The following is a 72,089-nucleotide window of genomic DNA, read 5'->3' on the forward strand; positions in this document are numbered from 1 at the left end:
TGGGGTCATTATGCAAGCAACTGAGCATGCATTGTCCCATTTGTGCAAGTGACTCAGAGGGACTCCCTGCCTCCATCTCCACTTCTTGCTACCAGTGTGGTAACTCAGGGATCTGTACTGGGACCAATTTGTTTAATATCTTCATTAGTGATATCGCAAAAGGTTTCGATGGTAAGGTATGTCTTTTTGCTGATGACACAAAGATATGTAACAGGGTTGATGTTCCTGGAGGGATACGCCAAATGGAAAAGGATTTAGGAAAACTAGAAGAATGGTCAGAACTCTGGCAACTTAAATTTTATCTGGATTAGTGCAAGATAATGCACCTGGGACATAAAACCCTCGGACAGAATATAGAATATTTGACACAGCCAGGTAGGAAAACAATGTAATAGAGCAGCAGGAAATGCTAGAAGAATGCTTGGATGTATAGGGAGGGGTATAAGCAATAGAAAGAGAGAAGTGCTCATGCCACTGTACAGAACACTGGTGAGGCCTCACTTGGAGTATTGTGCGCAGTACTGGAGGCCGTATCTCCAAAAGGATATAGATACTCAAGAGAGAGTTCAGAGAAGAGTTACTAAACTAGTACATGGATTGCAGGATAAAACTTACCAGGAAAGGTTAAATGACCATAACATGTATAGCTTGGAAGAAAGAAGAGACAGAGGGGATATCATAGAGACTTTTAAATACATAAAGGGAATCAACACGGTAAAGGAGGAGAGAATATTTAAAAGAAAAAAAAAACTACTAAAAGAGGACATAGTTTTGAATTAGAGGGGCAAAGGTTTAAAAATAATATCAGGAAGTATTACTTTTCTGAGAGAGTAGTGGATGCATGGAATAGCCTTCCTGCAGAAGTGGTCACTGCAAATACAGTGAATGAGTTTAAAGATGGATGGGATAAGCATAAGGCTATTCTTCATATATGATAGGGCCAAGGACTATTGATAGGATTCAGATTATTGGGCAGACTAGATGGGCCAAATGGTTCTTATCTGCCGACCCATTCTATTTTTCTATACTGCCACAGTGTGTCTGGGTCCCCTGTCTCACCTTCCTCATAACCCTCTAGCTCCTCTAGCTGCTCCTGCTCCTCCTCTCCTGTCAGATGACTAGAAAAATAGCCCATTTCGCAAAACCTAAACTGTGCTCCACTGTGCCCCTCCCCCTCCTCCTCCTGTTCAGCCCCCACAGGACCCATGTGGCCGTGAAATGTAGGCGCCATGTCTCCAGTGCGCTGAGCAGCCATTGTTTCCAACACTTGCTGTAGTAGATGAAGCAGTGGAATGGCATTGTTCATCCCGTAATCCTGGCGACTAACTAATAATGTGGCTTCCTCAAAGGACCTTAGGCAACGACAGGTGTCACGTACGAGATGCCACTGGTTGACATTGAAGTTACACAGGGTAGTCCCCCTATCCGCTTGGATCATCAAGAAATTGGTGATGGCTTTTCTCTGTTCTAATAGTCGGTCCAACATATGGAGGGTGGAATTCCAATGTGTGGAAACGTCACAAATCAGACTATGTTGGGGGATGCCGTTCTGAGGCCGCAGCCCAAGGAGGGTGTGCTTTGCGGTGTACAAGTGCATTCAAAGTTTCCCTCCCATTGTTGTCTTGCAGAGGGGGGGAACACTTCAGGAACCACTTGACAACCAGATTGAACACATGTGCCATGCAGGGCGCATGTCACAGGCTTCCTTGTTGCAGCGCAGAAAAGATGTTCTTCCCGTTTTTGGCCACCATGGTTCCCATTTCCAGTTTCTGTGGAGTAAGCCATGATTTGATTTCTTGATAAATTACTTTTATCAGTTCCTCCCCTCTGTTACTCCGTTTGCCAAGGCAAACCTTGTGAAGAACAGCGTGACACCGCCGTGCCCTGCACACATGGTATGCTGGAGGGGCATTGAGACTTGTCTGTACAGTGGAGGCTGAGGACACGTTGGAGGATGAGGAGGCGGAGTAGCACACTGTCCCAGGACCAACGGCCTGAGAGCGTGAAGGCGGAAGCGGTGTTACCTGTCCAAGTTGCTGTTGTGGCAACCACATTCACCCAGTGGACTATAAAGGACAGATGAAGGAAGCAGCAGAGTTTTCCAAACACATTGTATCTTTTTGTCCCTCTTGGTTTCCAGTAGTGACGTCACTAACTTTTTTTCAAACCACATCCGTACACTTCAGGCAGGATAGTGAGGTAGAGATGCCACCGGCCAAGGCCGTCTCCCTCCCAACCCAAGAAAAGTATCATATAAATAGGATCCAGACTACGAACAGACTCTATTACCAGTACATCGCGGGGAGCTCTCGCTTTTATCCATAGGATACACCTCAAGAGGTACTACAGGTTTTATATACATGTAAGCATAGAGTTTTCACTGTGGTTCTAGTATATCCATTTCAGACTCTCATTTCTCATTCTCTCAGCAGCATACCGGTTTATCGGAAGCATGAACCATAAGATACACTGTACTGGATATATAGACATAACGGTGACTTAATTTAAAATTTGGAATAAAGATATCTGTTGTCACAATGTGAGTGCACTGCGCCCATACAATACAGGTATGTGGTATGCATTTATGAGGGGAGGACAATGCGCTCCAGTACGCTTAAAACAGTATTTGTCTACAACACCAGCAGGTGTGTACTTTTGCCTTGCCTTTCACAGTATCTAGGCCCTTAAGACTTTAACAGGAACAAAATGGTACACCACTTAGATAGATTTATGTATGCACAGGTTACAATTAATATAGGACGACATGCTTTTAATGCTCTGCTCCCCCTAACTGACTGGCTACTATTCGCTTTTCAGTTGTTGTACACATCTGTGCTGCAGCACACAGTTGCTGTGTACTACACCCAAAATTGCACTTTCTCTCTCAATCTCACTCCCTTGCCTATCAGTACTTCTAGGCTGGATTTGGGCTTTGGGTGAATCGCTGATGGCAAAATGGCTGTCGATTATCTAGGGCTGTGACATCACAGGGGTGGCTGGCTGCTCCTAAGCTGCATGTGATTAAGGGTCATCTCACCTTCCCAGGATTCCATGCCCCATGTCCTCACATGTGGATCCGCCATTTAAGATGCCTGGACTGTACTAAATGGAGTTTAATTAAGCAAAACGCGGCGATATTACCATTTGTTGCAAATCTAATTTTTCCTGAAATTCATAATGAATTTGGATTTGGCAGATTCGATTCACTCTTCCCTAATCATGATACAGTACTAGCCATCACTGTCTCAGAGGCGGATGTGGAGTGCTGGGGAAATACAGAGCAGGAAACCTGACACAATGAGTCAATAGGGAAATATAAAAAGGCTGGACCCACATGGCATCCCCCCCCCCCACCACCATCCTTTCGAGGCATTTTTAGGCAGATGTGACATTTTTTCTCCTATTGAAGTGTACTCATGTATCTACAGCTCTCCTATAGAGATGAATAGAGGGCAAGTTCCAACCCCTCCTCCATGGGCAAGGAAAGCCTGAGTGTGGTACAGAAGGTGGCAGGGAGGTCCCATCAGTTGGACCCCCTCCACAATTAGACACTTATAACCTATGCTTTGGATAGGGAATAAATTTTCCTACATGGGATAACTCCTTTAACCTTGCACAACTTACCTATAGGGATATGTTCACCCTTGAATATATTCTATTCTTAGATTGTCAAATCCATTTTCTCTGGATAATTCTTTAAAGGGATATTCAGACTAGTGAGCTAAATTAAAAGTGTAGTAAAAAATAAATAAAGGTGCTAGACACATAAAAATTACATAAAGATGTACATGGTCAGGATTAGGTTCTGAGTGATATATATAAAAAAAAAATTGTTGGATCTGAAAGGTACGCTTTAACAGCGCTCAAAATTCTTCATATTAAATCCTAAGCATCAAATCTGCCCAAGCTACTGTAGGTGTGAATAGACCCTTAGGCAATAAAATAAATAAATAAAAAATCTGTAAAAAGCATCAGTTTTTCAATCTAATAATAGGTTATATTAACCCCTTAAGGACCCATGACGTATGCATACGTCATCACACCCTGGGTCTTAAGGACCCATGACGTATGCATACGTCATGGTCTTTTCCTGGTCTCCGCCGCTCACCCGGCGGAGATCGGAAGCGGATCCCTGCTGAAGTCCTTCAGCAGGGATCCAGGGCAAACGCCGAGGGGGGCCATGTAGGCCCCCCATGACGGCGATCGTCGCAAATCACGAGGGAAATCGCCCCTGTGATCTGCGGAGATACCAGGCTGATCGGGTCTCTGGGACTCAACCGCCCGGTAATTTTGCATGATCCCGGTTGTCACAGACAGCCAGGACCATGCAGGAGGCTAGGAGCGAGGTGGCAAGCCTGCCACCTCCTCCTATCCCCTGCGATCCGTTGGTTAGCTAACCGACCAATCGTAGCGGGGGGGGGGGGGGGGTTACCAATCGTAGCGGGGGATGGGGGAGTGCTGGGGCCCGGCCCCGGTACTTACCTCGTCCCTGAAGACCCAGATCCCGGCGACGAAGACGGCGGCGGCGACAGGTGAGTGGATCTTCAGCCCCGGTCGGGCCCTTTACAGCAATGCACGTCACAGTAAAGCGACATGCATTGCTGTATTGGGACCCTGTATACTACAACTCCCAGCATGCCCAGACAGCCCTTGGCGTCTGGACATGCTGGGAGTTGCAGTTTTGCAAAATCTGGAGGTCCACAGTTTGGAGACCACTGTGCCCTTCCAGATGTTGCAAAACTACACATCCTCAGCATGCCCTTACTGTCCAGGCATGCTGAGAGTTGTAGTTCTGTAACATCTGGCCCTTCAGATGTTGCAGAACTACAACTCCCAGCATGCCTGGACAGTTTTGGCATACTGGGAGTTGTAGTTTTGCAACATCTGGAAGGACACAGATTGGGAAACACCGTATCAGTGGTCTGCAAACTGTAGTCCTCCAGATGTTGCAAAACTACAACTCCAAGCATGCTGGGAGTTGTAGTTTTGCAACATCTGGCTCTAAAGATGTTGCCGAACTACTACTTCCAGCATGCCTGAGAATGTTTGGGAGTTGTGGTTTTGCAACAACTGGAGGCAAACTGGTTGGGAATCATTGTCTGTTTCCTAGCTCAGCGTTTCCCAATCCGTGTGCCTCCAGCTGTTGCAAAACTATAACTACCAGCATGCACTGATAGACTGTGCATGCTGGGAGTTGTAGTTTTGCAACAGCTGGAGGTCCCCCCCCCTTGTGAATGTACAGGGTACATTCACATGGGCATTGGACTTACAGTGAGTATCAGGCTGCAAGTTTGCGATGCAGCAAATTTTGCGCGGCAGCTCAAACTTGCAGCGGGAAACTCGCTGTAATACCCCGCCCTAGTGACTGTACCCTAAAAACACTACACTACACTAACACAAAATAAAATAAAAAGTAAAAAACACTACATATACACATACCCCTACACAGCCCCCCTCCCCAATAAAAATGAAAAACGTCTGGTACGCCACTGTTTTCAAAATGGAGCCTCCAGCTGTTGCAAAACAACAACTCCCAGTATTGCCGGACAGCCGTTGACTGTCCAAGCATGCTGGGAGTTTTGCAACAGCTGGAGGCACCCTGCTTGGGAATCACTGGCGTAGAATACCCCTATGTCCACCCCTATGCAAATCCCTAATTCAGGCCTCAAATGCGCATGGCGCTCTCACTTTGGAGCCCTGTCGTATTTCAAGGCAACAGTTTAGGGCCACATATGGGGTATCACTGTACTCGGGAGAAATTTCCTAACAAATTTTGGGGGGCTTTTTCTCCTTTCATCCCTTATGAAAAGGTGAAGTTGGGGTCTACACCAGCATGTTGGTGTAAAAAAAATTATGTTTTTAGACTAACATGCTGGTGTTGCCATATACTTTTCATTTTGACAAGAGGTAAAAGGGAAAAAAGCCCCCCAAAATTTGTAATGCAATTTCTCCCGAATATGGAGATACCCCATATGTGGGCGCAAAGTGCTCTTGGGGCGCACAACAAGGCCCAGAAGGGAGAGCAGGGGCGGACATATCGCCTGTGCAGCAGGTTCAGCTGCACAGGGGCCCAGCATGGGAGGGGGCCCGCCCTCACACGCTGGACCGGTCCTACCATCGGACCCAGTGCACAGGGCCACTATCAGGGGGTAAACCCATACACTTGTATGGGGCCCGGAGCTTCAGCGAGGCCCGGACGTCCCTGTACTTTTTTTTTCCCGGCTAGTCAGTGAGTGACTGCGACTGTCACTCACTGACTCCTGGCTGGGTACCTGTCAGAACTATGACCGGGCCTCATAGTCTGGGGGGCCCGCAGGACTATGAGGCCCGCTCTTTCTAGGGCGCAGGCCCCTTAAGAAGTACGGCAGGGCCGGACAGGCCAGGGGCTGATGGGAGTCGACGTGCCCCGCGCAGGCACGCACGTGTACTCCAGTCACCTGACCTGTCCCGGCGCGATCTCCAGTCCAGCAGCCTCCCGACGGATCCTCCCCGTGCAGTGGAACACTGTGACAGGAGCAGCAGCTGCACCGAACCCCGGCAGGGTAAGTGAACGGGGGGGGGGGGGGGCTATGTTGTTTGCAGACTAAAATGGTGATGAGAGGTGCAGGGGAACAGGTGCTTGGGGTGTTATAGGGGTGATGAGAGGGGGATTATGGGGGGTAATGAGAGGTGCAGGGGGGTGTTATAGGGGTGATGAGGGGGGGGGGGGGGGTTATGGGGGTGATGAGAGGTGCAGGGGGGTGTTATAGGGGTGATGAGAGGGGGGTTATGGGGGTGATGAGAGATGCAGGGGGGTTATGGGGGTGATGAGAGATGCAGGGGGGTTATGGGGGTGATGAGAGATGCAGGGGGGTTATGGGGGTGATGAGAGATGCAGGGGGGGTTATGGGGGTGATGAGAGATGCAGGGGGGGTTATGGGGGTGATGAGAGATGCAGGGGGGTTATGGGGGTGATGAGAGATGCAGGGGGGTTATGGGGGTGATGAGAGGGGGGTTATGGGGGTGATGAGAGATGCAGGGGGGGTTATGGGGGTGATGAGAGATGCAGGGGGGTGATGAGAGATGCAGGGGGGTTATGGAGGTGATGAGAGGGGGGTTATGGGGGTGATGAGAGATGCAGGGGGGGTTATGGGAGTGATGAGAGATGCAGGGGGGTTATGGGGGTGATGAGAGATGCAGGGGGGTTATGGAGGTGATGAGAGGGGGGTTATGGGGGTGATGAGAGATGCAGGGGGGGTTATGGGGGTGATGAGAGATGCAGGGGGGTTATGGAGGTGATGAGAGGGGGGTTATGGGGGTGATGAGAGATGCAGGGGGGGTTATGGGAGTGATGAGAGATGCAGGGGGGTTATGGAGGTGATGAGAGGGGGGTTATGGGGGTGATGAGAGATGCAGGGGGGTTATGGGGGTGATGAGAGATGCAGGGGGGTTATGGAGGTGATGAGAGGGGGGTTATGGGGGTAATGAGAGATGCAGGGGGGGTTATGGGAGTGATGAGAGATGCAGGGGGGGGTTATGGGAGTGATGAGAGATGCAGGGGGGTTATGGGGGTGATGAGAGATGCAGGGGGGTTATGGGAGTGATGAGAGATGCAGGGGGGTTATGGAGGTGATGAGAGGGGGGTTATGGGGGTGATGAGAGATGCAGGGGGGGTTATGGGGGTGATGAGAGATGCAGGGGGGGTGATGAGAGATGCAGGGGGATTATGGAGGTCATGAGAGGGGGGTTATGGGGGTGATGAGAGATGCAGGGGGGGTTATGGGAGTGATGACAGATGCAGGGGGGTTATGGGGGTGATGAGAGATGCAGGGGGGTTATGGGAGTGATGAGAGGTGCAGGGGGTGTTATGGGGGTGATGAGAGGTGCAGGGGGTGTTATGGGGGTGATGAGAGGGGGGGTGTTATGGGGGTGATAAGAGGTGCAGGAGGGTGTTATGGGGGTGAAGAGAGGTGCAGGGGGGTGTTATGGGGGTGGTGAGAGATGCAGGGGGGGTTATAGTAGTGATGAGGAGAGGTGCAGGGGGATTATAGTAGTGATGAGGAGAGGTGTGGGGGGGTTATAGTAGTGATGAGGAGAGGTGTGGGGGGTTATAGTAGTGATGAGGAGAGGTGCGGGGGGTTATAGTAGTGATGAGCAGAGGTGCGGGGGTTATAGTAGTGATAAGGAGAGGTGCGGGGGGTTATAATAGTGATGAGGAGATGTGCGGGGGGGTTATAGTAGTGATGAGGAGAGGTGTGGGGGGGTTATAGTAGTGATGAGAGGTGCCTGGGGGGGTTAAAGTAGTGATGAGGAGAGGTGCGGGGGGGTTATAGTAGTGATGAGGAGAGGTGTGGGGGGTTATAGTAGTGATGAGGAGAGGTGCAGGGGGTTATAGTAGCGATGAGGAGAGATGCAGGGGGGGTTATGGGAGTGATGAGAGATGCAGGGGGGTTATGGGGGTGATGAGAGATGCAGGGGGGTTATGGAGGTGATGAGAGGGGGGTTATGGGGGTGATGAGAGATGCAGGGGGGGTTATGGGGGTGATGAGAGATGCAGGGGGGTTATGGAGGTGATGAGAGGGGGGTTATGGGGGTGATGAGAGATGCAGGGGGGGTTATGGGAGTGATGAGAGATGCAGGGGGGTTATGGAGGTGATGAGAGGGGGGTTATGGGGGTGATGAGAGATGCAGGGGGGGTTATGGGGGTGATGAGAGATGCAGGGGGGTTATGGAGGTGATGAGAGGGGGGTTATGGGGGTAATGAGAGATGCAGGGGGGGTTATGGGAGTGATGAGAGATGCAGGGGGGGGGTTATGGGAGTGATGAGAGATGCAGGGGGGTTATGGGGGTGATGAGAGATGCAGGGGGGTTATGGGAGTGATGAGAGATGCAGGGGGGTTATGGAGGTGATGAGAGGGGGGTTATGGGGGTGATGAGAGATGCAGGGGGGGTTATGGGGGTGATGAGAGATGCAGGGGGGGTGATGAGAGATGCAGGGGGATTATGGAGGTCATGAGAGGGGGGTTATGGGGGTGATGAGAGATGCAGGGGGGGTTATGGGAGTGATGAGAGATGCAGGGGGGTTATGGGGGTGATGAGAGATGCAGGGGGGTTATGGGAGTGATGAGAGGTGCAGGGGGTGTTATGGGGGTGATGAGAGGTGCAGGGGGTGTTATGGGGGTGATGAGAGGGGGGGTGTTATGGGGGTGATAAGAGGTGCAGGAGGGTGTTATGGGGGTGAAGAGAGGTGCAGGGGGGTGTTATGGGGGTGGTGAGAGATGCAGGGGGGGTTATAGTAGTGATGAGGAGAGGTGCAGGGGGATTATAGTAGTGATGAGGAGAGGTGTGGGGGGGTTATAGTAGTGATGAGGAGAGGTGTGGGGGGTTATAGTAGTGATGAGGAGAGGTGCGGGGGGTTATAGTAGTGATGAGCAGAGGTGCGGGGGTTATAGTAGTGATAAGGAGAGGTGCGGGGGGTTATAATAGTGATGAGGAGATGTGCGGGGGGGTTATAGTAGTGATGAGGAGAGGTGTGGGGGGGTTATAGTAGTGATGAGAGGTGCCTGGGGGGGTTAAAGTAGTGATGAGGAGAGGTGCGGGGGGGTTATAGTAGTGATGAGGAGAGGTGTGGGGGGTTATAGTAGTGATGAGGAGAGGTGCAGGGGGTTATAGTAGCGATGAGGAGAGGTGCGGGGGTGGTTATAGTAGTGTTGAGGAGAGGTTTGGCAGGGGTTATGGGGTTGATGAGGAATGATGAGGACACAGAGGATAAGAGGTATTATATTTAGTGGGTATAGTGTGTGGCAGGATTATATTTAGTGGGTACAGTGTATAGCAGTATTATATTCAGGGTACAGTGTGTGGCAGGATTATATTTAGTGAGTACAGTGTATAGCAGTATTATATTCAGGGTACAGTGTATAGCAGTATTATATTCAGAGAACGGTGTGTGGCAGGATTATATTTAGTGGGCACAGTGTATAGCAGTATTATATTCAGGGTACAGTGTATAGCAGTATTATATTCAGGGTACGGTGTGTGGCAGGATTATATTTAGTGGGCACAGTGTATAGCAGTATTATATTCAGGGTACAGTGTATAGCATTAATATATTCAGGGTACAGTGTATAGCAGTATTATATTCAGGGTACAGTGTGTGGCAGTATTATATTCAGGTTACAGTGTGTGGCAGGATTATATTTAGTGGATACAGTGTATAGCAGTATTATATTTAGTGGGTACAGTGTACAGCAGTATTATATTCAGGTTACAGTGTCTGGCAGTATTATATTTAGGGTACAGTGTGGGGCAGTATTATATTTAGTAGGTACAGTGAATAGCAGTATTATATTTAGTGGGTACAGTGTATGGCAGTATTCTATTCATGGTACAGTGTGTGGCAGTATTATATTCAGGGTACAGTGTGTGGCAGTATTATATTCAGGGTACAGTGTGTGGCAGTATTATATTCAGGGTACAGTGTGTGGCAGGATTATATTCAGGGTACAGTGTGTGGCAGGATTATATTCAGGGTACAGTGTGGGGCAGTATTTTATTTAGGTTACACTTTCTGGCAAGGTTATAATGATTATTGTCTTTATGCAGAGGATGAGGATCTGCTGACAAAGTGAGGAGCCAATGATGTCCGGATGTCAGACTCTGCAGAGAAGATGGAGCTGGAGGAAGACCTGGTCTCTGGACGAGATGAAGAAGAAAAGATTACAGAGAAGATATCACTTAAGTCAGAAGACGTCACTCAGGTCACTGACATCATTGTGTGTTCTTATGACTGTCCCATCAGAGCTGTAGTCACTTGTAAGTTCTGCAGTGATGATGGGTAAAACTGTGTCCAATCTGTGTCTCTTCAGCTGTTACAAAACTACAACTCCCATTGCCAGAGGCTCTTCAGACATGATGGGAGTTTTAGCTTTCCAACAGCTGGAGAACCACTTCAACCAAGGTGATCGGTGGGGGTCTCAGGCCTTGAGTTGTGTAAGGGGCCCCGAAATTTCTGATGGCAGCCCTGCCAGTGCACATATGACAGGGAAACCAGTCTTGCCCAGTCACTAAACTGCTACTTACATCTGCCCATGGGGACTTCCTGGCTGAGGTGCGTGCGGTGAGTGACGTCATCGCAAGCACCTGGACGCTGACGTCCAGCGCAAAGTGTTCGATAACGTCACTTATAGCGCGCACCTCTGCCAGGAAGTCCCCATGGGCAGATGTAAGTAGGGCAGGCAAGGTAAGAGTGTGTGGGTGAGTGAGAGTGTGTGTGTGTGTTTGTTTGTTGGGGTTATCCTACACTACCTTATGTGGGGAATCTATGCTACCTAATGTGGGGAATATATGCTATGCTACCTAATGTGGGGAATATATGCTACGCTACCTAATGTGGGGAAATTATGCAATGCTACCTAATGTGGGGAATATATGCTACATAATGTGAGGAAACTATGCTACCTAATGTGGGGGAACTGCTGCCTACCTAATGCAGATTAATGTGAGTTGCAGTGCAATTTTATGGCATATTACTTTTTTTTTTGGGGGGGGGGGGGCCCAGGCACATTCTTTGCACAGGGGCCCTCTGTTGTCTGTGTCCGCCCCTGAGGGAGAGTGCACCATGTACATTTGAGGTGATTTGAACAGGGGTGGCTGATTGTTACAGCGATTTTGACAAACGCAAAAAAAAAAAAAAACACATGTGACCCCATTTTGGAAACTACACCCCTCACGGAATGTAATGAGGGGTACAGTGATAATTTACACCCCACTGGTGTCTGACAGATCTTTGGAACAGTGGGCTGTGCAAATTAAAAATTTTGTACAGCCCACTGTTCCAAAGATCTGACAGACACCAGTGGGGGGTAAATGCTCACTGTACCCCTTGTTACGTTCCTCAAGGGGTCTAGTTTCCAAAATGGTATGCCATGTGGGGTTTATTTTGTTGTCCTGGCACCATAGGGGCTTCCTAAATGCGACATGCCCCCCGAACAAAATTTGCTCTCAAAATGCCAAATATGACTTCTTCTCTTCTGAGCATTGTAGTTTGCCGGTAGTGCACTTCAGGTCAACTTATGGAGCACCTCCATACTCAGAAGAGATGGGGTTACAAATTTTGTGGGGTATTTTCTGCTATTAACCCTTGCAAAAATGTGAAATTTGGGGGGAAACACACATGTTAGTGGATTTTTTTTTTTTTTTACGTATGCAAAAGTCGTGAAACCCCTGTGGGGTATTAAGGCTCACTTTATTCCTTGTTACGTTCCTCAAGGAGTCTAGTTTCCAAAATGGTAGGCCACGTTGGTATTTTTGCTGTCCTGGCACCATAGGGGCTTCCTAAATGCAACATGCCCCCGAGCAAAATTTGCTCTCAAAAAGCCAAATATGACTCCTTCTCTTCTGAGCATTGTAGTTCGCCCGTAGTGCACTTCAGGTCAACTTATGGGGTACCTCTATACTCAGAAGAGATGGGGTTACAAATTTTGGGGGGTCTTTTCTGCTATTAACCCTTGGAAAAATGTGAAATTTTGGGGGAAACACACATTTGAGTGAAATTTTTTAATTTTTTTTTTACATATGCAAAAGTCGTGAAACACTTGTGGGGTATTAAGGCTCACTTTATTCCTTGTTACTTTCCTCAAGGGGTCTAGTTTCCAAAATGGTATGCCATGTGTTTTTTTTCCCTGTTCTGGCACCATAGGGGCTTCCTAAATGCAACATGCCCCCCAAAAACCATTTCAGAAAAATGTACCCTCCAAAATCCCCTTGTCGCTCCTTCGCTTCTGAGTCCTCTACTGCGCCTGCTGAACACTTTACATAGACATATGAGGTATGTGCTTACTCGAGAGAAATTGGGCTACAAATCTAAATATACATTTTCTCCTTTTACCCCTTTTAAAAATTCAAAAATTGGGTCTACAAGAACATGCGAGTGTAAAAAATGAAGATTGTGAATTTTCTCCTTCACTTTGCTGCTATTTCTGTGAAACACCTAAAGGGTTAAAATGCTGACTGAATGTCATTTTGAATACTTTGGGGGGTGCTGTTTTTATAATGGGGTCATTTGTGGGGTATTTCTAAGATACAGACCCTTCAAATCCACTTCAAACCTGAACTGGTCCCTGAAAAATTGGGATTTTTGAAATTTTGTGAAAAATTGGAAAATTGCTGCTGAACTTTGAAGCCCTCTGGTGTCTTCCAAAAGTAAAAACTTGTCAATTTTATGATGCAAACATAAAGTAGATATATTGTATATGTGAATAAATTTTTTGGGGGGGAATATCCATTTTCCTTACAAGCAGAGAGCTTCAAAGTTAGAAAAATGCTAAATTTTCAAATTTTTTATCAAATTTGGGGATTTTTCACCAAGAAAGGATGCAAGTTACCAAAAAATGTTACCACTATGTTAAAGTAGAATATGTCACGAAAAATTATCTCGGAATCAGAATGATAACTAAAAGCATTCCAGAGTTGTTAATGTTTAAAATGACAGTGGTTAGATGTGCAAAAAATGGCTGTGTCCTATGGTGTAAAATGGCTGGGTCCTTAAGGGGTTAAAGTATAGCTATAATTCTAAGATTAGAATGTATGTAAACATAGTTTTAATGTAAACTATAAGTTAAGTTGCTTCTTTCTCTATATTCCCTGCAGCAATAATTATCTTGCTTGTCCACAATGTATCCTTACAATTGGAGTGTTGTGTCCTCTACCAGAAAGAGCCATTTACAGAACAAAAAATCTGCATCAATTTTCCAAATTTCTTTGCCCTGTAATGTTTAGCACTCATTTTAAACTTTTGATATACTGCGCAATGTCAAATTATTATTTTATTATTTTTCTGATGATGGAGATTTTTATAAAACTTTACTAAAAATTTAGCTTCTTTCCAAATTGACATTTCACATTTTCTCATTTCTTCTTCTTTCATGACAGTATTCTGACTGAATTAGATTTGCAAGATCTATATAGAATTTCCCTTTCTGCATGACCTACCCCTTAACTGCATTATGCTTTCACCTTAGATATTTGTCTGTTACCATGAGAATTCCGCTTTGATATGTGTCAGCCCCATGGTAATACTGTAGTGCCTAACAAAATAAACTTGGTATCTTAAGGATGCACACCAGGAAACTAATTCTGCTATGCATTCCCTACTGGCCTACAGCTGCAATAAAAATACTATGCAATTACAATAACAGAAGAGGAAAAAAACACATATCATACCTCAGTGTTATTGTATCTCTAGACATATCAAGGCATATATATTCACTGTAATAAAAAAAAATTATTTCCATGTTGATGAGCACATGAAAACAACATTCTCAGGTATAAGCAAGATAGCGGTACATTATTAATATTCTTCATAGTAGTATTTATAGAATAAAAAGTAGCAGTTGTAGTTTTATAAAATGCCATTATCCTCTCCAAAATATTAAAGGAATATTCTGGTGAAAAACTTTTTTTTTTTTTTTATCAACTGGTGACAGATAGTTAAAAAGATTTGTAAATTACTTCTATTTAAAAATCTTAATCCTTCCAGTACTTATCAGCTAATGTATGCTCCACAAGAAGCTTTATTTTTTTTAAATTAATTTTCTGTCTGACCACAGTGCTCCCTGCTGACACCTCTGTCTGTCAAGGGCAGGAGAGGTTTGCTATGGGGATTTCTCCTGCTCTTGACAGTTCCTGAGACAGACAGACAGAGGTGTCAGCAGAGCAATTTAAAAAGAAAATTACTTTCTGTGGGGCATACAGCAGCTGATAAGTACTGGAAGGATTACGATTTTTAAATAGAAGTAATTTATAAATCTATTTAACTTTCTGGCACCAGTTGATTTAAAATATATTGGTTTTTTACCGGTGTACCCCTTTAGGAACATTGCCCTCCTCGCCCTTTACCTGCCCTTAGTTTAATAAAGATTTTGGGGGAGATTTATAAAAACCTGTGCAGAGGAAACGTTGCCTAGTTGCCCATAGCAACCAATCAGATCAATTCCTGTATTTTTGACAAGGCCTCTGCAAAATGAAAGAAGTGATCTGAATGGTTGCTATGGGCAACTGGGCAATGTTTCCTCTGTACAGGTTTTGATAAATCCCCCCTCCCCCTTGTCTTCAGTGGAGGAACTGATTTGTGTATGACAAGCTGGTTGTTAGGGTCATCCATACTCCCCTATGCTTCCTATTTCCTCCTTGACAGATGAACAGATATCCGGCAAATAGCCTAATGTCGTGCATGCACATTCTGAGATTACGTAGACAGTAGTTGACACCATAGGTTTGGTATGTGATATAGTGGGGATCAAAAGTTTGGGCACCCCAGGTAAAAATGTGTATTAATGTGCATAAAGAAGCCAAGGAAAGATGGAAAGATCTCCAAAAGGCATCAAATTACAGATTAGACATTCTTATGATATGTCAACAAAAGTTAGATTTTATTTCCATCATTTACACTTAATAAATAACAGAAAATAACAGAAAACAAAAAAATGGCATCTGCAAAAGTTTGGGCACCCTGCAGAATTTATAGCATGCACTGCCCCCTTTGCAAAGCTGAGACCTGCCAGTGTCATGGAGTGTTCTCAATCATCATCTGGGAAGAACAGATGATGTCAATCTCAAAGGTTTTAAATGCCCAGACTCATCTGACCTTGCCCCAACAATCAGCACCATGCGTTCTTCTAAGAAGTTGTCTAGAAATCTGAAACTGAAAATAGTTGACGCTCGCAAAGCTGGAGAAGGCTATAAGAAGATAGCAAAACGTTTTCAGATGTCAATATCCTCTATTCGGAATGTAATTAAGAAATGGCAGTCATCAGGAACAGTGGAAGTTAAAGCAAGATCTGGAAGACCCAGTAAAATATCAGACAGAACAGCTCGCAGTATTGTGAGAAAAACTATTCAAAACCCATGTTTGACTGCACAATCCCTCCAGAAAGATCTGGCAGACACTGGAGTTGTGGTACACTATTCCACTAAAAAGAAATACTTGTACAAATATCGTCTTCATGGAAGAGTCATCAGAAGAAAACCTCTCCTACGTCCTCATCACAAAAATCAGCATTTGAACTTTGCAAATGAACATATAGACAAGCCTGATGAATTTTGGAAACAAGTTCTGTGGACCGATGAGGTTAAAATGGAACTTTTTGGCCGGAATGAGCAAAGGTACGTTTGGAGAAGAAGGTGGACAGAATTTAATAAAAAGAACCTCTGTCCAACTGTTAAGCATGGGGGTGGATGAATCATGCTTTGGGGTTGTATTGCAGCCAGTGGCACAGGGAACATCTCACGAGTAGAAGGAAAAATGGATTCAATAAAATTTCAGCAAATTTTGGATGCTAACTTGATGCCATCTGTGAAAAAGCTCAAGTTAAAGAGAGGATGGCTTCTACAAATGGATAATGATCCTAAACACACCTCGAAATCCACAGGGGATTACATCAAGAAAAGTAAACTCGTTTTGCCATGGCCTTTACAATCTCCTGACCTCAACATAATTGAAAATCTATGGATAGACCTTAAAAGATCAGTGCTTGACAGACAGCCCAGAAATCTCAAAGACCTGGAAGACTTTTGTAAGGAAGAATGGGCAAAGATACCTCAAACAAGAGTTGAAAGACTCTTTTACTGGCAACAAAAAGTGTTTACAAGCTGTGATACTTGCCAAAAGGGGCCGTAAAAGATATTAACTCTGCAGGGTGTCCAAACCTTTGCAGACGTCATTTTTTTGTTTTCTGTTATTTTGAAAGTGTAAATGATGGAAATAAAATCTAACTTTTGTTGACATATTATAAGAATTTCTAATCTGTAACTTGATGCCTTTTGGAGATTTTTTCATCTTTCCTTGGCTTCTTTATGCACAATAATACAAATTTTTACATTGGGTGCCCAAACTTTTGATCCCCACTGTATCCAGTACAGTACAGAATGGATCACTACCTGCCATTCTTCAAAACTGGCGATGTGTCCATGCAGAGATTCCCCTTTGTGCACCTTTTGCTGTCATTCCAGTTCAGCATTAGTCTCTAACCATTGGGACACGTAATGTTGAACAGTGGTGACATCTCCAGCTAGACATCAGGTCTCTCAGTTTAAGGTTTTGGCCCTCTGTTTTGTCCCTCTCTGTGATGATCACTAGCATGTTGACCAACAAGAGGCATCTTATTTCTGAGGTTTCATGTGGCAAAAAATTAGTTTTCAATCTGGCTTTTATACCAATGAAGCCGCTCCCACATGCCACAGATTGGAGCCAGGTGCTTGAAAATGTTGCAGCCTCTACCGCAGTGGTTTCAAACTGTGGCCCTCCAGATTCTGCAAAACTTCAACTCTCAGCATGCCCGGACAGCCAACGGCTGTCCGGGCATGCTGGAGGTTGAAGTTTTCCAACGTCTGAAGGGCCACAGTTTAATACCACTACTCTATCGTGATTTGCATAAGATTGAGGCTTATCCTTCTTGGTGTTGTAACATCTGAAAGGCCACAGTTTGAGATTTCTGCTCTACCGTGATTTGCTTATCCTTCTTGGTGTTGTAACATCTGAAAGGCCACAGTTTGAGATTTCTGCTCTACCGTGATTTGCGGCTTATCCTTCTTGGTGTTGCAGTTTCAATGTTGAGGAGTATATTAAAAATATTAAGGCTCCAGGGATAAGTTGGAAAATGGACTGGGGTAAAGAGATCAGTGGGACTGCGGCTTTATGGAAAATTAAAAGCAATAACAAAGTTAAATAGTACCTGTCATGATCTTGTTAGATTTTATAATCCTCCCAGTTCACTGCGCCATCATGAGAAACCACCCTCTGCCTTTATTTTTATATATTTTTTGTTTTCTACCTTGATATTGCTCTGTATTTTCTGCTCAGTCTCAATCAGATACACAGACTGGAAAGGGCTGTTCCCCAGCAGGCGTGACATCATCCCTCACTCTGCTACACACAGGCCAGAGCAGTTCAGTGTGTGAGATAAGCTATGATTGGCTAAGGCTGCACACACACCCCTTAGCACTCCAGACTGCAATTCCTGATTTTGGACTTATGCCAGGCCAGCAGGAGTCTGTGCAAGAGATAGTGGGAAATGTGCTCTGGACATGTAGGGAGACACCTAGTGGCAGCTTTTTTAAACACAAACAAAATATAGAAACCTTTATTTTTTTAAACAAAGTACATTAGAAAGATTATTTTATTTAAGGAGTGCAATAACGAAAATTTGTTTTAATGACAGTGCCCGTTTAAGTTATTGTTAAGTATTACACTGAATAGTCGCATGATATATAAGGCTGAAAAAAGAAATTAGGTTTAGACTATGACTCTACTGTCTTGATTTAGGGTAAATTAATAAATGGATAAATAATAAATGTAATAGAATAAATCCCTGGATCAACATTTCACTTTCAAAAACCTGTAACTCGTAATATGTATCAAGAAAGGCATCGAAGCCCGATTGCAACATGCCTCCCTAAAGGAATTTGAACATTGTGTGACAAGTAGTTCCATAGTCTCATAGTCCATAGAATCTTTGTCTGTATGTTAGTGCGGTGCACCATGGTGATCTCATATTGATGACCTATCCTGGTCAAAAATAAATGTTGCCAAAAAATACCCTTTTCTGATATGTAATATAATGTTTGAGTAAAAATAAAGACGTCTCCTCTTTCTCTGAGACTTGTGCTGTTGTTCTATGATAGTCATTGTTTGGGCACGCAGGAAAATTCTAAATTATTTCAAAAATTGACTTTCCTTTGAGAATAATTTCATTCCCAAGACAAAAATATAGTTTTCCAATTATGTGTAAAAGCTTTTAATGTATTTGTCATTATTAAAGTAAACAGCAGTTTTTTCTTTTCAACCCTAGACTCCGCAGTGAAAATTACATTGCTTATGTGTATTGTAGTTATGGGACTTATGGCGACTTTAATAGAGAACAAACACTATTTTCAATTGTCAAACCAGTTCATTGTAACAGCTTAATAGCTGTTTCTTGCATTCAATAAGATGGCCATAATATAGTTGATATCCTATTTAATGTGTGCCTTTAGCTCTGTGATTACAGCATTTTTAGTAATAAAGATTCAAGCTTAAGGCCATATCAATGCAAACTGTCCAAGATACCTTTTGTACTGTCAGGACTTGACAGAAGAAAAGCTTGCTGCACTTTTCTGGAACACGTATTACTGATTCCGAAAAATTTTACATGATTGGGAAAATATTTGGTGCTGTTCTCCCCTCTCAGTGTGCAGCATCTTCTATTTTCTGGGGCTGCCATGAAAATAATAAAAAACATATACCAACCTACCTTACTCCCTCAAGGGTTCCCTAAGTCTTTCAGTCATCTGCTGATGTTCTGGTTGCTATTTCCAAGATTGACAGTATCAGCCCGCTCAGCCCATCACCGGCTGCATCAGTGTCCCATCTAAGTCAGTGGAATTGGTCTGGTTTCAAGAGGGGCAGCGGAACGATGGGTAACAGTCTGAGATAATTTAAGATTTCTTAGTCTTAACAGCAATAGATTTTATATACTGATTAAAACTAGATACTGTTCTTTTTTTATACATTGTTTCTATTTTCTGATTCAATGTTTTTCCATTTTGTGTACATTTTTATATAGGCAGCCAACTTGCCTCAGCAGTTTTTAAGAGCTTTTAGAAATATGCTTTACAGAAATTGACAATGGCATAGGCAACAATAGACAGGTGAACGATTACTGGCCGTGCTCTGTGATCTTTTCAGAGTTCATTAAACAGGGAGGGGGAGACTAAGCTGTAAATTAAAATTAATATGTGTAACATAAAAACTTAATTTAAACAATAGGTCTCATTCCCTTTAACATTACTCAAACAGTACTGTGGTCCTTAACTCATAGCACTCACTAAATCTGTGACTCACAGAAGACACATTTACAATTTCTCCTTCACAATAGGGCAGTAGGAGGATCCATACGGCCTTCACAGGAAATAGGAGCATTGTAATGAAAACCTACTGCAAGGCAAAGTTGCTTTAGTTTTTATTTAAAAAAAATTGTAAAATACATGAAATAATTGCAACAGTTAATATACTGTATAATTAAAGTCTATGAAAAGCTATGCATGTGTTTGTGCATTGTGGGGGAGATTTATCAAAACCTGTTTAGAGGAAATGTTGCTGTGTTGCCCATAGCAACCAATCAGATTGCTTCTTTTATTTTTGAAAAGGCATATGAAAAAAGAAAGACGCAATGTGATTGGTTTCTAAGGGCAACTCAGCAACTTTTCTTCTGGACAGGTTTTGATTAATTTCCCTCTGTGTGTATTGTGTGAAATAGAATATTTCTCTATTTTGCATAAATTAAAACTTTTTACCATTTTCAGCAAGGTTTCTGCAGCCTCATTTTCAAGTGGCAAAAGGCTGCAGAAATGTTGCTTCACTTTTGCATGGACTTTTGGACTTTTTGTGCACTGCGATTACCTTTGTACACACACACATATATATTGTGATAAAGTGGCAAGGAAAGTGTGCATTTCCTTGACTGACTCTGAAGAATCCCTCACCTGGGGCCTAAGTAATCGGGCAGCAGACAGTGGAGGTGCTCAAAAGGTAGAGGCTCAGTCTGATCTGGGCTCTCCCTGGGAAACAGCATGTCGCTGTAGGGGGAGACACTCGGGCCCTGTTGAGGAAGCACACAGCTGGAGCTGTGAGTGACCCAAGTGACAGTGTAAACTGTGAGTAAAACAGCTTGCAGGGGCACATGTTTTATGCTGGCTGAGGTTAGCTCACCAGTTAGTAGTCAGGACATGCTTACATGTGTAGTCAGTGACCAGACGGTCTAGGACTTTGGTTTATTCCTGAGTTATGTTTTGTTTTACCTGCAACCTGTGTAAATAAAGCTGGTGAGGTGCCAGACTTGTATCCTGAACTGTTGTCTGCCGAATTATTGCAAGGAAACGTGTCTCGTGGCAAGTGACCAGGACGATTCCACAGCTAATCCCCAAGGACGGTTACTTACATTTGGTGGAGGATGCGGGCATCACGTTGACAAAGTCAACACATTGCTAGGAGCAACCAGGCGTCGAGTTACAGTGAAGTTGTTGCCAAGAGAAAACTACCGTGCATGGTGCAAGGGTGTACTCTTTCTCAGAGAGGAGAAAGTGGGATGAGCCCAGCTGTGGAGTACAAGAGCAGAACTGAGCCTGTGGTGAAGTTGTTGCAAGGGGCAACAGATCGCATCAAGCGAGTGGGCACTCCTGCAGAGTGCAAATTAAGTTTTGAGACTGTGTATAAACACGTTGCTAGGGTCAACGGGAAATTTTGTTGGCAGGCGGCTGACAATTTGGCAGAGGACGGTGCTGTGTTTGCCAGGTTTGAAGTGTTGCAAGATGGATGTCCTGATAAGTGCTTTGTTGCAAACTGCTTCAGCACAAGAGAAAGAAACCTTTGCAGAGTTTGAAATGATTGCTACGCATGAGGCATGGACCAAGACACACTGGGGAAACTTGGTGTTTGGATCCATTGGTGGAGAAGCCCAAAAAAGTTTATTCTGAACTGGATACAAAGATCTTATGGGACTATGAGAAAGTCAAGACAGATATTCTGACTCAAGTGTGAGTAAGCCAAGTTGCAAGAATACAATGTGCACTGCAGCCTAACAGTGATGCTGGATATAAAGTTGCAGAGCTACTTAAAGAGCAAGTGGAGCAATGTTCTGGAGCAGAGAAGCTTATGAGAGGTGTCCAGCACCAGCCCTTAACTGACTGGATGGCAAGATATTATGGTAAGACTGTTCCAGGGGTATGGGGACCATGTTTAGAGACTATGAGACTGTACATAAGAATAATGGGTGTCCAGGATGTCCCTGGAGGATACTGTCAAAAACTTGACAGAATTGCTGGAAAGTGAGAAGTTGAACTCTGCTAAGCTTAAGAGTGAGCAGCAGAAATGTTTAAAGCTGGAATGGGACATGAAGGTTCTAAAAGAAAGCAGAGACCAAACTGTAGTAGAACTGGCTAAAGAGAGGTTAAAAGTGTCTCAGATGGAAACTGAGGCCAAAGCCACAGCCGTTCGTGTAAAAGAAAAACTGCTTGTGGGACAAAAGCTACTGGAGACAGGGATGTTTTCTCTAAAAGTGGCGGAGTCTGAACAATGGACGCAAGAAACAGTAGAGTCTGAAGACCATGAGAAGAAGCCATTTGAGAGGTCATCTGAAGCTGAGACTGAGGTGAAACCATATGGGAAGTCCTCTGAAGCTGAGACTGAGGTGAAACCACATGGGAAGTCCTCTGAAGCTGCAGAGAAATTGACATTGGATGGTGAAAATGCAAAGGCAGATAAGTTCTTTGAGGCAGAAGTTAAACCAGAGATAACTGCAGAAGCTACAAGTAAAGTCAGTGACACATCTGAAGGTGCAGGTGAAAAAAGGCTTGAAGGAGCCAAGAGTTCTGTGGAGGTCTGTGGAGGTCGGTGTCCTTAAAGAAAGGGCTAATAAGAAAACAGAGTCCTTAAAAAGAGGTCACTGTGATAGAAAACTGGATCTTGGTAGAATACCTGACAGGCGCTGGATTAGTTCCAGAAATAAAACGGAAGAAAGTCCGCAGAAGAATTTGGAGAAGAGTCCGTCTCAAGGAGAAGATGGACAGGTGCATTAAAGGGAAGCCTCCTGAAATTGTGGAGGATGTCTTAGAAGTCCTGCAAGTGGGTGATACAGGCCCGGTTGGCCACCAGCAAAGTTTGGGCGATGGTCATACCGTTGACAGAAGAAGACAAGGCCTGGAGCATCTGCCTTGTCCACACCTAGTGTCCAGAGCACTGCACAGACCAAGATGAAAAACCTGGTGTTGGAAAGGTGTGACATGAATGGAGCTTTTTACAAGGAATTTGTCAAAGGTGACCAAAAGTCTTGTGCTCGGTGGCTGATGAAAGTGCGAATGAAAGAAGGGTGCACCATTGAAGTGGTGCAGATAAAATCTGCTGATGAAGGAAGCCAAGTGCCTCAAAACCTGTTGGACGGAGTTGTTCAAGGAAAAGGAAAGGCAGTTGGGCTCTGCCTTTTGAATAAAAGTGCTCCTTCCTGGTAGTCTGAGCAGAGGAGGGGGGGGGGGATATGTGGCAGTGTGGCAAGGAAAGGGTGTATTTCCCTTGCTAACTCTGTAGAATCCACCTGTGGCCTGATTAATGAGGTATCAGGAAGGGGAAGTGTGTTTAAAAGGAAAGGAAACGGAATAGTTGGGGCTCTCCCTGGGAAACAGCATGTCGCTGTAGGGGGAGACACTCGGGCCCTGTTGAGGAAGCACACAGCTGGAATCTGTGAGTGCCCCCAAGTGACAGTGTGAACTGTGAGTAAAACAGGTTGCAGGGGCGCATGTTTTATGCTGGCTGAGGGTAGCTCACCAGTTATTAGTCAGGGCATGCTTACATGTGTAGTCAGTGACCAGATAGTCTAGGACTTTGGTTTGTTCCTGAGTTATGTTTTGTTTTACCTACAACCTGTGTAAATAAAGCTGGCGAGGTGCCAGACTTGTATGCAGAACGGTTGTCTGGCGAGTTATTGCGAGGAAACGTGTCCCGTGGCAAGTGACCAGGACGATTCCAGAGCTAATTCCTGAGATGGAATGTCACAATATATATCTATATCTATATATATATATATATATATATATATAAAAGGAAAACAAAGAAGAAGCACCGTGGTACAGGATTCTAGATCCGTCTGGGTGCTCAGCTTCAGGGGCAGACCGACCCCCAACGTAATATCCTCAAAAAAGTGGAAGCGGCACTCCAAGATCACATCAAAATAGTGGTTTATTCACTCATCTGTGTAAGCGACGTTTCGGCTTATCAATAAAGCCTTTCTCAAGCATGAATCAACAGTGCAAGAATGGTGTATATATACCCACCCCCCGATTGCACATGCAACAGGGAGGGGGCGTGTGCTCACAACACAATAACAATACTAGTAAAACAGATCAGAGACCACAATCGGTCATACATAACAATATAAACAGTGAAGGGTGGTGACCCCATATACAGTATTAAGTCCACAAACGTGCGTTCATGTGTAGTACAATCAAGTAGTGTGCATAATATCTTATAATTGATGTCTTGGTCCGGCATCAAGGGCGGCGCTCACCTGTTGACATGAACCTCTTCAGCCAATGGAAGCTCCGCTGTTCTTCTCGTGGGTCTCGCTTGTAAACAAAGCTTGTGCGCATGTATCGGATCGTCACATCCGCTTTCAACCGGAAGTTGTGGGCGATCATATGTTCGCTTAGAGACGTAATGAGAAACGCCCCCAGCGCATGCGTATGGCTCCGACTTGACTAGATTTTCGCCATCTTTGACATTGGTATATATACCGGTAATCACCATCATCTCTTATGGCAAAATATTAAAATAAGGTAAGTATGTTGCATCGGATGACCATCCTAATTAATCAAACTCAGAGGCAGATCAGAATCATTACACTTAATAAGAATACATAATGCTATACTAATCATATTACTAAAGATTGTGTATGGTATGCTCATCGGCAGGTCCCATATCTGTGGGGCTATAATCATTGCATTGTCCTGACAGTTTTAGTGCTGTGGTATGAATCTATTATGGCAGGCGCCTTGCAAGCTTAAGGGGATCACCTACGCCCTACTGTCAACATCCCTATCCAGGGTTATGTGACACTATTGGGCCTCTTGTGGTGTTCCCCAATAATATCGGTTTGCACTATCAAGCCAGGACATATATCACCCCCTGGGGACAGAAAACCTGCTCCCACACACAATCAATTTTTAAATAATAGATACTGCCTGTCAAAATCATACCCTAATCTAGGTCATCCAGTGCAACATGTAATACCTGGAAAGTAAAGATGGAAACACGGGGCCAAAAAACGAAAAAGAGACCTTTAAATGAGTATCCTCTAGTGTATCCATGGCTTGATATATGTTCATTGTGTCAACGGTGAGTCGCCTTCTTGTGTCCGGACAGAATAATAAAGATCTGAAAGTAATAGAAATAATATCCATTAATAAAGTAAATGTTTAAAAGTATTATAAAAATATATACATGGAAAGAAAAATACCCTACTACGGGATTGCTAACATCCACCAACTGGGTGCGCCAAGCTGGGCGACTTTGACCTGTATGTATCTCAAAGCGTCATCTAATTAAATACACGGACTGGAAAATCCATGTTTAATCCACCTGGGTACAGTGAACCGAGTTTGTGTATCCACATGACCTCTTTTTGTTTAAGAAGTTTAATCCTATTGCCCCCTCGTCTGGGCATCGGAACCTGTTCTAGAATGGAAAACCTTAGCTGATTGATGGCATGTTTTGTTTCAATAAAGTGTCTAGGAATCGGGAATTCAGTTTTTTGTGTTCTAATAGAAGATTTATGGTTGTGTCGGGCCGAGATTCTATTCTCAGCCCGGCGGCAATCTTTATTGATAAGGTATTAAGACCCTATGCCATTAGGGCGAGATCATATTTACAGGATACGTCTGATTTCTTAAATAAGATTGCGGAATTAAATATACCTGAAAATGCTTTTTTGGTCTCGTTTGATGTAACTAGTCTATATACGAGTATCAATCACGAAAGAGGATTGGCATGTGTCAGTAGAGCTTTGGAAGACTCTACCTACTCTAATGAATGTAAAGAGTTTCTAATTGGTTTAGTGGAAATTATACTCACTTGCAATTATTTTTTGTGTGACAATCAGTACTATGTCCAACTAAAAGGTACGGCCATGGGGTCTAATATGGCCCCGACATACGCCAATATGGTGATGGCCGAGCTGGAGGAGATGTCAGTCTATATGTCCCACCACTTCGGCCTTGTGCTGAAGTGGTGGAGATATATAGACGACATCTTCGCCATCTGGTGTGGAGATGAGGGACAACTATTTGATTTCTTGAAATTTCTCAATGAGATTGATCAGGACATTAAATTCACTATGGTCCACTCCAGAACTGGGGTCCAATTTTTGGACACCTGGGTTTATGTTGTGGACCATCAATTAAAAACTGACTTGTATGTTAAGGATACCGATAGGAATAGTTTGTTACATTTTGATAGTCTTCATCCTAAAAGGATGGTACGATCCTTACCCTATAGTCAGTTCCTGCGGGTTAGGAGAATTGTTGATGACCCGATACATGTAGAGAGGAGACTCTTGGAGATGAGCGAGAAATTCATCTCGAGGGGATATCCCAAACAATTGGTCAAGGAGCAACACGACAGGGCTTTGGAGATTGATAAGTCACAATTATTACAAACTACATATCGTGAAAATAATTTGAAGAGAATTCCATTCATCTCCACATATAACACCATTAGTGGAGACATTGCACAAATTATACATAAACATTGGTCGGTACTGTCACATACTTATTCTAACATACCGGAACTCTCTAATCCTCCCCTTCTTTCATATAGAAGGTTGACCAACCTAAGAGATAGACTGGTCAAGTCTGACATTTCCCCTAGAAAAATTGATTTGGCCTCACAGCTCAAACCAGGTTGCTACCCCTGCCTGGGCTGTGACAACTGTAACCTCATGAACAAAGGTGAATTCTTTGTTCATCCACAAACACTTCAAAAATTTAAAATTAGACAACATGTCACATGTAGGTCAGACCATGTTATATATGTCATTACATGTCCGTGTAAATTACTATATGTGGGAGAGACCAGCACGGAATGTAAAACAAGATTGAACAACCATAAATCTTCTATTAGAACACAAAAAACTAAATTCCCGATTCCTAGACACTTTATTGAAACAAAACATGCCATCAATCAGCTAAGGTTTTCCATTCTAGAACAGGTTCCGATGCCCAGACGAGGGGGCAATAGGATTAAACTTCTTAAACAAAAAGAGGTCATGTGGATACACAAACTCGGTTCACTGTACCCAGGTGGATTAAACATGGATTTTCCAGTCCGTGTATTTAATTAGATGACGCTTTGAGATACATACAGGTCAAAGTCGCCCAGCTTGGCGCACCCAGTTGGTGGATGTTAGCAATCCCGTAGTAGGGTATTTTTCTTTCCATGTATATATTTTTATAATACTTTTAAACATTTACTTTATTAATGGATATTATTTCTATTACTTTCAGATCTTTATTATTCTGTCCGGACACAAGAAGGCGACTCACCGTTGACACAATGAACATATATCAAGCCATGGATACACTAGAGGATACTCATTTAAAGGTCTCTTTTTCGTTTTTTGGCCCCGTGTTTCCATCTTTACTTTCCAGATATTACATGTTGCACTGGATGACCTAGATTAGGGTATGATTTTGACAGGCAGTATCTATTATTAAAAAATTGATTGTGTGTGGGAGCAGGTTTTCTGTCCCCAGGGGGTGATATATGTCCTGGCTTGATAGTGCAAACCGATATTATTGGGGAACACCACAAGAGGCCCAATAGTGTCACATAACCCTGGATAGGGATGTTGACAGTAGGGCGTAGGTGATCCCCTTAAGCTTGCAAGGCGCCTGCCATAATAGATTCATACCACAGCACTAAAACTGTCAGGACAATGCAATGATTATAGCCCCACAGATATGGGACCTGCCGATGAGCATACCATACACAATCTTTAGTAATATGATTAGTATAGCATTATGTATTCTTATTAAGTGTAATGATTCTGATCTGCCTCTGAGTTTGATTAATTAGGATGGTCATCCGATGCAACATACTTACCTTATTTAAATATTTTGCCATAAGAGATGATGGTGATTACCGGTATATATACCAATGTCAAAGATGGCGAAAATCTAGTCAAGTCGGAGCCATACGCATGCGCTGGGGGCGTTTCTCATTACGTCTCTAAGCGAACATATGATCGCCCACAACTTCCGGTTGAAAGCGGATGTGACGATCCGATACATGCGCACAAGCTTTGTTTACAAGCGAGACCCACGAGAAGAACAGCAGAGCTTCCATTGGCTGAAGAGGTTCATGTCAACAGGTGAGCGCCGCCCTTGATGTCGGACCAAGACATCAATTATAAGATATTATGCACACTACTTGATTGTACTACACATGAACGCACGTTTGTGGACTTAATACTGTATATGGGGTCACCACCCTTCACTGTTTATATTGTTATGTATGACCGATTGTGGTCTCTGATCTGTTTTACTAGTATTGTTATTGTGTTGTGAGCACACGCCCCCTCCCTGTTGCATGTGCAATCGGGGGGTGGGTATATATACACCATTCTTGCACTGTTGATTCATGCTTGAGAAAGGCTTTATTGATAAGCCGAAACGTCGCTTACACAGATGAGTGAATAAACCACTATTTTGATGTGATCTTGGAGTGCCGCTTCCACTTTTTTGAGGATATATATATATATATATATATATATATATATATATATGTTAGGAAAAGATTGCAGCACACAGTGTTTGAAGCAAATTCAGGTGAAGTGTATTCCATGCACAAGGTGCAGTGTTTCCAGGGTCTCACACCGTCATTCTCAAACATGCTGGCATGAGACCGTTGAAACATTGCACCTTGTATTTTGTGCTGAGGATGGAATAGACTTCACCTGAATTTGCATCAAACGCTGTGTGCTGCAATCTTTTCCTACATATTGAAGTTGGGACTTTGAACCAGGGTCCATATGATGGCGAACGCCTACTGACAGGTTCCTGTATTTGGATGTGCTGTTCTTATCTGATATATAGTTATAGTGTAGGTCTTGGCTCCTTCTAGTTCAGAGTCAAACCCTTCAGATAAGCTATGAGGTGTCTGTGAGCTGCCAGGAGAGATCTGATAGTTGATTATGTCATCATGTAGTTCACAGGAAGTCAGCTGACCAAGGACTAATCACTTCCTCTGGCACATTAAACACTGTGATCTTCTTATGGTAAGGCTGGAGATTACATGACCCAGTTACAACAATCAATCATGTGGATGCAGCAGTGCTGTTAGGAAGCAGATGGTGTTGTAGGGCTAGTAATGGTGTCTGCAAGATGTAATGAGTCTGCAAGATAAGTGCGAAAGCACCCTTTAAATGAGTGTTCAGATGCAGATATCAAATGTCAGCGCAGAAACCACAATTTATGAAAATAATATGTATAGTGACAGAAATGCACGTTTCATGGCATACAATGAATAATATATAAATAATTTAGGTTCCTACATTTGTCAATGGAAATTTGTTAATCCAGTGAGCATAAAACACCAACATTTTATGTCAATGAGGTGGCTGAGCTTACACCACGGGGGAGGTAAAAACTGTTAATGACTCCAATTAAGAAGTGAGATCGTCATTTGCACTTTTGTATTTTCTCCCGGGCAAATTTTAATAATGATGGTAGAAAAAACAAAGAAAGCTCTAAAAAAAGAAAGTTTTATATAGTAAGTGTTGTTTGTTGGACTCATCTGACTTTTACAATGCTACAAAAGTGCGGAACTGTAAACATGCACTTTGCTTAAGTTCTGTACATTTGACCTTACATGTTGTTTGTACATGGTGATATTTGAAATAGGTACTAGATAAAGCACAAAGGAAAACTGACAAGGCTGTGCTCTCCCACATTTTTCTATATAGCTATAATCTGTATTGTTTTTGAAGGGTTGTTGTTAGAGACGAGCACATTTTTGAAAAATTCAATTTACCCGATTCGCTGAATCTTTGAAGAAAAAAAAAATCAATTCGATCCCAATAAATTCTTGGCGAATTTTTATTAGTAATGTATCATAATGATGTGCCTAATAAAGTGTGTGTGTGTTTTTCACTTTTTTTCAAAATTTTTTTTTTCTTACATTTTTTTTTTAGGTAATACTAGTACTCCCAGCATGGAACAGACTGTTCCATGATGGAAGTAGTAGTACCTGGGCAAATAGACAGATCGCCCCGGGTGTCAGGAGTGCGATCCTCCTGTATAATGTAAAGATGCGGACGGCTTTCTCGCATCTAGATAGGACAATCGCATCGGATGCCTTAACTGCAGGTATTACTGCTCCCAACATGGAGCACACTCTGCTCCATGCTGAAAGCTGTAGTACCGGGAATAATAGACAGATCACAGCGGGTGTTACTTCTGACACCTGACGCGATCAACCTGTATAATGTATAGATGCGGGCGGCCAGCTGCTCTTCTCTGGTCGCACTGTAGTATGAATATATGCCATATGTATACCTATTATTCATATTTCCTGCAGAGAGCTTCGATTGGCTGGAACCATCTGGTCAATCACAGCTCTCTGCGACAAATATGAATAAGTGTTTAGTGGTGTATAGTGCAGAGATGGGAGTGCAGGAGAAAGCCGCTCCATCTCTGCCATAAAAGGACAATCGCATCGGGTATCAGGAGTGACACCTGGTCTGTCTATTAGTACAGGTACTACAGCTCCCATCATGGAACAGTCTGTTCCATGCTGGGAGTAGTGGTACTACCTAAAAAAGTGTAAAACATTTGGAAAAAAAGGGAAACACACAGACAAACACTTTATTAAACACACTATTAAAATACATTACTAATAAAAAAAAATTAATTATAAAAAAATAAATATTATTTTTCCATTTAAATGGCCCCTTTTTACATTATTATTATTGTCGGCTACATTTTTAGGTCCCGGCCCGCTCACATAAATTGATCCCTGTTTAATAATTAACATTAACATATTTTTTTTTTTTGGGTGGCTTTATAATTTTTTATACACCCAAGAATAGGGTCTACATTTTAGGCTGCTTTCACACTATGAGTATTCATCCATTATTAAACATCCATTTTCTGTATTGTATAATTAAAAAAACAGATGTATAATAGCGGATGAAATAACTGGTGCTAACGGCTGAATAATGGCCATCAAAATAACGGGCATATTCACACGTTAAGACCTGTTATAACATCCATTGTGTACCAATATTTTATGGCTGTTTTGACACCTCTGCCTACAGACTCCCACAGCCGGGACTACTACTACTCCAATCATGGAACAGACTTGTTTCCATGATGAGAGTTGTAGTTCCCCGGCTGCTGAAGTCTGCTGGTGGCAGGGGAGGCTACATTAGTGTTTGTACTACTACCCCCATCATGGAACAGACTATGTTCCCTGTGATGTACGGTGTATTTTTACTTTCACTTTTAAACTCCCCGCCGGGAGCCCTGAATGGCCACCACCGAGGAGCCATTCAGGGCTCCTGGCGGGGTTTTTAAACTACTAACTTGACCACAAAATGTATTATAATTCATTGGTCGCAGTGTATTAATAATAATTTATTGGCCCCAGTGTGTTTATAATGATTCACTGGCCCCAGTGTGTTTATAATAATTCATTGGCCCCAGTGTGCTTATCCTTATCCCCCCCCAGTGTCCTTATTTCCCCTCCCACTGCCTGCTCCTCATCTTCTTGTAGCAGAGCAGCAGTGGGACATGCCCCGCATGTAGGCTTCATTCATTCACCTCCGTCGCCCAACATGTCCCTGCTGCTGCCCTGCTCCTAGCGCAATCAGCGCACCACTGGGACATGTCTATTCTTTGCTGCTCATCTCTGTGGTCCCATCTTGGGACCCTTGTTTACAAGCCACACTGGAGAACTACTAACAGGATGCAGTAAGTGTGAGGTGTCCATGAACATGATTCAGTGCTCATTTGAAGGGCTACAAAGCAATACTTGGCTCCTGCAAAAATGCTCATATTATTCCAAAATGTGTTTCATGATCTTGTGACACTATGCTCCGTAGCATCAGGCAAATAGTGGAAAAACAGCAGTCAGAGAGAGTGACACAAAAGTATAGGTTAACACTAGACATCTGTTTAATTTTAACACAAAATGAACATACAAAAATGTAACACCCTAGAGGACACAGGATGAAATTGTATGCCCTGGCTACCTGGTACTTCCTATGGACACACTTATGATGACTTGCCTGGAGTCAACAACTGGTTGTAGGTAATGTTTTAAAAAGTTTTCACAAATCAAAAACAAGATACATTTTTTTTAACATATAAAATTCTATTGTTTTAAATTTTGCTTGCACAGTCGCTTAACATAAAAGTACATCATAGTGTCTCAAGAACCTGATATTCTTGACATATTACTGCATCTGTTCGTGGGAATGTATTAAAACAGTCACTCACCCTGAAGATAAACATTAATACAATAAAAAAAAGAAAACACCAATTAACTTTTATAAATTTTAAGATCAAACGCTAAATATATGTCTAATGACAAATTCACATGCAGAAAATGTTAGCAACCAAAAATCAGTTTGGGATATCCGAATGAGGATGTTTCTGTAGCAAGTACAAACATAAATTTAACCCCTTGCTGCAGAATGTCGTCTTTAAACGGCACAGTGGCGTCACAGGGGTATGGAGCAAGCTCAGGAGCTGAGCTTGCTTCATATGCGCTCGATCCAGGCTGCTATCAGCAGCCTGGGCCCGTTACATCGCTGATCAAGCCGATGTCCTGCCTTAACTCTTTAGATGCCACGATCGAAGTTAATTATGCCGTCTAAAAGTGCCAACATCTAATGCCGTAGCTCATTAGCTTAATAAATATGAATATGTCCCTTCCCTAAGAAAAGTTTGAATCACACCCCTTTCCCATTTTTTAACCTCTTAAGGATGTAGGACGTACCTGTACACCCTGCACCAGCTCCCGTCATATAACGTGGGGTCATGCGCTGATTCCACGTCAAAGCGGGTCATCCCGTCACCTAGCAACCGGGACATCACCAATCGCGGTGATGTCTGGTATTAACCCCTTAGACGCGACAATCAAAATTGATTGCCATGTCTAAAATGTAAAAAAATGCTTCCCGGCAGCTCAGTCGGGCTGATCAGGATCACCGCGGTAAAACCGCAGTGTCCCCATCAGCTGAGGACACACGAGAAGGGTCCCTACCTTCCTCCTTGGCGTCCGATCAGCGATTTATTGCTCCATGCCTGAGATCTGCTGTGCCGATAACACTGATCTATGCCATGCTCAGTGTCTGCAATCAGAAGATTGCATGATATAGTCCCCTACAGGGGCTATAAATGGGAAAAAATAGTTAAAAAAGGTTAATAAACGTGATTAAACCCTTTCCCTAATAAAAGTTTGATTCCCCCCCCCCCCCCCCCTTTTCCCATAAAAAAAAAATTATGTAAATAAAAATGAACATAAACATGTGGGGTAACGACGCGTGTGTAAATGTCTGAACTATAAAAATACATTCATAATTTAACTGTACGGTCAATGTACACTGTACACGTAAAAAAATTCCAAATCCAAAAATGCGTATTTTGCTCACTTTGTATATCATAGAAAAATGTATAAAAAGTGATCAAAAAGTCCCGTCAAAACAAAAATGGCAGCGATAAAAACGTCCGATCACTGCGCAAAAAAATGAGCCCACATATTACCCTGTATGTGGAAAAATAAAAAAGTTATTGGGGTCAGAAAAGCCCATTTTTAAACATACTAATTCTCGCGCAAACAGTTATAATTTTCCCCAGAAGTAAAACAAAAACAAGCCTATATAAATTGGGTATCATTTTAATCGTGATGACCTACAGAATAAAGATAACATGTCATTTTTACCGAAAAGTGCACTGTGTAGAAACAGAAGCCCCCAAAATTTAGAAAATGGTGTTTTTTTTTTCTATTTGGTCCCATAAATATATATATTTTTTTTCATCGTAGATGTTTTCGGTAAAATGACCTATGTCATTACAAAGTACAATTGGTGGCACAAAAACAAGCTATCAGATGGATCTGTAGGTACAAAATTTAAAGGGTTATGATTTTTAAAAGCTGAGGAGGAAAAAACGGAAGTGCAAAAACAGTCCTTAAGGGGTAAAATAAAATTATGTAAAAAAAAAAAATATAAACATATGTGGTATCACCGTATGTGTAAATGTCTGAGCTATTAAAATATAATGTTACTTAAACTGCATAGTCAATGACGCAAACATAAAAAAATTCCAAAGTCTAGAATTGCGGCTCTTTGGTCGCTTCATATACTAGAATTTTTTTTTTTATAAAAAAAACTATCAAAAAGTTCCATCAAAACAAAAACAGTGTCACTAAAAACTTAAGACCATGGCACAGAAAATTATCCCTCATACATCCCGGTATATGGAACAAAAAGAGTCATGGTAGTCAGAAAAGAACAATTTTGTGCATACTAATTAGAAGTTTAGACAAAGTTATAATTTTTTTAAAGTAGTAAAATAAAACCAAACCTAATCAAGTTGGGTATTGTTTTAATTGCATGGACCTACAGAATAGATGTAACATGTCATTTGTATTTGTCTTTTGTAAAGCGTGCTATGTAGAAATTGCTCTTTTTTTTCAATTTCTCCCCACAAATATATATGTATATATATATATATATATATATATATATATATATATATATATATATATATAGAAAACTCCAAGAGAGCAGCACTCCTAGGGTCAATGCAGTGATGATAGGGTGCGTCCAGTTGCTACAGATCCCGGTTACGAATCCCTCCAAATAGAAAACGAAAGGCAACCGCACTCCCATATGTTGCAAAAAAGGGGGGTCTTTAAAGGGGGGTCTTTATTCACACAAACGTGTGTGAATAAAGACACACGTTTGTGTGAATAAAGACCCCCCTTTTTTGCAACATATGGGAGTGCGGTTGCCTTTCGTTTTCTATATATATATATATATATATATATATATATATATATATATATATACACAATTTTTTAGTGGTAAAATAAGTTATGTCCTTACAAAGTACAGTTGGTGGCACAAAAAACAAGCCCTCATATGGGTTTATAAGTTGAAAATTGAAAGTGTTCTGGCTATTAGAAGGTGAGGAGGAAAAAACGAAACCTCCCTCCAATATATTGTCCAGGTCCTTAAAGGGTTTCTCCGGCGCTTAGACATCTTATCCCCTATCCAAACGCTCCGCCCCCTCAATGCAAGCCTATGGGAGGGGGCATGACAGCTGTCATGCCCCCTCCCATAGGCTTGCATTGAGGGGGCGGAGCATGACGTCACAATGCTCCGGCCCCGTGATCGACAGTAATCAGACCCAGAGCGAACGCGCTCCGGGGACTGATTTTAATGGGGTGCGGCGTGCAACATCACTGGAGTCCCCAGCGGCGGGACCTCCACGATCAGGCATCTTATCCCCTATCCTTTGGATAGGGGATAAGATGTCTAAGTGCCGGAGTACCCCTTTAACCCCTTAACGACGCAGGACGTATATTTACGTCCTGTGTCGGCTCCCGCGTTATGTCGCGTCGGTCCCGGCGCTCATCAACGGCCAGGACCCGCAGCTAATACCACACATCGCCGATCTCGGTGATGTGCGGTATTAACCCTTTAGAAGCGGCGGTCAAAGCTGACCGCCGCTTCTAAAGTGAAAGTTAAAGTGACCCGGCTGCTCAGTCGGGCTGTTCGGGACTGCCGCGGTGAAAACCGCGGCGTCCCGAACAGCTTGCAGGACACCGGGAGGGCCCTTACCTACCTCCTCAGTGTCCGATCGGCGAATGACTGCTCCGTGCCTAAGATCCAGGCAGGAGAAGTCAAGCGCCGATAACACTGATCACAGGCGTGTTAATACACGCCTGCGATCTGTGTAAAAGATCAGTGTGTGCAGTGTTATAGGTCCCTATGGGACCTATAACACTGCAAAAAAAAGTAAAAAAAAAGTGTTAATAAAGGTCATTTAACCCCTTCCCTAATAAAAGTTTGAATCACCCCCCTTTTCCCATAAAAAAAATTAAACAGTGTAAAAAAATATAAAAATAAACATATGTGGTATCGCCGCATGCGTAAATGTCCGAACTATAAAAATATATAATTAATTAAACCACACGGTCAATGGCGTACGCACAAAAAATTCCATTTTTGATCACTTTTTATACCATTAAAAAATGAATAAAAAGTGATCAAAAAGTCTGATCAAAACAAAAACCGATAAAAACTTCAGATCACGGCGCAAAAAATGAGTCCTCATACCGCCCTGTACGTGGAAAAATAAAAAAGTTATAGGGGTCAGAAATGACATTTTTAAACGTATAAATTTTCCTGCATGTAGTTATGATTTTCTCCAGAAGTGCGACAAAATCAAACCTTTATAAGTAGGGTATCATTTTAACCGTATGGACCTACAGAATAATGATAAGGTGTAATTTTTACCGAAATATGCACTGCGTAGAAACGGAAGCCCCCAAATTTACAAAATGGCGTTTTTTCTTCGATTTTGTCGCACAATGATTTTTTTTTCCGTTTCGCCGTGCATTTTTGTGTAAAATGACTAATGTCACTGCAAAGCAGAATTGGCGACGCAAAAAATAAGCCATAATATGGATTTTTAGGTGGAAAATTGAAAGGGTTATGATTTTTAAAAGGTAAGGAGGAACAAACGAAAGTGCAAAAACTGAAAAACCCTGAGTCCTTAAAGGGTTAAGGGGTTGAGCTGAATTTATTGAAGCTACATGCAAAATTGAATACAAGAAACGTAAAATTATACAGGCAGAATCATACATGTCTGGAGTGCAGATATATTGATGACATTAAACCACTATAGTCTGCAATAATTTTTAAATACTTATTTGAGGTTTCACTCCCTTTTGAGTAGTGGGCTCCCCTCTGTGGCATACATGATCTGAAGATCTAGAACACTTATATTCATGACCTCTGAAAGGTCTTCCTGTATGACATCTGAAAAGTCAAAATTTCTAACTTCTGGATGGCTTTATGGCATAAAAGATTATGTGATATTAAAAAGGTTTAAAAAAAAAAGAAAATCATTGTTGTTGTGCTGTGCAATTTATAGTAAAATAAAAAGTGTCATTACAAAGTACAATTGATTACACAAAAAAAAGTCCTCATATGGCTTTGTCGATATAAAAATAAAATTGTTATGTCTTATGGTGAGGAGGAAAAAACGAAAATGCTGAAATTTCTGTCCCCTCAAAATCACTACTGAAGCATTGGTTGGAGGAAATCCTTTAACCTCTTAAGGGCACAGTGATTTTTTTCATTTTTTCATCTTTATTATTTCCTTTTCCCTTTTTTTTTATAGCCAAAACTTTTTAACAATCAAACCATGAAGCTTTTAGTTTAGCAAGTCAGAAAGCCATCCATGGCTGGGAAAACAGAGAAAAAAGTAGACCATACTGGCTGAAACATAATTAACCCCTTAAGGATCGAGCCCTTTTTCACCTTAAGGACCGGAGCGTTTTTTGCAATTCTGACCACTGTCACTTTAAACATTAATAACTCTGGAATGCTTTTAGTTATCATTCTGATTCCGAGACTGTTTTTTCGTGACATATTCTACTTTAACTTAGTGGTAAAATTTTATGGTAACTTGCATCCTTTCTTGGTGAAAAATCACCAAATTTGATGAAAAAAATGAAAATTTTGCATTTTTCTAACTTTGAAGCTCTCTGCTTGTAAGGAAAATGGATATTCAAAATATATATTTTTTGGGTTCACATATACAATATGTCTACTTCATGTTTGCATCATAAAATTTATGAGTTTTTACTTTTGGAAGACACCAGAGGGCTTCAAAGTTCAGCAGCAATTTTGAAATTTTTCACAAAATTTTCAAACTCGCTATTTTTCATGGACCAGTTCAGGTTTGAAGTGGATTTGAAGGGTCTTCATATTAGAAATACCCCATAAAAGACCCCATTATAAAAACTACACCCCCCAAAGTATTCAAAATGACATTCAGTAAGTGTATTAACCCTTTAGGTGTTTCACAGGAATAGCAGCAAAGTGAAGGAGAAAATTCAAAATCTTCATTTTTTACACTCGCATTTTCTTGTAGACCCAATTTTTGAATTTTTGAAAGGGGTAAAAAGGAGAAAATTTTTACTTGTATTTGAAACCCAATTTCTCTCCAGTAAGAACATACCTCATATGTCTATGTTAATTGTTCAGCGGGCGCAGTAGAGGGCTTAGAAGGGAAGAAGCGTCAAATGGTTTTTGGGGGGCATGTCACCTTTAGGAAGCCCCTATGGTGCCAGAACAGCAAAAAAACACACATGGCATACCATTTTGGAAACTAGACTCCTCAGGGAACGTAACAAGTGGTAAAGTGAACCTTAATACCCCACAGGTGTTTCACGACTTTAGCATATGTAAAAAAAAATATTATTTTTTTACCTAAAATGCTTGGTTTCCCAAAAATTTTACATTTTTAAAAAGTGTAATAGCAGAAAATACCCCCCAAAATTTGAAACCCAATTTCTCCCGATTCAGAAAACACCCCATATGGGGGTGAAAATTGCTCTGCTGGCGCACTACAGGTCTCAGAAGAGAAGGAGTCACATTTGGCTTTTTGAAAGCAAATTTTGCTCTGGGGGCATGTCGCATTTAGGAAGCCCCTATGGTGCCAGAACAGCAAAAAAAAACACATGGCATACCATTTTGGAAACTAGACCCCTCGGGGAACGTAACAAGGGGTAATGTGAACCTTAATACCCTACAGGTGTTTCAAGACTTTTGCATATGTGAACATTTTTTTTTTTTTTTTACCTAAAATGCTTGGTTTCCCAAAATTTTTACATTTTTAAAAAGGGTAATAGCAGAAAACACCCCCCAAAATTTGAAGCCCAATTTCTCCCGATTCAGAAAACACACCATATGGGGGTGAAAAGTGCTCTGCTGGTGCACTACAGGTCTCAGAAGAGAAGGAGTCACGTTTGGCTTTTTGAAAGCAAATTTTGCTCTGGGGGCATGCCGCATTTAGGAAGCCCCTATGGTGCCAGAATAGCAAAAAAAAACACATGGCATACCATTTTGAAAACTAGACCCCTCGGGGAACGTAACAAGGGGTAATGTGAACCTTAATACCCTACAGGTGTTTCACGACTTTTGCATATGTGAACATTTTTTAGTTTTTTTTACCTAAAATGCTTGGTTTCCCAAAATTTTTACATTTTTAAAAAGGGTAATAGCAGAAAACACCCCCCAAAATTTGAAGCCCAATTTCTCCCGATTCAGAAAACACCCCATATGGGGGTGAAAAGTGCTCTGCTAGCGCACTACAGGTCTCAGAAGAGAAGGAGTCACGTTTGGCTTTTTGAAAGCAAATTTTGCTCTGGGGGCATGCCGCATTTAGGAAGCCCCTATGGTGCCAGGACAGCAAAAAAAAAACACATGGCATACCATTTTGGAAACTAGACCCCTCGGGGAACGTAACAAGGGGTTAAGTGAACCTTTATACCTCACAGGTGTTTTATGACTTTTGTATATGTAAAAAAAAATTTTTTTTTTTACCTAAAATGCTTGTTTTCTCAAAAATTTTACATTTTTAAAAAGGGTAATAGCAAAAAATACCCCACAAAATTTGAAGCCCAATTTCTCCCGAGTACGGCGATACCCCATATGTGGCCCTAAACTGTTGCCTTGAAATACGACAGGGCTCCAAAGTGAGAGTGCCATGCGCATTTGAGGCCTAAATTAGGGATTGCATAGGGGTGGACACAGGGGTATTCTACGCCAGTGATTCCCAAACAGGGGGCCTCCAGCTGTTGTAAAACTCCCAGCATGCCTGGACAGTCAGTGGCTATCTGGCAATACTGGGAGTAGTTGTTTTGCAACAGCTGGAGGCTCCGTTCTGGAAACAGTGGGGTACCAGACGTTTTTCATTTTTATTGGGGAGGGGGGCTGTGTAGGGGGGGTACAGTCGCACGGGCGGGGGGTTCACAGTAGTTTCTCGCTGGCAGTTTGAGCTGAGACAGAAAATTTGCCGCAGCTCAAACTTTCAGCCGGATACTTACTGTAATCCTCCGCCCATGTGTGTGTACCCTGTACGTTCACATTGGGGGGGGGGGGGGGGGGGGGAGAAACATCCAGCTGTTGCAAAACTACAACTCCAAGCATGTACGGTCTATCGGTGCATGCTGGGAGTAGTAGTTTTGCAACAGCTGGAGACACACAGGTTGTGAAACACCGAGTTTGGTAACAAACTCAGTGTTTTGCAACCAGTGTGCCTTCAGCTGTTGCAAAAGCTACAACCCCCAGCATGTACGGACAGCGGAAGGGCATGCTGGGTCTTGTAGTTATGCAACAGCCGGAGGCATACTACATTGGCTGGGGATGCTGGGGATTGTAGTTATGCAACAGCTGGAGACACACTGGTTTACTACTTAACTCAGTGTGCCTTCAGCTGTTGCAAAACTACAACTCTCAGCAGTCACCGACAGCCAACGGGCATGCTGGGAGTTGTAGTTATGCAACCACCAGATGCACCACTACAACTCCCAGCATGCACTTTAGCTGATTGTGCAAGCTGGGAGTTGTAGTTACACAACAGCTGAAGGTACACTTTTACATAGAAAGAATGTGCCTTCAGCTGTTGCAAAACTACAAGTCCCAGCATGCCCATAAGGGCATGCTGGGAGTTGTGGTGGTCTGCCTCCTGCTGTTGCATAACTACAGCTCCCAGCATGCCCTTGTTGCATGCTGGGAGCTGTTGCTAAGCAACAGGAGGAGGCTGTCACTCACCTCCAACGATCCAGCAGCACAGGTCAGTCCCTCGTCGTCTCCGCCGCCGCCGCTGCTCCTGGGGCCCCGATCCCAACAGGGACGCCGGGGATCGGGGTCCCCAGCACCGGGGGTCGTCTTCCCACACCCGCTCACGTCCTCCGAAAGAGGGGCGGAGCGGGTTGCGGGAGTGACACCCGCAGCAGGCGCCCTGATTGGTCGGCCGGTAATCCGGCCGACGAATCAGGGCGATCGTGAGGTGGCACCAGTGCCACCTCACCCCTGCTGGCAATGGCTGTTCGGGGCCGTCTCTGACGGCCCCGATCAGTCAGTAATTGCGGGTCATCGGGTCACTGGAGACCCGATTGACCCGGAATCTGCCGCAGATCGCTGGACTGAATTGTCCAGCGATCTGCGGCAATCGCCGACATGGGGGGACATAATGACCCCCCTGGGCGATATGCCGGGATGCCTGCTGAACGATTTCAGCAGCTATTCGGCTCCGGCTCCCCTCCGGCTAGCGGTGGGGGCCGGAAATGCTCAGGGCGTATCCATACGCCCTCGGTCCTTAAGGACTTGGAAACGGGGGCGTATGGATACGCCCTATGTCCTTAAGGGGTTAAACCAGCAGGTACAGAAATAGCCATAAGTGTCTAGCAAAATTTCGGCTTGATTTCACATGCGGATTCCATCTCAAATTAAAGCCTAATAGACTTCTAGGGGATTCCGCACTCCCATTCACCATTTTGAATTTCTACATGTAGATTCCGCATAAAATTCACACGAGCCAGAAATCACCCAAATGAATTCAGTAGCGGAATTGGTGCACATGTGCGAAAATTCGGCCATGTGAATAGACTCAAACTCTTTAAACTTTCCACCTACAGACCTATATGAGGGGGCTTGTTTTATGCATAATCAGTTTTACTTTGTAATGACATCAATAATTTTACTACAAAATCTATGGTGAAGCTAAAACTAATTATTATTATTAAAGGGGTTATCCAGGAAAAAACTTTTTTTTATATATCCACTGGCTCCAGAAAGTTAAACAGATTTGTAAATTACTTCTATTAAAAAATCTTAATCCTTTCAGTACTTATGAGCTTCTGAAGTTAAGGTTGTTCTTTTCTGTCTAAGTGCTCTCTGATGACACCAGTGCTCTCTGGTGTCTCGGGAACCGCCCAATTTAGGAGCAAATCCGCATAGCAAACCTCTTCTGAACTGGGCGGTTCCCGAGACACGTGTCATCAGAGAGCCCTTAGACAGAAAAGAACAACCTTAACTTCAGAAGATCATAACTACTGAAAGGGTTAAGATTTTTTAATAGAAGTAATTTACAAATCTGTTTAACTTTCTGGAGCCAGTTGATATATAAAAAAAAGTTTTTTCCTGGATAACCCCTTTAACATTGTCCTATGCTGACCCCTACGGCTTTTTTATTTTTCTGTATATGGGGCGTTACTTTTTGTTTTATTGGTTTTTATTTTTTGTTTGGAAGGGACGTTTTGATAATGTTTCATAAATATTTTTTCTGATTTATGAAGGGACCAAAAATTGGCAATTGTGGTGTTGGTTCCCTTTTCTACATTTACAACATTCACCATGTGTTTTTATTAACAGTTGTGACGGAACTTAAAGGGGTTATCCAGGATTAGAAAAACAGAGCTAATTTCTACCAAAAACAGCAGCACACTTGTCTTCAAGTTGTGTGTGACATTGTAGCTCTGTTCCATTGAAGTGAATGGAACCAAGTAGTTATTTCACATAAAACATAAGGCGCTTAACCCCTTAAGGACTCCGTTTTTGCACTTTCGTTTTTTTCCTCCTTACCTTTTAAAAATCATAACCCTTTAAATTTTCCACCTAAAAATCCATATTATGGCTTATTTTTTGCGTTGCCAATTCTACTTTGCACTGACATTAGTCATTTTACCCAAAAATGCACGGCGAAACGGAAAAAAAATCATTGTGCGACAAAATCGAAAAAAAAACGCCATTTTGTAAATTTGGGGGCTTCCGTTTCTACGCAGTGCATATTTCGGTAAAAATTACACCTTATCATTATTCTGTAGGTCCATACGGTTAAAATGATACCCTACTTATATAGGTTTGATTTTGTCGCACTTCTGGAAAAAATCATAACTACATGCAGGAAAATTTATACGTTTAAAAATGTCATCTTCTGACCACTATAACTTTTTTATTTTTCCACTTACGGGGCGGTTTGAGGACTCATTTTTTGCGCCGTGATCTGAAGTTTTTATCGGTATGATTTTTGTTTTGATCGGACTTTTTGATCACTTTTTATTCATTTTTTAATGGTATAAAAAGTGACCAAAATACGCTTTTTTGGACTTTGAATTTTTTTTGCGCGTACGCCATTGACCGTACGGCTTAATTAATGATATATTTTTATATTTCGGACATTTCCGCATGCGGCGATACCACATATGTTTATTTTTAATTTTTTTAACACTGTTTTATTTTTTTTATGGGAAAAGGGGGGTGATTCAAACTTTTATTAGGGAAGGGGTTAAATGACCTTTATTAACACTTTTTTTTTACTTTTTTTTTGCAGTGTTATAGGTCCCATAGGGACCTATAACACTGCACACACTGATCTTCTATGCTGATCACTGGCGTGCATTAACACGCCTGTGATCAGCATTATCGGCGCTTGACTGCTCCTGCCTGGATCTCAGGCACGGAGCAGTCATTCGTCGATCGGACACCAGGGAGGCAGGTAAGGGCCCTCCCAGTGTCCGATCAGCTGTTCGGGACGCCGCGATTTCACCGCGGCGGTCACGAACAGCCCGACTGAGCAGCCGAGTCACTTTCACTTTCACTTTCACTTTAGAAGCGGCGGTCAGCTTTCCAGCAGTTGCAAAACTACAACTCCCAGCATGCCCAGACAGTCTGGGCATACTGGGAGGACCACAGTTTGCAGACCACTGTGTAGTGGTCTCTAAACTGTGGCCATATTATGTTGGAAAACTACTATTCCCAGCATGCTTTAAAACTAGAACTTTTTTTTCTGCACTTTTTTGGAGATGTAAGCGGGCCATGGCAACAGAGACTGTTCTGCGCTGTGTGGTCGGACCGTATCCCATATGCAGACTGTCCTGATTGCTGATCAGTGAATTACTGATCAGCACTTTTTTGGGGGTACAAACATTATTTATTTTTTTTTGGTCTTTTTTGGAGGGGAGCTTGCGGTCTGGCCACACAGCGCAGAACAGTCACTGGTGGCATGGACCACAAGCACACACAAAAAAGCGCAATAAAACCCTGCACTTAAAAAAGCGCTGATCAGTAATAATTCACTGATCAGCAATCAGGACAGTTCGGCCACACAGCACAGAACAGTTGCTGGTGGCACAAAGCGCAAACACTCCCCAAAAAGTGCAAAAAAAAAAAAATTCAGCACAAAAAAAACCTACAGTAAACATAAAAAGAACTACAATACACCTACACTACACATATTTCCATTGAAATAAAGTGAAAACACTACATTTACACGCTTACCCCCCCCCCCCCATATAAAATATTAATGCTCTTTTCGGTGGAGGAGGCATACGCCATGCGCTTGCCACCGACACCAAGACCGCCTAGAAAACTGTGTCACAGGACAATGGCAGTAGAGGCCCCCCATACTAGTTACCCTGCCCCATATACAATTCTCCCTGTCCCCCCACATAGGTGACTCCACCTGGACCCCAGTTCCGGACGGTTGAGCCACTGATTTCAGGGTTTGTTGGTCACCCATAAATCAAAATTGACCCCAAAGGCCTCACTGAAATTGACTTTCCTTTTTTTCTTCTTCATTTTTTGCTTTTTTGTGCGCACAGCAGAATTTCCAATCCCAATTCTGGAGTCCGCAGTAAGAATAGACATGTCTATTCTTTTTGCGGAATCCGCACGAAAATGCTACACTGTCGGTGGAATGTACGGAAATTTTCCATACGGACATTCCACAATCTGAACATAGCCTCAGTTGCCCCTATGCAAATCACTAACTTAGGACTCAAATACTCATGGAGCTCTCTCACTCCGGAGCCCTGTCGCATTTCAAGGCAAGAGTTTAGTGCCACATGCGGGGTATTTCTGTAGTTGGGAAAAATTGTGTTACAAATTTTTAGAGGCTTTTTCTCCTTTTACACTTTTTAAAATGAAAAAATGGGACTTTACCAGCATGTTAGTGTAAAAAACATGCTGGTGCAGAAATACCCCATATGTGTGCATGTAGCAACCTGCGGGCGCACAACATGGCTCAGGAGTGAAAAAGCCCCATGGACATTTGTGGTCTTAATTGGTGATTTGTACAGGGGTGGCTGATTGTTGCGGAGGTTCTGATATAAATGCTAAAGAAAAAAAAACACCCACATATGACCCCATTTTGAAAGCTACACCCCTGAAGGAATATAACAATGGGGGTGTATGAAAAATTACACTTTTCATTTTCATGGCCCTCTGTTCCAAAAATCTGTCAAACACCTGTGGGGTATAAAGGTTCACTGTGCCCCTTGTTTAATTCCTTCAGGAGTATAGTTTTAAAAATTGGATCAAATGTTTGTGTGTGGGGGGGGGGGGGGGGGGGATTGCACTGTTTGGGCCATATGGGGGCTTTGTAATAGCGACATGACCCCCAAAAATGATTTCAGCCAAATTGTTTCTTCTAAAGCCAAATGTTGCTCCCTCACTTCTAAGCCCTGTCGTGCACCCGCAGAGCACTTTACGTCCACATATGAAGTTTCTTGGATTACGAATTCTGGGGTGCTTTTTCTCTTGTAAAAATGAGAAGTTTGGGGCTACACCAACATGCTAGTGTAAAAAAAAGATTTTTTTCATTTTATGGCCCTTTCTTCCAAACATTTGTTAGACACCTATGGTGTTCAAATGCTCACTGCACCCCTTATCACATTCCTTGATGGGTGTAGTTTCCAAAATGGTGTCATATGAGGGAATTATCCACTGTCCAGGCACCATGGGGGCTTTATAAATACCCCTTCTGAGCTTTGCCGTGCCCCTGCAGAACACTTTACGTCCATATATGCGGTACTTCTGTATTCGGGAGACATTGGGTTACAAATTAAATGGGGTCTTTTCTTCTTTTACCCCTTGTGAAAACCAGCATTGTAGTGTAAAATTTTTGATATTTCATTTTCACAGCCCACTGTTACAAAATTTTCTCTTACACCTGTGGAGAGTAAATGTTCACTGAACCTCTATTACATTTCTTGAGGGGTATAGTTTTCAAAATGATGTCACATGAAGGGGGGTTTGCACCGTTTGGGCACCAAGGAGGCTTTATAAATGTGATCTGGCCCCCATAAACTATTCCAGATAAATTCTCTCTCCAAAAGCCAAATGGCGCTGCTTCCCATATGGGGTATTTCCGTATTCAGGAGAAATTGAGTTACAAACTTTGTGGGGCTTTTTCTCCTTCTACCCTTTGTGAAAATGAAAAAATGGGGTTACAACAACATGTTAATGTAAAAATTTGACTTTTCACCTCTACTTTGCTGCCATTCCTGTGAAACATCTAAAGGGTTAAAAAACTCTCTAAATGTAATTTTAAATACTATGAGGGGTTCAGTTTTTATAATGGGGTCATTTATGGGGGATTTCTAACACGAAGGCTCCTAAAATCCACTTCAAACTGAACTGGTCCCTGAAAAAATTCAGATTTTGAAATTTTTGTGACAAATTGGAAAATTGCTGGTAAACTTTGACGCCCTCTTATGTCTTCAAAAAGTAAAAACATATCAACTTTATGATGCAAACATAAAATAGATATACTGTATATGTGAATCAAAATGTCATTTATTTTTCATGATCATTTCCTTACAAGCAGAGGATTTCAAATTTAGAAAAATGCTAATTTTTCCATTCTTTCATAAAATTTTATAATTTTTCCACAAAGAAATGATGCAAGTATGGACAAAAATTTACTACTACCTTAAAGTGTTATTGTCATTAGAAACAACTTTTTTTTCCATTTAATACTTCCCAAAAAATTTAGCATTTTCTAATATTAAAAAAAATTATTGCTAAAGATATGAAATAAATGTTTAAAAACATTCTCAGAATCAGAATGATAAGTAAAAGCATCTCAGCGTTATTAAAGCATACAAGTAACACAGGTCCTGTGTTACCCTACCCTTATTAAATATTTTTTTACATAGGCCCCATGCATACTGCATTTCTGCAGTATGTTAGCAGTATGCGTTGTCAGGGTTCGGCAGGCTGGTGGTGGATCCTCTGTGTCAGTGAGGGATTGGCGTGGACCGTACCGGAGGACCGGTTCTAAGTTGCTACTGGTTTTCACCAGAGAACGCCGCAAAGCGGGATGGTCTTGCTGTGGCGGTAGCAACCAGGTCGTGTCCACCGGTAGCAGCTCAACCTCACTGACTGCTGACACTGGCGTGGTACAGGAGGACTAGACAGAGGCGAGGTCAGACGTAGCAGAAGGTCAGGGGAGGCGGCAAGGTTCGTAGTCAAGGGCAACGACAGAAGGTCTGGAAACACTGGTAAGGGCAAATACAAAACGCTTTCACTAGGCACAAGGCAACAAGATCCGGCAAGGACAGGAAGGGGAAGTGGGTTTTTATTCACATGGAGCAGGGAAGCTAACTGACACTGATTGGGCCAGGCACCAATTAGTGGTGCACTGGCCCTTTAAATCTTAGAGAGACAGCGCGTCCGCGCCCTAGAGAGCGGTGCCGCGCGCGCCAGGACGAGACAGCCGGGGAACGGGACAGGTGAGTAGATTGGGATGCGACCCGCAGGCGGGCGCGTCCCGCTACGCGGATCGCATCCCCGCCAGCAGTGACAGTGCAGCACTCCCGGTCAGCGGGCAGAGAGGAGAACGCCGTGAGTGCTCCGGGGAGGAGCAGGGACCCGGAGCGCTCGGCGTAACAGTACCCCTCCCTTAGGTCTCCCCCTCTTTTTATCTGCCTGTCCCTTCATGCGAGACGAGGCCAGTGGGAGCGACTCTTGAGTCTCCTTCCAGATAACGGAGAAGTCCCGGGTTACTTCATCTACAGCAGGAACTCCAGAAGAAGTGGAAATGGGGAGGGGGGGCAGAGGGTGAATCTTGCCACAGGGCAGGGTGGTACCAGGAAGGAGGCTATGAGGAGGTAAGATCTCTGCTTGCTTTTTGCAGAAAACATCAGAAAAGTCCTGGTAAACCTTGGGAAGACCCGGTATAGGTGGAGCCACAGGGGTTTGACAAATGGAAGCAGAAGGGAGGCATCGTTTGAGACAAGAAGGACGCCAACTTTTGATCTCCCCAGTGGTCCAGTCAATGGTAGGAGCATGACGTTGGAGCCATGGCAGGCCGAGAAGAACTTCAGAGGTGCAGTTAGGCAGAACGAAAAATTAAATTTTTTCATGGTGAAGTCCATTGCTCATGGGCAGGGGTTCAATGCGGTAACGCACAGTGCAGTCCAATTTTTCTCCGTTAACAGAAGAGATAGAGAGCGGTTTGACGAGACGGGTTACTGGGATGCTGAACCTATTAACAAAAGAGGCCAAAATAAAATTTCCTGCAGAACCAGAGTCCAAGAAGGCTACAGCTGAGAAGTAGGAGTTGGCGGAAGGAGAAATCCGCACAGGCACAGTGAGACGTGGAGAAGCAGAATTCACACCAAGAGACGCCACTCCCACATGAACAGGGTGCGTGCGTGCATTTCCCAGACGCGGGGGACGAATAGGGCAGGCCACTAGGAAATGTTCGGTACTAGCGCAGTACAGGCATAAATTTTCATCTCTGCGACGAGACCTCTCTTCATGGGTCAGGCGAGACCGATCCACTTGCATAGACTCCTTGGCGGGAGGCACAGGAGTAGATTGCAGAGGATTCTGGGAGAGAGGTACCCAGAGATCAAGGTCCTTTTCCTGGCGGAGCTCCTGGCGTCTTTCAGAAAAACGCATGTCGATGCGGGTGGCCAAATGGATAAGTTCAGACAGGTTAGCAGGAATTTCTTGTGCGGCCAGTACATCTTTGATGTTGCTGGATAAGCCTTTCTTGAAGGTCGCGCAGAGAGCCTCATTGTTCCAGAATAGCTCTGAGGCGAGGGTACGAAACTGGATGGCGTATTCGCCTACGGAAGAACTCCCTTGGACGAGGTTCAGCAAAGCAGTCTCGGCTGAGGAGGCCTGGGCTGGCTCCTCAAAGACACTACGAACTTCAGCGAAGAAGAACTGGATAGTAGCAGTGGCAGGATCGTTGCGGTCCCAGAGCGTTGTGGCCCATGACAAGGCCTTTCCAGACAGGAGACTGACCACGAAAGCCACCTTAGACCGTTCAGTGGGGAATAGGTCCGACATCATCTCCAAGTGTAAGGAACACTGGGACAAGAAGCCATGGCACAACTTAGAGTTCCCATCGAACTTGTCAGGTAGGGACAAGCGGAGTCTGGAAGTGGCAAGGAGGAGATGCAGGAGCTGGCGGAGGAGATGGTTGCTGCTGTAGAGGCAGAAGCTGCTGTAGCATGGCGGTCAACTGCGACAGCTGCTGTCCTTGTTGGGCGATCTGTTGAGATTGCTGGGCGACCACCGTGGTTAGGTCAGCGATACTTGGCAGCGGCACCTCAGCGGGATCCATGGCCGGATCTACTGTCAGGGTTCGGCAGGCTGGTGGTGGATCCTCTGTGTCAGTGAGGGATTGGCGTGGACCGTACCGGAGGACCGGTTCTAAGTTGCTACTGGTTTTCACCAGAGCCCGCCGCAAGGCGGGATGGTCTTGCTGCGGTGGTATCAACCAGGTCGTGTCCACCGGTAGCGGCTCAACCTCACTGACTGCTGAGACTGCCGTGGTACAGGAGGACTAGACAGAGGCGAGGTCAGACGTAGCAGAAGGTTAGGGCAGGCGGCAAGGTTTGTAGTCAAGGGCAACGGCAGAAGGTCTGGAAACACTGGTAAGGGCAAATACAAAACGCTTTCACTAGGCACAAGGCAACAAGATCCGGCAAGGTCAGGAAGGGGAAGTGGGTTTTTATTCACATGGAGCAGGGAAGCTAATTGACACTGATTGGGCCAGGCACGAATTAGTGGTGCACTGGCCCTTTAAATCTTAGAGAGTCGGCGCGCGCGCGCGCCCTAGAGAGCGCGCGCCGGGACGAGACAGCCGGGGAACGGGACAGGTGAGTAGATTGGGATGCGACCCGCGGGCGGGCGCGACCCGCGGGCGGGCACGTCCCGCTACGCAGATCGCATCCCCGCCGGCAGTGACAGTGCAGCGCTCCCGGTCAGTGGGTCTGACCGGGGCGCTGCAGAGAGGAGAACGCCGCGAGCGCTCCGGGGAGGAGCAGGGACCCGGAGCGCTCGGCGTAACATCCGTCAGTATCACGTCAAAAAAGTGATGCCAATGTATGCTGTAGCAGCCCCATTCATTTCCGAATGAGACTACTACAGTACGGTGGCATCACTATTTTGACATGACTCCAACAGACACATCTAACATGCTGCACAAATGCAATATGAATAGGGACTAGTAACGCCTCCAACACCCCCCCCCCCCATCCCCAACAAAATGCCCAGTGATGCACATATTCACCATGAGCGGGTGTTTTTTCCCACAACATGATGAATATATCCATCAGGAACTTCAACTGTCACAGACAGCTGCGCATCACTGCTAGCCGACCAAGTACCAATCGGAGCAGTCCCTGGTCCAGCTAATACAAATTTCTTTCTGAGACAAAAATCTTGCTGTCCATATGGGGTCACTTGTGGGTGTGCGGTATTGTTCTGCCAGCTCTGATCCTTCGCAGGCATGGCATGGTCTATAATTCATATAATGATGCCCTGAAAGCCAAAGGTCCTTCTCTCCTTCTGGGTCCTACCAGGCAGTCGTGCAACCAGATATGGCCTAAGTGGAGGTACTGCCCAGCCTGGGACGAGCAGTGTAATAAAATATGGGGCGCATTTCCTCCATTTCAGAAGCGACGTACCAAAATGATTAATTTCTTATTTTTTCCACTGACTTTGAAGTAATTCCAGCCACATAATAAAAGCTTAAGGTACTCACTACTGCTCTAGGTGAATACTTTAGGGGTGTAGTTTAAAAAAATGGGGTCACTTCTGGGAGTGCAGTATTGACAGTTAGAATGCTTTGCAAGATGAAGTGGGGGCCTATAATTTGTATAATGAAATCCTGAAAGCCAAATGGTGCTCCTTTCCTTTTGGGTCCCACTATATGGCCATGCAACCAAATATGGCCAAAGCGGGGGTACTCCCTAACATGAGACAAGCAGCATGATAACATTTTTGGTAAATTTCATTCATTTTAAAAGCTTTTTAAAAATAATTTATCCCACAAATGATGCATATGTGAAAAAAACTACAATTTTAAATAGTTTACACTGACTTATGCTAATACCATCAACACAAAAAGGCCTCAAAGAATGCACTACTATTCTAAGTGAATATTTTAGGGGGTGTAGTTTTTAAAAAGGGGTCACTTGTGGGAATGCGTAATGGATCTACCAGCTTAAATCCTTTGCAGGCATGGAGTGGGACTTACACTGCTCAAAAAAAAATAAAGGGAACACTTAAACAACACAATGTAACTCCACGTCAATCACACTTCTGTGAAATCACACTGTCCACTCAGGAAGCAACACTGATTGACAATGAATTTCACATGCTGTTGTGCAAATGGAACAGACAACAGGTTGAACTTATAGGCAATTAGCAAGACACCCCCAATAAAGGAGTGGTTCTGCAGGTGGTGACCACAGACCACTTCTCAGTTTCTATGCTTCCTGGCTGATGTTTTGGTCACTTTTGAATTCGGCCCGTGCTTTCACTCTAGTGGTAGCATGAGATGGAGTCTACAACCCACACATGTGGCTCAGGTAGTGCAGCTCATTTAGCATGGCACATCAATGCGAGCTGTGGCAAGAAGGTTTGCTGTGATTATCAGCGTAGTGTCCAGAGCATGGAGGCACTACCAGGAGACAGGCTTTGATCCTGTGGACTGGTCCGCCCGTCCCCCAGACCTGAATCCGATTGAGCACATCTGGGACATCATGTCTCGCTCCATCCACCAACCTGCTTTAGTCCAGGTCTGGGAGGACATCCCTCAGGAGACCATCCACCACCTTATCAGGAACATCCCCAGGCATTGTAGGGAGGTCATATGGGCACGTGAAGGCCACACAAACTACTGAGCCTCATTTTGACTTGTTTTAAGGACATTAAATCAAAGTTGGATCAGCCTGTAGTGTGGTTTTCCACTTTGATTTTGAGTGTGACTCCATATCCAGACCTCCATGCGTTGACAAATTTGCATAAATTTCCATTGATAATTTTTGTGTGATTTTGTTGTCAGCACATTCAACTATGTAAAGACGAAAGTATTTCATACGATTAGTTCATTCATTCGTTCAGATCTAGAATGTGTTATCATAGTGTTCCCTTTATTTTTTTGAGCAGTGAATACATTTTATAATTATCTCCTGAAATCCAAATGGCGTGCCTTTCATTCTTGGTCCCACCATGTAGCAATGTCGCCAAATATGGCCTAAGCGGTGTTATTGCCAAACATGGGACGAACATCATAATAAAATATGGGTTGCACTTCCTCCTTTTCAGATGCAATGTACAAAAAATATGTTCCACAAATTGTGCATTTGTGGAAAAAATGCAAATGTAACTTTTTTCCACTGACTTTGTAACCATTACAGCCATGCAAAATGGACTTAAAGTACTAATTTTTGGTCAACGTAAATACTTTAGGGGGTGTAGTGCGGCCTATAATACATTCGACCTAAAATGATGCTCTGAAAGCCAAATGGCGCTCCTCTCCTTCTGGGTACTGCCTTGCAGCCAAGGAATCTAATATGGCCTAAGCATGGGTTCCTTTCTAACACGGGATGAGCAGCTCAATTAAATATAGGGTGAATTCGGGTAGAAAAACAGACATGGTGCACATCTACAATCTTGTATAATGATTTGATTGCTTCTCAGCATAATATCAAAAACTAACAGGTTGTTAGTATACATTTTTGATCAAAAAGTACAAGCCCACTCGCCACGTCAAGGCCACCTATCCAGAGTGGGTCCCTAACGTCCCTAGCATAAAATGGCGCAGCACCGGGCGGCGACCACCACCGCCGCGACACCAATGCCCACAGGGGGGAACGACCCACCGGCAGAGCGGCCCCAATGCCATTCAAACCAGTCTATGGGAGTTGTAGTTCTGTAACATCTGTCCCTTCAGATTTAGCAATTTTCATGAAATTTTTGAAAATTGCTGCTGTACTTTGAAGCCCTCTAATTTTTTCAAAAAGCAAAAACATGTCCATTTTATGATGCCAACATAAAGTGGACATATTGTATTTGTGAAGAAAAATTTAATTTATTTGGAATATCCATTTTCCTTACAAGTAGAGAGCTTCAAAGTTAGAAAAATGCAAAATTTTCTAAATTTTCATGAAATTTGGGGATTTTTCACCAAAAAAGGATGCAATTAATGCCGAAAATTTTCACCAAAATAAAGTAGAATATGTCACGAAAAAACAATCTCAGAATCAGAATATTCGGTAAAAGCATTTTTATGTTATTAATTTGTAAAGTGACAGTGGTCATAATTGCAAAAAAGGCCTCAGTCCTTAAGGTGAAAAAGGGCTGCGTCCTTAAGGGGTTAAGGGGTCTAGTTTTTAAAATGGGGTCATTTAGGGGGGTTCCTATGTTTTACCACCTCTAAAGTCCTGCAAACCTTGCATAGCACATGAAAAAATAGATGTACTTTTCAAATTTCCAAAATTCTTAAAATTTCAAGTACAATTGTTAGGCTTTTAATTCATTTAAATGGTAATTTAAAAAATAAATGCTGTCAAAATAAAGTAGACATCTGAAAGTATAGGATTCATAAACTATTTGCTCAATATAAATATATGCAACCTATTAGTGTTAAAGAGGTATTCCAGGATTTTTTTTATTTGACTATGCTACAGGGGCTGTAAAGTTAGTTTAGTGTAGTGTAGTGTCTGTACCTGTGTGCGATGGTTTTCTCACAATTCTTCTGTGATTTTTACCCCAATATTAATTTTTACCAGCATACAAAATGACTGATTTTTCCCGAGACGTGACTCACTAGTCAGCTGATGACAGGGAGCCTGTCTGCTTCAATGGGTGGAGCGATCGCTTGGTGGGAGAGAGATCCATCTGCAACTAATGCAAGAGCTGTAGGCACCCTGATTGAAAACCACAGGTGTTTTGAATGGATGCAGCTCATTTATGTTTCAATGGGTGGGGTGGTTGATGTGTAGGAAGGAGGAAAATTGAATTATTTGATTTGTAGGCAAAAAAAAAGAAAACTCAAAAAGGAAATACCAGTTCACAAAAAAGCTAGCCACAGTGTTATGGTAATCTCACTACATAGCCATTTAGCCCCAAGACAAGCGCATATCCTTCCTAAGTGTGTCCATTACTGTCTGGCAAGTACATACTAAAATCACCTCATGGTGAAGAATCCCTTTAAAATAGCAAACTATATATATATATATATATATATATATATATATATATATGCCGTATTTATCGGCGTATAACACGCACTTTTTAGGCTAAAATTTTACCAAGGATATTTGGGTAAAAAAAGTTTTTTACCCAAATATCCATGGTAAAATGAGGGTGCGTGTGTGCACGTGTATACCCCGATACATCCCCAGGAAAGGCAGGGGGAGAGAGGCCGTCGCTGCCCGCTTCTCTCCCCCTGCACCCCCCCGCAGACACGGCGCCACGGCAGCAACGAACACCGCACAGCACCACACCAGTGTGAACAAGGTGTAATAGCTCACTTACCATGCTCTCCCAGTCAGACTGGAGGCTGCTAGGAAAGAAATGGCCCAGGTGTAGCTAAATACTACTTATATAGGTTTGGGCTGAGGGGGTGGGGTAGAGTGCAGCACATGTTCAAACAAAAAAAAAAGGAGGGGATAGAAATCACAGTGTGAATTCGGGTAGAAAAACAGACATGGTGCACATCTACAATCTTGTATAATGATCTGATTGCTTCTCAGCATAATATCAAAAACTAACAGGTTGTTAGTATACATTTTTGATCAAAAAGTACAAGCCCACTCGCCACGTCAAGGCCACCTATCCAGAGTGGGTCCCTAACGTCCCTAGCATAAAATGGCGCAGCACTGGGCGGCGACCACCACCGACGCGACACCAATGCCCACAGGGGGGAACGACCCACCGGCAGAGTGGCCCCAATGCCACTCAAACCAGTCTATGGGCCGCACCCCCCCGCAGACACGGCGCCACGGCAGCAACGGACACCGCACAGCACCACACCAGTGTGAACAAGGTGTAATAGCTCACTTACCATGCTCTCCCAGTCAGACTGGGAGGCTGCTAGGAAAGAAATGGCCCAGGTGTAGCTGAATTAGCCACACTAGGGCCATTTCACTCCTAGCTGCCTCCCAGTCTGACTGGGAGAGCAAGGTAAGTGAGCCATTACACCTTGTTCACACTGGTGTGGTGCGGTGCGTCTGTTGCTGCCGTGGCGCTGTGTCTGCGGGCGGGTGCGGCCTATAGACTGATTTGAGAGGCATTGGGGCCGCTCTGCCAGTGGGTCGCTCCCCCCCCGTGGGCACCTGTGTCGCGGCGGTGGTGGTCGCCGCCTGGTGCTACGCCATTTTATGCTAGGGACGTTAGGGACCCACTCTGAATAGGTGGCCTTGACGTGGCGAGTGGGCTTGTACTTTTTGATCAAAAATGTATACTAACAACCTGTTAGTGTTTGATATTGTGCTGAGAAGCAATCAGATCATTATACAAGATTGTAGATGTGCGCTATGTCTGTATTCTACTCGAATTCACAAATACAGGGTGCATTTCGTTCTTTTTAGATGCTATGTACACAAAATATGTTCCACAAATGATGCATTTGTGGAAAAAAAAGCACATTTAAATTTTTTCTACTGACTTTTGTAACCATTCTAGCAACACAAAAAAGACTCAAAGTACTCACTTTTGGTCTTGATGAATACTTTAGGGGGTGTAGTTTCCAATATGGGGTCACTTGTGGGGGTTCTAAATTGTTCTGGCAGTAAAAACCCTTTGCAGGCAATAAATGCACCCTATAATCCTTTCGGCCTAAAATGATGCCCTTGAAGCCAAATGGCGCTCCTCTACTTTTGGGTCCTGCCTTGCAGCCAAGGAACCAAATATGGCCTAAGCAGGAGTATTTCCAAACACATTTACAAGCAGCTCAATAAAATATAGGGTGCATTTCTTTCAATATCAGAAGCAATGTACAAAAAAGATGTCCCACAAAAAATGCATTTGTGAAAAAAAGCTAATTTCACATTTTTAACACTGACTTTGTAATAATACCTGCCAAAAACTATGGTGTTAAAATACTCACTGTACCCCCCTAGTGAATACCTTAACCTCTTCAGGACACAGGCAGTATGGATACGCCCTGCATTCCGAGTCCTTAAGGACCGAGGGCGTATCCATATGCCCGTGGGAAATCCGGTCCCCACCGCTAGCCGGTTGGGGACCGGAGCCAGATGCCTGCTGAAATCATTCAGCAGGCACCCCGGCACATCGCCCAGGGGGGTCCAGAGACCCCCCCCCATGTCGGCGATTGAAGAAAATCGCATGTCAATTTAGACATGCAATTTTCTCCAATTCCTGGCTGATCGGGTCTCTGGTGACCCGATCACCCGGAAAATAGGGCTGATCGAAGCTGTCAGCTTCAGCCCCGATCAGCCTAAGGGATAGGAGTGAGGTCGCAAAGCTGCAATCTCCTCCTATCTCCTGCCATTACTCAGAACGGAGTTCTGACCAATGGCAGCGCAGGACAGGGGGTTGTCATGACAACCCCCCGTTCTGCCCGCCCCTGGATGTCGAGGGGATCTGGGAAGAAGATGGAGGCCGTACCTGCAGGAGAAGATGCCTGGGGACCTGGGATCTTCGCTGGAGCCTGCTTGATCAGGTAGGGAATCAACAGTGGGGGGGGGGGGAATTGAAAGTGAAAGTAAAACGATCTTTACTGTGGCAACCACTAGGAAGGCCAAACTGCAACTCCCAGCATGCCCAGACAGCCAAAGGCTGTCTGGGCATGCTGGTAGTTGTAGTTTTGCAACATCTGGAGGGTCACAGTTTGGAGACCACTGTTTGGAGACGACTGCCCAGGCATGCTGGGAGTTGTAGTTCTGTAACATCTGTCCCTTCAGATTTAGCAATTTTCATGAAATTTTTGAAAATTGCTGCTGTACTTTGAAGCCCTCTAATTTTTTCAAAAAGCAAAAACATGTCCATTTTATGATGCCAACATAAAGTGGACATATTGTATTTGTGAAGAAAAATTTAATTTATTTGGAATATCCATTTTCCTTACAAGTAGAGAGCTTCAAAGTTAGAAAAATGCAAAATTTTCTAAATTTTCATGAAATTTGGGGATTTTTCACCAAAAAAGGATGCAATTAATGCCGAAAATTTTCACCAAAATAAAGTAGAATATGTCACGAAAAAACAATCTCAGAATCAGAATATTCTGTAAAAGCATTTTTATGTTATTAATTTGTAAAGTGACAGTGGTCATAATTGCAAAAAAGGCCTCAGTTCTTAAGGTGAAAAAGGGCTGCGTCCTTAAGGGGTTAAGGGGTCTAGTTTTTAAAATGGGGTCATTTAGGGGGGTTCCTATGTTTTACCACCTCTAAAGTCCTGCAAACCTTGCATAGCACATGAAAAAATAGATGTACTTTTCAAATTTCCAAAATTCTTAAAATTTCAAGTACAATTGTTAGGCTTTTAATTCATTTAAATGGTAATTTAAAAAATAAATGCTGTCAAAATAAAGTAGACATCTGAAAGTATAGGATTCATAAACTATTTGCTCAATATAAATATATGCAACCTATTAGTGTTAAAGAGGTATTCCAGGATTTTTTTTATTTGACTATGCTACAGGGGCTGTAAAGTTAGTTTAGTGTAGTGTAGTGTCTGTACCTGTGTGCGATGGTTTTCTCACAATTCTTCTGTGATTTTTACCCCAATATTAATTTTTACCAGCATACAAAATGACTGATTTTTCCCGAGACGTGACTCACTAGTCAGCTGATGACAGGGAGCCTGTCTGCTTCAATGGGTGGAGCGATCGCTTGGTGGGAGAGAGATCCATCTGCAACTAATGCAAGAGCTGTAGGCACCCTGATAGAAAACCACAGGTGTTTTGAATGGATGCAGCTCATTTATGTTTCAATGGGTGGGGTGGTTGATGTGTAGGAAGGAGGAAAATTGAATTATTTGATTTGTAGGCAAAAAAAAAGAAAACTCAAAAAGGAAATACCAGTTCACAAAAAAGCTAGCCACAGTGTTATGGTAATCTCACTACATAGCCATTTAGCCCCAAGACAAGCGCATATCCTTCCTAAGTGTGTCCATTACTGTCTGGCAAGTACATACTAAAATCACCTCATGGTGAAGAATCCCTTTAAAATAGCAAACTATATATATATATATATATATATATATATATATATATATATATATATATATATATATATGCCGTATTTATCGGCGTATAACACGCACTTTTTAGGCTAAAATTTTACCAAGGATATTTGGGTAAAAAAAGTTTTTTACCCAAATATCCATGGTAAAATGAGGGTGCGTGTGTGCACGTGTATACCCCGATACATCCCCAGGAAAGGCAGGGGGAGAGAGGCCGTCGCTGCCCGCTTCTCTCCCCCTGCCTTCCCTGGGGTCTAGAGCCCTGCTGCCGGCCCTTCTCACCCCCTGGCTATCGGCGCTGCTGCCCGTTCTGTCCCCCTGACTATCGGTACCGGCGCCGACAGCCAGGGGGAGAGAAGGGGCAGCGGCACCCATTGCCGGCGCCGCTGCCCCGTTGCCTCCCCCCATCCCCGGTGGCATAATTACCTGGGTCGGGTCCGCGCTGCAGCAGGCCTCCGGCGTGCGTCCCCTTCGTCGTTGCTATGCGCTGCACGGCGCATGACGTCAGGGGGAGAGAAGGGCCGGCAGCAGGGCTCTAGACCCCAGGAAAGGCAGGGGGAGAGAAGCGGGCAGCGACGGCCTCTCTCCCCCTGCCTTTCCTGGGGATGTATCGGGGTATACACGCGCACACACGCACCCTCATTTTACCATGGATATTTGGGTAAAAAACTTTTTTTACCCAAATATCCTTGGTAAAATGAGGGTGCGTGTTATAGGCCTGTGCGTGGTATACCCCGATAAATACGATATATATATATATATATATATATATATATATATATACATATATACATATATATATTTATTTATTTTATGATTTTTTGCAGTGTAAAAAAAATCCCTACAAATTATATCGGCTTACTTTTACTATGTACATAAATTACAACTTATGCCAAAAAAAAACAATGTCCCCGATATGAAAAAACAGGCTTGGTCTTTAATTGGCATACAGGGCTAATTGTACTGGTTCTTAAGGGGTTAAGGCCAAAATTGGCTATGACCTTAAGGGTTTAAATAAATAAAATAAATAAATCGAAATAAATTAATTAAATAAAATACATAAATAAATAATTGTGCTATATTAAAACAAGATTAAAATGATCATCTTAAAAGGAAAATTCTACATCTGAAGAAATTGTAAAACAATTCACTAAATGAGATGCTGAGCAAATATGAACGTTTATTGCTTTACTATTCCTGTGCTGAGACATCACTGTATTATATCTACACTATGTACTGTAGATGTATCTGCATGATGACAGTCATTATGAATTTCCTGGCTTTTCTGTGCTGTGATGTCACCCTGTGAATGATGTGGTAAATATTGGAGAACTAATTGGGCTTCACTTGGTGATGCTGAAACAGAATAACCTCAATAATTATTGAGATAAGTATAAAAGGGATCTGCTTTTATTAGTTTTTTCTTTTTCTTCATCGTCTTTTTTCAAGATAAAAAAACAAGTTGATTGTAACAACATTTGGGGATTTTAAAGGGGTACTCCAGAGTAGGAGCAAATCCTCATAGCAAACCTCTCCTACTCTGGACAGTTCCTGTCATGGATAGAGGTGTCAGCAGAGAGCACTGTGGTCAGACTGAAAATAACCATTCAACTTCCTCTGGAACATACAACAGCTGATAAGTACTGTAAGGACTAAGATTTTTATATAGAAGTAAATTACAAATCTTAACAACTTTCTGGCACTAGTTGATTTCCACCGGAGTACCCCTTTAAAACAGACGGATAAACTCAATTAACCTGAATATATTTAGATGGTTAGTGTAGGTGATCATGAGTAAAACAATATATTCTTTACCCCAATCCTTTCAGCCATTCCCGATATATAGCCATATGCAATATGTAGATAAATTCTTAGCTGCACTGGAGGTGGGTTTGAAGACTATCTGCACCTTTTAAACTATCTACTGGGTCCCGTCCGTGCTGCACCCCTTATCAGAATTTATCTCCTTCATCGCTGGATCCAGGTAATGGTGTAATGGTAACAGGTTTCAAACCCGCCTCCAGTGCAGTTAAGAGTTTATTTGCATATTGCAGGATTGTGCTATATCTAGGAAAAGGCTGAACAGGTTGGGGCTAAGGAATACATTGTTTTATTTAGGATCACTCACACTAACCACCTGTATATTCAGGTTAGTGGGGTCGATCAATTTGTCAGTTTATCTTTAAAGGAAAATTATACCTCAAGAAGATCATTAAAGGGCTACTCTGCAAAAAAAATATCATCCCCTATCTAAAGGACACCTGCAAACTCAGGGCCGGCAGCAGCCACGTCCAGAACATGGAAGCTTGGAGCTTCCGCATTCGTGACATCACGACACGCCCCATCCATTAATGTCTATGGGAGGGGGTGTGACGGCTAATAAATAGCCGTCACGCCTCCACCCATAGACATGAATGGAGTGGGCATGGTGGCTGTAGTCACCAGTCATCCGGCACAGAGCGGAGTTCGCTTTGTGTACAGATGACTGGGGTGCTGCGCCGGAGATCACTGGGGTCCCCAGCAGTAAGTCCCCCGCGATCGAACATCTTATCCCCTATGCTTTAGCTAGGGGATAAGATGTTTTTCGGTGGAATAACCCTTTAAGTCAGTTTTTAGAAAAGCTGAACTTTAGGAAAATGGGAATCCATTAGGGTCTATTCACTTGGCAGAATTTCCGCACATCTGCACCAATTCCGCCTCCCATTCATTTGGATGGTTTCTGGCTTGTGCGGATTTTGTATGGAATTGGTGCAGAATCCACATGCGGAAATAAGAAAAAAATCCCATAGAAGTCTACTGAGCTTTAATTTGAGGAAGAATCCTCATGCGGAAACTTTGCCTTGTGAATAGACCCTTACAGTTTAACCAAACGGTGCTCAGTTGTGTCATTATAAACAATGGAACTACACATTTTAAATTGAGATTTACAAGAGAACAATAATCATTTCCTAACATGTCAATCAGCTTATGTCACCTGCCTGATGGATTCTATGTGCTTAAAACAGTATGTAGGAAGAATAATTCAGACCCTTCATTGTAGACTCAACAAACATAGATCCAGCATCAACAATAGATTCATAAAGCTTGCATTCGCATTTCAAAAGCATTTTAACTATTTCTCAATATGTTTTATTGACCTGCTGTTTCCGATAAAGAAGTTGTACCTTTTACTTTATGGTGCCAGATAATTTCTAAAAGCTACTATTTGCACAAAAGCAGTGTGGGATCCAGACACAATTATAATGTAAGATAAAAGGCCTTGGACTATGTAAGCCATGTATTTGCTATATTTAAATGGATTTAAATATTAAAATTTAAAGCAGCATACAATCTAAGTAAATTTAATGTTCTAAAAGCAGGAGTCATACTGAATCATTTGGTCCATGTGAGTCTTAACAACATTACAAATATAATCCTGTAATTCAGTTCTCCATCATACCTAATCCTTAACATTTCTTTTGACTTCAGCACATTATGATCTTGTTCTATTTAACAATCTCCCTTTTTTGGGTCTTTGTTTGTAGATTTACACCAAGGGTAATCCTGACCACCATAGACTTCTGTCTTAATCTTAGAGTGCCCAGGGCTCACGGTAAAGGGGTATTTTTTTTATATCAACTGGCTCCAGAAAGTTAAACAGATTTGTAAATTACTTCTATTAAAAATATTAATCCTTTCAATAATTAACAGCTGCTGAAGTTTAGTTGTTGTTTTCTGTCTGGCAACAGTGCTCTCTGCTGACATCTCTGCTTGTCTCGGGAACTACACAGAGTAGAAGAGGTTTGCTAGAGGGATTTGCTTCTAAACTGGGCGGTTCCCGAGACATGTGTCATCAGAGAGCACTGAAAAGCACTGAGACAGAAAAGAACAACTCAAATTCAGCAGCTCATAAGTACTGAAAGGATTAAGGTTTTTTTTAATAGAAGTAATTTACAAATCTGTTTAACTTTCTGGAGCCATATAAAAAAAAAGTTTTTTCCTGGATAACCTCTTTAAAGGGAAAGTGACCTATTGTTTAAATCACCTTTTAAATTGTAGATATTGTTAAAATTTTGGTGATGGCTTTTCCATTTTATTGTTTTATTTTATTGTTTGTACTATAAAATAACCCTAAATCTTGCGGTTTTTATTCTGCTCACTAGGCCTAATCATAGAATTAAATTTCTTGATTTGTACAGATTTTTTCAGCAGTCTCCTCCTTATCATCAGATTCAGGATTACAGTAAGATAATACCCCCATATAGATATAGTAGCATGCTTTATGATATCTTATACTGGTAGTTTTGTAGTATACAGTGGCCTTGATTTATGTGGAGTGGAGTGGAGTTTTCTTTGTGTTTTTTTTTTCCTGACAGATATTTTTCCACAGTACTTACAAAGGTTTCCCTATATTTTGCAATTTTTTTTTACACATGCTATGATCTGTCGGGTTTTCTTCAGCTTAAATCCACCACATTTTCTGTGGAAAACTTATGTTGGGATTTTTCAAAAACGGCGGGGACACCCCCCCCCCTTTTTGGTGACCATGCCCCCCCTTTCCTGTTGGTCATGCCCCTTTTTCAGGTTTTCTCAGTAAAATGGAGAGTTTGTATTTTTTTTTCAATTCTGGCGCAAATTCTTGCGCAATCCACCAGAATCTAGCGCACAACCTGAGAAAACATGTCGGGATAACAATAGGAAAACAGGGCCAGAGTGTATAGTTCATCAGTAGCCATTTGTAAATGGGTAAATGCCTAAGTGCCTAAATGCTGCAGTAATAGATATGTTTGATACTAGGTAGATACATAAAATTATAGCTGAATTATATAAAATGTATACAATGTAAAGCTATAGCTTCCAGTGTTCATATCCTGACTATATATTATTAAGTAACTACGTGTTTAATAGGCTGCATGGTTTAGGATTGAGTCAGTCTTTCTGGTTAAGTTGTTTGTCATTTACTAGCTAAAGGTTAGTTAAAAAAAGAAAACAACATTAATGGCAGCTAATAAAAAGACATGTTTGCCTTAATTCTGTGTAAGAGGTCTTATTAAGGAACAACATTATCAAGCAATTTGCTGACACTGTGACATGACTAATACCCTATTGTCATGAAGGATGACATCCATTCCACAGTATACAATGCATGCTAGTGATTATCCCTAGAGGGCAATTTAAAAAACCGCTTACATTGAACGAAGAGAAGAAAATAGGTTAAATGTAAGAAAAAAAAAACACAGGAAGGATGGATATATGCAAAAACCTTCCAAGACAGAAGCTCCACAGAAGATGCAAAAGCGACATAATTTCATAATTAGTCTTTCGACCCATCAATAAATTCCTGTATTTTTATCAACCCATCAATTAATTTCTTCAGCTGATTTAATCCACACTAAAGGTGATATTCAAATAAAAGGTGTAAATTCAGGCTTAAATACATAAAATGACCAAATTTCTTACAGATTTTACAAAAAAAGGGGAAATGCATTTTCTGTGACTACACATTGAGCAGCTGTGTCAGAAATGCAGGTCAATTTCATTAAAGGGGTTGTGCGCTGCCCTGCCTTTCGGAGCTCTGCTCGCAGCGTCTGAAAGTTCATTACTCCGAACGCTGTGTGCGGGCTTCCGTGCTCACGGCCGCCCCTTCGTGACGTCACGCCCGCTCCCTCAACTAAAGTCTATGGGAAGGGGGCGCAACCGCTGTCACGCCCCCTTCCCATAGACTTTCGTTGAGGGGGCGTGACGTCACGAGGGGGCTGCTGCGAGCACGGAAGCCCCCACATAGCATTAGGAGTAATGAACTTTCGGACGCTGCGAGCGAAGCTCCGAAAGGCAGGGCAGCACACAACCCCTTTAACTTGAAAGGAGCTTAAAGGGGTTATGCACCATAAGGTGATTTTAGTACATACCTGTCAGACAGTAATGGATATGCTTAGGAAGCGATCCGTGCTTGTCTTGGAGCTAAATGGCTGTGTTCTGAGTCCACCATAATATTGCAGCTATTTTTTTTTAAAATGGCTATTTTCTGTTGGAGTTCCCTTCCTCCAACTGCAAGTCCCATGATTCCTTGGTTGTAAATGTGAGGTCACTTTTCTCCCTCTCACACATCAGCCACCCCACTCATTGAAGCACACTTGAGCCCCCATGCTGTGCTGTAAACAATAGACCAGTTTTCTAACCAGGGTGCCTCCAGTTTTTGCAAAACTACAATTTTCTGATCTCCTTCCCACCCAGCGGTTGGTTGCTCCACCGATGGAAGCAGACAGGCTCCATTGAACACTTAACTAGTGATGTAATGTCTCAGGCCGCACTGCAACCTGTGAAAACTTGAGAGGGCACTCATTTTGTATGCTGCTATAAATGAACATTGGGGCAAAGTTTACATAAGAATTGCGATACCACCATCAAACACAGGTACAGACACTATATCATGATTTACACTAACTTTACAGCCCCTGTAGCACAGTTCAATAAAAAAAAAATCTTGGAATACCCCTTTTAAATGTTAAAATATGTATATACTTTATTGAGGCACAAATAACAATTAAAAAACATAGAATAGACAAAGCATATAGGCACCAAAGAACACCCAGGTGGACATAAGGCAGGTAGAGGGTATGGGTACACACAAGGATGATAAATAACAGGATTGGAGCTGAGTCCTGCTTGGGGTAGGAAACAATAAGTGCAAATAAGCAAATGTACTACAGAAATGCAAGACCAATTAGGATGCTCAGCTGCCAAAAGAAGATGGTAAAAATGAACAACAGGGTGCCAGACCAATACCTACCCAGACCCCAACGATCGTTTCGCTTATGGAACAGCTTCCTCAGGGGGAGCGAAACGATCGTTGTGGTCTGGGTAGGTATTGGTCTGGCACCCTGTTGTTCATTTTTACCATCTTCTTTTGGCAGCTGAGCATCCTAATTGGTCTTGCATTTCTGTAGTACATTTGCTTATTTGCACTTATTGTTTGCACTTATTTGCACTTATTATCAAATATGTTTACTTAATTTTTTATTTATTTGCATTTGTGTAAAATGGGAAAAGAAGGGTGATTTTCATTTTTGTTAAGAAAGGGGTTTTTAGATAAATTAAAAGGTATTTAAAAAAAATTTCAAAACACTTTGTAAGTCCCTAGACTATTATACAAATATATTATCATTGGCTTGAATTTACTGTACAATGCTATTGTATTGCATAACATTGTAGAGGGAGATCGGTGCTCTACTGTTACAACCTGGTTCCACCAGACTATATCGTAAGTGAAACTATCTGGTAGAAGAAGGACGGCAAGTGACCTTCTGCTGCCATTTTAACTCATCAAGCTCCCACGATTACACTGCCAGGGGTACGATGAGCTCCAGAAAACAACCGGCACTTGTCTTTTCTTCTTTTAGAGATTGTGGTCGTCATTGATCATGGCCTTTTAAGGGTTTATGATGGGTGGCAGCAGCTAATATTAGTCATTACTCACCATCTATGAAGAGAGTGCAGCCCCTGCTCTTGCTTCATAGACACTAAATACTATAAGGTGCACAGGTACGCCTTGGTGCTCAGGGTTTTCAAGTTACTCTTGTGGCCTGATGGGGCAGATTATAATATGCATTGTCCCTTCAGGCCTGGACCCCCACTGATCTGACATGGTAGCCAATCCTGGGGATAGGAAATCAATTTTAAAAGACTGGAGATCTCCTATTGCATTGCTTAATTGATATCATTTTTAAAAAGTAATATTTCTACCCTACCCATATAAATACCACATTAACCCCTTAAAGGGTAGCTCCTACCATCCTATTTTTTTTTTTGCTAGCCCGTTCGCCCCCCCCCCCCGCTACGGCACTAGCCTGTTCCCTCCTCCACCCCCACCGCCCCGCATACCCCGTTCCCTCATTACACTTGCAGTTACTGCAGAGTCCAGGAGCGGGCGTGCAGGGAAAGCAGCGGCAACGAGGCGGCGGCGGCGACGTGCGGGAGGAGTGGCCTCCCAGCCAGTGGCCGGGGAGCCAATGCGCTCGCTCCCGCCTGTCTGATTGACAGGCAGGGAGCGAGTGCAGCCTAACTGAAAAAGGACTGATAGCCACTCCAAAATCAGTCCTTTTTCAGTAGCCGGTTTTTAAATGTAAATTAAACCTTTTTAATGAAAAAAATAAAAAAATAAAAGTATATTAGAGATATGTTGTAGTACATAAGTACTACAACATATCAAAAAATAAAGGTGGTGACAGTGCCCATTTAAGGACGCACCCATTTTTCACCTCAATGACCAGGCTCTTTTTTTTATTATTATTTAACATGTATCTCTTTAAATTTTAATAACTTTAGAGCGATTTTGTGACGTATTGTACTTTATATAAGTGGTGCATTTTTGTTGACACATACATCATTTTCTGTGAAAAACTTCAAAATATTGTGAAAAACTGGAAAATGGCGTTTTTTTTATGGTGCACACTGTGCGGTAAAATTGATGTTATATTTATTCTATGGGACAGCACGATTATGGTGATACCCATTTTATATAGCTTTCTGTGTTCTTTTTTCTTTTCTGAGCAAAATTCTTTTTCTGACATAAATTTTCCAACAGCCTTAACTTTTTTTTATCTTTCGTCCGACGCCATTGAGTGAGAGCTTATTTTTTGCGGGATGAGCTGTACTTTTTATTGGTATCATTTTTGTGCTACATGCTACCTCTTGATCTTTTTTATTCTGCTATTTGTACCAAAATTGTTGAATTTTGCGCTTTTTTTAATGCTTTTTTTTTTACGGATTTCACCGTGCGGGTTAATTTACATTATAATTTTATAGTACACGTCATTACGGACGTGGCAATACCTATTATGTATATGATTTGTATTTTCTTTTTGGTGGATAATACAGGGCTTTCATTGGGAAAGGGTCATTTTTTTTTTTTTTTACACTTCATACTTTTATTGAACAACTTTTTATTAAATTTTTTACACTTTTTACAGGTTATACTATGCTGCAATACATTTGTTCTGCAGCACAGTATGACCTGATGAGCTACACACACTACAGCCTGTGTGATCCAGCCTCTGGCTGGATCTCACAGGCTTCCGTAGCAGGCAGACAGGAGGTCATGATCTGACCTCCTGCTGCCAGAGCAACCAACGGCGACCCCCGATCGCATCGCGGCACCGCCGTTGGAGAACAGCGGGAGAGCGCTCCCCCTGTCAACACCATAGATGCCGTGATCAGGATTGATCATGGCATCCAGGGGGTTAATACTGCAGAGACCGGCACGATCGCGACTCCGGCAGCTCTGACGGGACTCCGGCTGTGATTAACGTCCTATAGCGGGAAGGGATTCAAGGGGTACCCCGATGGAAATTTTCTTTTTCACATACGCTGGTGCCAGAAAGTTTAACAGATTTGTATATCACTTCTATTTAAAAATCGTAATCCTTCCTGTACTTTTCAGCTGCTGTATGGGGCAAGATGGTATTAACCCCTGGGGTGAGGTATTATTAACCCCTAGTGTTTGTGACACCAGAAAGGTTTTTGGATGCCGGAACCACACAAACGGTATCCCTGCTTTTCCAATGGCTAGGTAATGAAAGGAGAGTCCAAGACCAGGTATGGTTTAACAGAGGCTTTACTGAGTTAAAACAGATGGAATTATCTTCACAGCTAGGCCAGATTGCAACAGAGGTGGCCAGGAACCCAGAAGGATCTCGCAGCTTGCTGGGACCGATTAGACTTGTAATAGACTTTAAAGATTTGACTTCAGGCTTGACTATAGGCTGTACTTGACTTGACTGTAGTGACAGCAGACATAGTCTTTTGACTTACTGGAATAACTGTAGCTTTGTGGCCTTCCAGATGCTGGTCACTAGCACTGAGATCTCTGGTGGTTGCTGGTCTCAGTAAAGACTGATGGTACAAGAGAAAAGAAGTGAGAATATAGTGGGGGGCTGGACCAAAGGCCATTGGTCAAGCTGCGGGTCATAGGTTAAGCTGGTGCTCTCTGGGCAACATCATGTGACAACATAACATGTAATATTTCACAGGTCCTTTAGATGACATTACTGGAGTCGTCCAAAGGTCCTTTGTACTAATTATACATTGGTATACTGACTATACATACAATACAACAAATAACACTACAATAACGGCAGGGGAGACACTGCAGGAGAGCCCCCAGGTCACTGAGGGACTCAACCTGACAGGGCCTAAGTGTAGTGCAGGACTAAGTCCTGTACTGGGACATTACAAACCCCCCTGCTTAACATAAGTCACCCTCGATGCAGGTTCTTTCACAGTTGAGGGTCGATGTGGCCCTGGGGCAGTCCTGAGTCATATTTGGAAGGAAACGTCCATTTGCGGGCTGGTAAGTTTCCTTTGGAAAAAACTGATAACATACCAGTCTCTGTATTAATTGTTCATACATGCTCTGACTTGCGGTTGAACAGGATTAGTAATGACTATGACTAATACACATAACTTTACTTTAAGGACCTTTATCTATGCATTTGATGACTTGACTATGCCTAATAATGAACTATACACAACATGACATTTTGACTATGCATGTAACATAATACTTATGACTAGACCTACGACTATATATATTAGACATTTTATACATGACTAGACTTAAAGGGGTTATTCAGGAAAAAAACTTTTTTTTATATATCAACTGGCTCTAGAAAGTTAAACAGATTAGTAAATTTCTTCTATTAAAAAATATGAATCCTTTCAGTACTTGTGAGCTGATGAAATTGAGTTGTTCTTTTACGTCTAAGTGCTCTCTGATGACACGTGTCTCGGGAACTGCCCAGATTAGAATCAAATCCCCATAGCAAACCTCTTCTACTCTGTGCAGTTCCCAAGACAAGCAGAGATGTCAGCAGAGAGCACTATTGCCAGACAGAAAACAACAACTTAACTTCAGCAGCTGATAATTATTGAAAGGATTAAGATTTTTTGATAGAAGTAATTTACAAATCTGTTTAACTTTCTGGAGCCAGTTCATATAAAAAAAAGCTTTTTCCTGGAATATCCCTTTAATAGTTTACACTAGACATTTGCAGATTGGGTTGTGTGAGGCTTTCTAACCAATGCCTTGGCTACTGGGGTCCCTTGGCATTTAAAACACTTCGCCCAAGAACTCTATATTAAGTTTATTCTGGATATTTTATGCTAGACACTTGATACAGATAACATTTTGACATTTCTGTTACCTTATATTGACTATGTGCATGAATTTAGTATCAGGAGTACTTTCTGGCCAGGAAAGTATCCTGCACACAAACACAAGAACATGTGACATTAGAGACATTTGACATTGAGTAGACTGTGACATTTTTTTGTACTACAGTACTACTGTATATGACTGAGGTATACACTACTCATGTGTATATAACTATGTGTACATTATGTGTACTTTTTATGTGTACATTGGTGTACCACACATACTGTTTGTTATATATGTACAAGATGCTGGTGATGGGGTGACATGTGCTTCTCCCGAGTAGATCAGGACAACCCCTGTAATACGACAACCAGTCATCAGAAAAGACTGTACACGGTGACTTTTTGTGCACAATGACTTATCTACATTTTTATTGGACCTGGACAAACACAGAATAGGACCATAACATTAGGACCACAACATTTCAATGTACCTCCGTAACCATTTTACTGAATCAAAAATATATTACTCTGAGTATTTACACAACAGTTCATGTGCTGCTCAGTAGTCCATGTACATAAGGAGTTCATGGTTCAGTCAGCTCAGGGTCCTGGTCCTGAGGAGACTGGTATGCAGCTATATATAATCTCCTACCCCTAGGAGTCTCTCTGCCGGAGCCGGGTACATTACTCACTATTTTTGGTTGCAACAAAGAATAAATGAACTTTTTTTTACTTAGTCTGTCAGGCACAAATCTTAAACGTTGCAGGAATAACAAAGAGGTGCTACTGCACAACAGTCAGTCTTGCGACCAAGTCTGGTTATTTTCTGTACACAGAAATCGTTTAGGCAGCTTTCTTTCCCAGTCTTGCCTACCAGGTGGAGTTCTAGGCTGTGAGATAAACCTAGGGTTGCGAAACTGGGCCCCTTGCATGGGGTCAACATGGGTGTCCCAGGATACATGGGACAATCTGGAATTGGTGATGGTGGGGCTGTCCTTAACCACCACCTGCATTGCAGCAGCTTGCACCACAAAGGGATCACTAGTTGGTGCCTGTTTTTCTGTTCAAACCTCCGCCACTGCAGGAGTAGGCCCAGGCACTTTTGCGGGTACCCGCTGGTTATGCTACACCTCCTTTACAGCTGGAGTAGGCCTGGGTACATTGGCTGGTGCCTGATGGTCAGGCCAAACCTCCTTACTCATAGGAGTAGGCCTGAGCACATCTGTACTGGAATGTTGAGGTAGGTACTTAGGATCAATCGCTGGTGGATCAAGATACTCCTGGACGACTGCTCCTTTGGCACTTGGAGATGGTAGACTGAAGGGATCTGCCTCCCAATCTTCAGAGGGGAAATAGGCAAATGGGATCTGAGTAGGATTCTTGGGTCTGGGGAGAGCATCTGCTTTTCACTGTAGTGTATTCAACAATCTCCCTGCTCTTTAGAGAATGCTTTTCTGAGGGGAGATAGTCCATTTCCACAACTCTCCTGTTGACTAGAAGGATGCCTCCATGGTGACAGTCCATGAGGGTGCCAAATCCCTGTACATGGTCAAACTTTACTGCTGTGGCACGTCGACGCTCCAGGGGTGGCTCACCCTCTTGTGGATGCTCTAGTCTGCGGATATACAGGGCCTCCTGTTGCTGTTACTTCAAAGGGCAGTTGTTTAGGCTCATATTGCTGTAACCTTTGGGCCCTCAGTTCCTCCATGATGACGGCCACCTCTGTATCTCTCTTAGCCCTTTCAGACTGGGCAAAGGGCTTCCTAGGCAAGGGAAGTAGGTGCTCCTGCTTAATGAGCAGTGGGGACTGGGGACGTACAGAGGGCTGGGGGGGCCTGGGGTGCTGGCTCAGGGCTGGAAGTGGAGGAAGGAGTAAAGAAATTGGCTTCAGTGATTGCCGTCTGTGCTGCAGAGAGGAGTGTGAGGAGGTTCGGCTCCGCTGTACAACTTAGAACAATACAGAAGGCGCTGCGGAATCTAATAAGTGCAAACTCCATCCTGTGACGGTCCCCACAGCTGCGTGTGGCATTCACTATAGTAACCATGAGGTCGTCTCCACGGGTGGCCGTGCTGGTACCGGAAATCATCTGCAGTCGCTGCAGCGGAGTGTGCAACAACAAAGTCAAGGAATTGGGAATTAGAGTTCCTCGCCCCCTAAGTCAAGGACCTAGCAGATTCATCTCAGAAGAAGAGATCCTACAAGTTGGAACACAGGGTGTAAATATGCACACAGTGTTTGCTGATGCTCTTGCAGATATGGGTCGGCTGGATAATATTACCCTGGTGATGGTTTTTCACCCGCAGTATTTGGAAGGCTTCCTGAAAACACAGCATTACCTGTTGCAGATGGATGGCCCCTTACCTGCCTGTTATCAGCACTATATAGGGATTATGGCTGCAGCCAGGCATCAGTGCTCCTATCTTGTGAACCTGCATGTTAATGACTTTATTCAGAGTGGAGAGGACCAGAAGTGGTTAAATGGGCTGGAAAATGCTCCACTGAAGCTCCGTAGTCTGGGAGAGCTGAACATGTTGCTGGCACACAGACCTTGGCTGATCACAAAAGAACACATTGAGCAATTGCTTTAAACTGGAGAACACAGTTGGTCTTTGGCAGAGCTGATCCATGCAGTTGTTCTTCTTGCCCACTATCACTCATTGGCCTCTTTTACATTCGGCTGTGGGATAAGTCCTGAAATCCACAGTGATGGTGGCAACACTTTCCGGGCCCCGTCTGTCAATAACTACTGCATTTGTGACATAACAAATGGAAACCATGGAGGGGATGAAAGCTGTCAGACAGCAGGAAACCTGAGTTTAGATTCTTCTTGTGAAGTTGAAGTTCTTATGGAGAAAATGAAACAGCTTCAAGAATGTAGAGATGAAGAAGAAGCTAGTCAGGAGGAAATGGCTACTCGTTTTGAAAGGGAGAAGATTGAAAGCATGCTAGCTTTTGCTACAGAAGATGAAAACCCTCCTCCAGACCAAAATGTCTCGAAACATTTTGAAGACACAAGTTATGGTTACAAAGACTTCTCTCGACGCGGAATGCATGTTCCAACTTTCCGAGTA

The 72,089-nt window shown here is 43.0% G+C and overlaps 1 pseudogene; it reads left to right on the forward strand.

The window, feature by feature from the left end:
• Nucleotides 1–71,049: 71,049 nt before the first annotated feature.
• Nucleotides 71,050–72,089, forward strand: part of LOC130310657 (sestrin-1-like) — a 1,698-nt pseudogene continuing 658 nt past the window's right edge.

This window comes from Hyla sarda, chromosome 1, assembly GCF_029499605.1.
Source record: "Hyla sarda isolate aHylSar1 chromosome 1, aHylSar1.hap1, whole genome shotgun sequence".
NCBI lineage: Eukaryota > Metazoa > Chordata > Amphibia > Anura > Hylidae > Hyla > Hyla sarda.